General features: G+C 48.3%; 1 protein-coding gene, 3 non-coding genes and 2 pseudogenes across 4 annotated transcripts; 3 read left to right on the top strand and 3 right to left on the bottom strand.

The window, feature by feature from the left end:
* The first annotated feature begins 13657 nt into the window (after positions 1-13657).
* LOC117064402 (olfactory receptor 2V1) lies at positions 13658-14764 on the top strand. The gene has a single exon (XM_033178580.1). It carries the CDS (start codon positions 13658-13660, stop codon positions 14603-14605), a length of 948 nt encoding a protein of 315 aa, XP_033034471.1. The 3' UTR covers positions 14606-14764.
* A 7972-nt stretch (positions 14765-22736) lies between these two features.
* LOC117066022 lies at positions 22737-25160 on the bottom strand (annotated as a pseudogene).
* A 17938-nt stretch (positions 25161-43098) lies between these two features.
* Positions 43099-43171, top strand: TRNAV-CAC. The gene has a single exon. It is a non-coding gene; the product is annotated as a tRNA-Val (tRNA).
* A 248-nt stretch (positions 43172-43419) lies between these two features.
* LOC117066021 lies at positions 43420-46118 on the top strand (annotated as a pseudogene).
* Positions 43546-43627, bottom strand: TRNAL-AAG. The gene has a single exon. It is a non-coding gene; the product is annotated as a tRNA-Leu (tRNA).
* Positions 46119-61593: 15475 nt separating the features above from the next.
* On the bottom strand, positions 61594-61666 carry TRNAV-AAC. The gene has a single exon. It is a non-coding gene; the product is annotated as a tRNA-Val (tRNA).
* Positions 61667-71346: the final 9680 nt, after the last annotated feature.

Raw genomic sequence — 71346 nt, 5'->3', positions numbered from 1 at the left:
AAAGGTTACAGTGAGCTGAGATCACACCACTGTACTCCAGCCTGGGCAACAGAGCAAGATGATGTCAAAAAAAAGAGAGGGAGAGAGAAAGAAAGAAAGAAAAAGAAAGGAGGGGAGGGAGAGAAGGGAGGGAGGGAGGAGGGAAGGAAGGAAGGAAGGAAGGAAGGAAGGAAGGAAGGAAGGAAGGAAGGAAGGAAAAGCAGAGAACAGAAATCTTACCATGCCCGCTGTCCTGATCAGAAATCTCATCAGCCAAGGTAGGGATGACATCAGACAAGGAATGTTCGGAGTCTCCCAGGATACCTGGTGCCTGGAAGCCACTCAATCTATAGTTTCCACTTAATCTCTTATTATAAATAAACCCCTCAGCTCCCCGGACCACCACCCTTGGCGAGGCAGCAGCCTCAGTTGCAGTTTTCTCTGGGCCTGCCCAATATTGTTGCTGAAAGAGCTGGGTTGATCTTGCAACACTGGCAAAGGTCTAGTTAAAAGGCCATACCCTTGCGCAAAAGGATATAAGTCACTTTTTCTTCAAAGTTTCAAGGTCAAAGGAATCCCAGTGCTTCAAAATACACTCCAGGGGAGTGCATGTTATCTGTTACCCATTTAGAAAGAGAAGTGAGGGTAAAAGTGTCCTTTTAGTCTTCTTCCTTTCGGTATGCGATCCAGGATGGAAATGAAAACAGTAGAGGGCATCCCCCAACTATTTTGTGTCCGTGGCTCCTGGATTCCCGGCACACGTTTAAATGTGCCACCCATGACTGCAGGCATGGCCCTCCAAGCCATGGCACCAGAGGAACTGAAGTTTTGGGCCTTAGTCATGCTGTCCCTAAGCAGTCAGTCCTCTGCCTTTTATTTCCCTTTGACCTCCTAGAGTTGTGTCCTGGTGCCTTCCAAAAAATGGATTCCAAGAAAAACAACGTAATTGGGCACGGCCTGTTTAATGGAGGGGGCATGCTAGATTGAACTCTATATCCTGCTATTATGGCCCATACTAAAGCATTTACCTGTAGAAAAATGGTCCTAGTTAACTTCTGGACTTAAAATCCCCTTATTAATTAAGCCTTAAAGGAATGTAGGAACTGAATGGCTGTTTTCCTGCCAGTGGGACAATATCGAGACTGAAATTTGGCTGCAGAAGACATCTTACTCCTAACTGCTAAAGGCAGAAACTTCCTGTTCCCAGAAAAGGCCTAGAGCCTGATTTCTACTATGTGGCTTGGAAATCCCATGTGCTTACCAGGGAAACTGGAGAGAGACCATTTATTGAGTTACTGCCTGCTGCAATTCGCAATCCTTTCTAACGGACCTGTTTCCCTGAACTGTAAAGATTCCTGCACATTAGACACACACAGAGAGGGTAAGAGACTGTGGATAGAAAGAGAAAGAAGGTTTGGTGACAGGGTAGCTGGAAGAGAGCCTTGAGATGAAAGGACAGGTTTAAAGTTGAGGTCCGCTCGGTATTCACCAGTCTGTTGAATGAAATTTCCTTTCCTGGCCCATGCACCAAAATGATATGGCTCCAATGACTGGAGGAGCACCAGGCCTCTTGTCTGGAGTGGAATTAGATACAGTGACAGAGAAACATGTGGAGTGGTTTTAAGGAGCGGAGAGTTTAATAGGCAAGAAAGAAGGAAGAAGGCAGAAGGTAGAAGCTCCCCCATTCAGAGACAGAGGGAGGGGGTTCCAAAGCTGAAAGAGGAGACCCCGAGTGGGGTAGAAACCAGCCAGGTATATGTAGAGACTGGAGGAGGTGGCGTCTGATTTGCGTAGGGCTCAAGGGTTTGGTTTGACCAGGCATGACATTCAGGTAGCCCATGAAAAAACTGGCCGTCCCACCCTAGCTTTTTAATATGCAAATACAGGGAGCCTTGATGTTCTACCCCTGTGGGGATATGTGGGCGTGGCCATGTTGCCAGGCACTATTGGGGCAAAGGCAAGAGGGACGCGGGAATCACCATGTTTGGGTGGACCCCGTTTCTAATGGCATTTGCATATCAAAGTTGCCAGCCCAGCTCTAAAAGCCACAGCTTTTTAGCTAGGCAAGAAACGTTTCTGGAGCTGAGTTAAAAACAAAAACTTTCCAAGGGCCTCTTTTCCTCTCTATCTGCCTAAAATAATTTTTTTTTTTTTTTGAGACGGAGTCTCGCTCTGTCGCCCAGGCTGGAGTGCAGTGGCCGGATTTCAGCTCACTGCAAGCTCCGCCTCCCGGGTTCCCGCCATTCTCCTGCCTCAGCCTCCCGAGTAGCTGGGACTACAGGTGCCCGCCACCTCGCCCAGCTAGTTTTTTTTGTATTTTTTAGTAGAGACAGGGTTTCACCGTGTTAGCCAGGATGGTCTCGATCTCCTGACCTTGTGATCCGCCCATCTCGGCCTCCCTAAGTGCTGGGATTACAGGCTTGAGCCAGCGCACCCAGCCAATAATTTCTTAATTAGCTTCTCCCACATCATCACCTCCCATAACTTGTCTCCAAGACAGCCCCACACTCATCTTCCTTTCTGCAGCTCAGGATGTGTACGCTTCAATCATCTGACCCATCTTTGAGTCTCATGTTTCATGACTCTTCCATGTGTATATAACTAAATATATTTTTCCTCCTGTTAATCTGTCCTATGTCAATTTGACTTGAAGCCCAAAGAACCTAGGAAGGTGGAGGGAAGCCACTTTTTTCTGCCCTGTACCCCTCACCTCACTCGTGCAGGCTCTCACTCCTGGAGGCTCTCGCTCGTGGAGGCTGTGAGGGAACAGGACCCTACTGAGTGTCACATGAGAATCTGCCTCCACATGGAGTTTTGTTAATGCATGACTGACAGGAAGTACAGCGCAGTCAGTTACTCTGTGGACCTCCTCCCCAGTTGATGGCCTGTACTTTGAGGCACTCAGTCATTGGTTAGTCACTGTTCATTCAACAAATACTTACTGAACACTCTGGAAATAAATGAAGACCAACCAAATAAGAGAATCAAAGGCTATTTACCCAGAGTTCCCTATAGTGAAGGAGTCAGCCACTGCCACTTGTACTTTGTCAGAGAAGAGGAAAAGCTTTCAAGTGGAAAAAGAAGCCTCAGGTGTGCTCTGATGGGAGGCTGTGGCTGTGGGGGTGCTGGAGGTGGGCTAACTAGGAGCAGCGTGTCCCATCATGTTACGGTGAGGGAGGAGACCAACCCTCATATCGTCTTATGCCCAATTTCTGCCTCCAAAGAAAGAAGAAGTAAAAACTAAAAGGCAGAAATGAAATCCACAGGCAGACAGACCGGTACCGCTAAAACTAACTTTAACCACTAAAGATCAACCCCTGACCTAATCAGTTATGTTTTCTATAGATTACAGACATTGTATAGAAATGCACTGTGAAAATCCTTATCCTGGTTTGTTCCAATCTAATTACTGGTGCATGCAGCCCCCAGTCACATACCCCCTGCTTGCTCAATCACGACCCTCTCACGTGCACCCCCTTAGAGTTGTGAGCCCTTAAAAGGGACAGGAATTGGGAGCTTGGCTCTTGAGACAGGAGTCTTGCTGATGCCCTTGGCCAAATAAACCCCTTCCTTCTTTAACTCGGTGTCCGAGGAGTTTTGTCTGCGGCTCGTCCTGCTACAACGGGATCTCTGGGGTGTCAATGAGCGATGGGTGCTTTTGCAGGAATTGTCCTGCATCCAGGAAGAATGAGGTACACAGACAAGTGAAGAAGGAAGAAGAGTTGTATTTGGTATTAAAACACCTCAAGAGGAGTGGGTAGCTCCTCTCTGTAGGCAGGTCATCCAGCCATGTGTTCAGCTCTTAGCAGAGAGGAGGCCCTGGATAAGACGGCTCAGAGGATGCCCTGGAGAGGGTGGCTCCTCTGCTCTCCACAGGCATGATGTCTCTGCATGTCTCCAAAGCTCTCAGCAGAGAGGGAATCCTCTCTGCAACGAGTCCTCAATTGTCAGTCCCATCGTCGGTCTGTCTGCCCTCTTCCTTCTCTGGCCATCCTCTACCCGGCTCTGGATGAGCCCAGGGCTTTTATGGACCTCAAAGGGGAGGAAGTGTGTGCTGATTGGTCCATGGGCAGCCATGCTGGGCCCCGAAGAGGCACCAGGAGTCCCTACTCTGGTCTGCTGGACTGGCAGCCCAGGCTCCCAGCCTTCAGGTGCTCCCTGGCCTGAAGGTGGGACCTTACTGGGGACATGCCCCCTTCCACCCAGGATTCTGTCTGCCTCCTGCTGCCATTCATGGCCCCAGTGCTCGGCCCCAACCCACTCTGAGATCAGAGCAGGCACCAGGAGTGGAGAGAGGCCAGGCAGACACTCCTGAGCCTGCATGGATGGGGGATCCTTCCTGGGGCCCCCAAGGGTACAGGCTGTGGAGACGCCTGGCTCCTGCACCTAGGAGGGCGGCTACAGCCACACCCACACGGGGAAGGCAGATCCTGACTGCTCCCGGCCCTTCCCAAAGAGCTCAGGGAGGCTTGGATCCATAGCTGCAGTTTGGGCGTCTGTAGCCCGCACAGGAGGCTGGGGATACTGCCTGCTCCATAGAGCATTTTGCAAATATATCCATTTGCAAAAATATCCATATTTGCATACATGCAAAAATCCTCAATAAAATACTAGCAAACCAGGCCAGGTGCAGTGGTTCACGCCCGTATTCTAAGCACTTTTGGAGGCATAGGCAGGAGGATTGCTTGAGGCCAGCCCGGGCAACATAGTGAGATCCTGTCTCTACAAAAACATTTAAAAATATAAGCCATATACAGTAGCATACACCTGTAGTCCCAGCTAGTTGGGAGGCTGAGATGGGAAGATTGCTTGAGCCCAGGAGGTCAAGGCTGCCATGAGACACCTTTGTACCACTGCACTTCAGCCTGAACAACAGAGCAAGATGCTGTCTCAAAAGAAAAAAAAAAACCTGGCAAACCAAATTCAGAAACATATCAAAGATTATACACCACAACCAAGTTAGATCTGTCCCTGGAATGCAAGATTAGTTCAACATGTGCAAAATAATCCATGTGATACACCACAGTATAACCACAAGATTAATTTGATTGATGCAGAAAAAGCACTGGACAAAATTCAACATCCATTAATGCCTTTTTGTTTGTTTGTTTGTTTTGTTTTGTTTTGTTTTTTAGATGGAATTTTGCTCTTGTTGTCCAGGCTGGAGTGCAATGGCACCATCTTGGCTCACCGCAACCTCCACCTCCCGGGTTTAAGCGATTCTCCTGCCTCAGCCTCCCGAGTAGCTGGGATTACAGGCATGCACCACCACACCTGGCTAATTTTGTATTTTTGTAGAGACAGGGTTTCTCCATGTTGGTCAGGCTGGTCTCGAACTCCCAACCTCAGGTGATCCGCCCACCTCGGCCCCCCAAAGTGCTGGGATTACAGGCGTCAGCCACCGTGCCTGGCCTATTCGTGATTTTTTTTAAAAGGCTCTAAACAAAATAGGTACAGAAGGGGATTTCCTAAACATAAAAAAGTCATTCATGAAAAGCCCACATCAAATATTATAATCAATGAAGGAAAACTGAAATATTTTCCTCTAAGATCTGGTACAAGGCAAGGATGCCCATTATTGCCATTCTGTTTAACACAGTGCTGAAAGTACTAGCAACAGCAATCAGAAAAGAAAAAGAAGTAAAAGTCATCCAAATTGGAGAAGAATAATTAAATTATTCCTATTTGCAGAGGACATAATCCTATATGTAGAAAGCCTTAAACATGCTACTAAAAAACTGTTAGAATAAACGAATTCAGTAGAGTTGCAAGATACAAAATCAACATACAAAAATTGGTAGCATTTCTTTACACTAACAACAATCTGAGAAAGAAATCAAGAAAAGAATCCCATTTGCAAAACCATCAAAAATAATAAAATACTTAGGAATACATTTAACCAAGGAAGCAAAGAACTGTACACTGAAAATTCTCAAACACTGATGAAATAAATTGAAGAAGACACAAATAAATCGAAAGATATTCCATGCTCATGGATTGGAAGAATTAATATTATAAAAAATGTTTTTTGTTTTGTTGTATACATTTTTTCTTTTTTTACCATCATCTACCCAACTAGATGAGGTAAAAATGTTCATACTACCAAAAGCAATCTACAGAGTCAATGCAATTCCTATCAAAATTCCAATGGTGTTTTTCACAGAAATAGAAAAAACAATTCTAAAATTTGTATGGGACCACAAAAGACCCTGAGTAGCCAAAACAATCATGAGAAGGAAAAACAAAGCTGGAGGCATCACATTTCCTGATTTTCAATTACATCACAAAACAATAGTGATCAATACAGTATGGTACTGGCATTAAAAAAAAAAAAAAAAAGACACATAAACTAATGGAACAGGATAGAGATCCCAGAAATTGACCTAAGCATACATGGTCAACTAATTTTTGACCAGGCCACCAAGAAGACACGGAGAAAAAAGGATAGTCTCTTCAATAAATGATGCTGGGAAAACCTATATCCACATTCAAAACCATGAAATTGGACCCTTATCTCACACCATACACAAAGTCAACACAAAATGAATTAAACACCTAAACATAAGACTTGAAACCATCAAAATTCTGGAAGAAAATATAGGGGAAGAGCTCTTGGTTATTGCCCTTGGCAAGAACTTTTTGCTATCTCACCAAAAGCACAGATGACAAAAACTAACATAAACAAGTTGGACTACACAAAATTACAAAGCTTCTGTACAGCAAAAGAAACCATCAACAAAATGAAAAGGCAGTCAGCAGATTGAAATGAAATGCTTAAAAGTCATACATTACATAAGGGGTTGATACGCAAAATATATAAGAAGCTTAAACAACTCAATAGGAAGTAAACAAATAGCTTGATTAAAAATAGGCAGGGAAGGCCGGGCGCGGTGGCTCAAGCCTGTAATCCCAGCACTTTGGGAGGCCGAGACGGGCGGATCACGAGGTCAGGAGATCAAGACCATCCTGGCTAACACGGTGAAACCCCGTCTCTACTAAAAATACAAAAACTAGCCGGGCGAGGTGGTGGGCGCCTGTAGTCCCAGCTACTCGGGAGGCTGAGGCAGGAGAATGGCGTAAACCCGGGAGGCGGAGCTTGCAGTGAGCTGAGATCTGGCCACTGCACTCCAGTCCGGGCGACAGAGCGAGACTCTGCCTCAAAAAAAAAAAAAAAAAAAAAAATAGGCAGGGACCCATATCAACATTTCTCTAAAGAAGAAATAAAAATGGCTAAACAGTATATGAAAAGATGCTCAACATTACAAATCATCAGAGAAATGCAAATTAAAACCACAATGAGACATCACCTTGGCCTTTTATGAAAAAGCCAAACAAGTGTTGGTAAGGGCATGGAGAAAAATGGACCTTTGTAGACTGTTGGTGGGGATGTAAATTGGTACAATCACTGTGAAGGACAGTTTGAAGGTTTTGTCTTTAAAAGATAAAAACAATAATAATAGGATGAGCATTAAAAATCATTTCTAACAAAGAAACATCAATATTGACATCTCATAGACATTTCTATGACTGTTACTGATTGTATTATACTGCTAAAATTAAAATGCCATTAGCCATCAAAAAAATTAATTAGACTTACACATTAAAATAAAAGAGAATGTCTCTATTACGCAAGGTAGTCTCCAAAACAAAAAGAAGGCATCAGTTCAGACTTCCTGGTAATTTATTTGTGAAAAGTTGACATTCCAAAAACACCTCCGGTGTCTTTAAAATCTTAAAGGATAAACAATGTAATTGTTATTAATAGACTATTCTTTTCCTACTATGGGTCTCCAAAGTCCAAGCAGTGTTGATTTACGCTGAGTCAAGGGGAAAAACATTGAAAAGAATGTGAAATCCAAGTTTTGATTTTCAATGATCTGGTCTTCAGAATGCACAAATAAGCCTTCATCTTACCCCTCACAGTGACCAAAAAACTCTTAAATCTCCATGAGGTACCATGAAAAGACGGAGAAAGAGGAATTGGGATATCATATTTAAAAACAGTGGTGTATGGATTGTTTCCTTGTTTGCACATGATCAAGTTCATCCTGTAAAATACACTGATGTCAATAGAGGAGCTGTCACAAGGCCATCAAGTCTCCAAAGGTACAGAGGACAGGTCTGCAGGGGTTCATGGGAGGCTGAGGTCACCATGGATTGAGTTTTGGAAGAAATGTTGAATGGAAAAGATGACTTCAGTCATCTAAAAGACTTGAAGCTTAAAAAATAAAACAGCTGGACTTGACTGGGTGCAGTGGTTCACGCCTGTAATCCCATCACTTTGGGAGGCTGAGGTGGACAGATCACCCAAGCCCAGGAGTTCAAGACCAGCCTGGGCAAAATTATGAAACCCTGTCTCTACCAAAAATACAAAAATTAACCAGATGCGGTGGTGCATGCCTGTGATCTCAGCTCCACGGAAGGATGAGGTGGGAGGATAGCTGGGGCCCAGGAGGTCCAAGTGACAGTGAAGAGTGATTGTGCCACTGCACTCCCGCCTGGGCGGCAGAGCAAGACCCTGTCTCAAATACAAAAACAAAAACAGGCCGGGCATGGTGGATCATGCCTGTAATCCCAGCACGCTGGGAGGAGAAGGCGGCCCAATTGCCAGAGCAGGTGGCAGAGTTCCAGGGAACTTTCCATGCATTTGTGTATCCCTGTGCCTGAGGGCACTGTGGCCCCCTCCCTTCCTGTATTTCTTCACACTACTCCCAGTGGCCCTAGTACTAGTCCTGTTCCTAAGCTCTGTTTCTTTGAGGTTGAAGTCTATGGGGTCCCCTGAGAGCTGAGGTCTGAAGTCAACTCCCCCTCCTCACCCCGTGTCTGTGTTAAGTACCTGTGTGGACACTGGGAGGAAGTTCTGCCAGCACGAGCTCCTTCCCTGAGCCCGTTTCTCCCTCCGAGAGGAGGCTGTGGTCTGTGTGAGCCACACTCTCTGAGCCTGAGGGGCCACTGGAGGCTGAGAGTGCAGTGGGCTCCACAGCCTGGCAAGGAGTCGGCAGGAGCTGAGGAAGAAGGTTGGGGCTGGGGCTCCTCCTGTCCCCCGACCCAGTGGGAGCAAACACAGGAGGATGAGTGCGTGATTCTGATGCTAGGATCTCCTCCACAGGCGTCCCTGCTGAGTTTGTGTCCCTGCAGGGAACCCACCCACAGGTGAGTGAGGGTCTTATCCTGTTGCCTCCTCTCTCTTCCCTGCAGCTCCTGCTCCTGTTGCTGGTTCACGTCCCCATTTCTCTTGTTCATCAGCACTTGCTCTTCCTCCCTGTCTGCTTCCATCAGGGTGTAATTGTTTTGTTTGAGTTTTTGGAGGGGCATCTCTCTGCTGGTGTGGTGTCTCTCCTCACTCTTTCTTCTCGTCCTCTTCCTTTGACCCACGTCTCTCTCTATCCTTGGTGTCTTACTCCCCTTTTCCTGTCCCCCTCCCTCTGTCTGGGTTGGAGACTGGACTCTGGGTCCCTGGGGTGCAGAGTGGTCCACAATAGGAAGACAAGGACAGATGTGTGGGGAGAGCGAAGGTGAAGGGATAGGAAGGAGGGGGCTGACGTGGGGTGGGGTCCTCCCGTCCCAGGGAGAATATTGCAGAGACACGGTGGCTTCTTCTGTGTTGTGGTTTCTAGGAAGAAAAGTGAAGTTATTAACTAAACATCCAACGGAAAGGTCTGAAGTTAGAGAGCACGAAGATGAGCCAGTGAGACGCAAGAATAAATTCTGTTGTATTTCATAATACTTTTTTTTTTTTCTGAGACAGGGTCTTGCCGTCTGTGTCCTGAGAGGTGCAAGTGGCTGGTGCCTCTGGACATGGTGGTAGGGCGGGGAGTCCGTTCTTCTGCTGGGGGATCTGGTGTATTTTGCTGGTTGGTGGAGCCTGTGGCTGATATGGCTGAGAGGGTGCTTGGTCGCTGTGGGAACAGATTTGCTCCTGTAGAAATGCCCTCCAAATTACACAATGTCATAGCTCTGTCATTCAGCTGGAGTGCAGTGGTGTGATCGTAGCTCACTGCAACCTCCGCCTCCCGAGTTCAAGCAATTCTTCTGCCTCAGTCTTCCAAGTAGCTGGAACTACAGGTGCACACCACCATGCCCAGCTAATGTATCATTTTATTTTTATTTTGGAGACAAAGTCTTCCTCTGTCACCCAGGCTGGAGTGCAGTGGCGTGAACACAGATCCCTGCCAGCTTGAACTTTCAGGCTCAAACCATCCTTTCACCTCAGCCACCTGAGTAGCTGGGCCTATAGATGTGTGCACGATAGCCTGGCTAATTTTCTCTGTTTAAATACAGATGAGGTCTCGTTTATGTTGCCCAGGCTGGTCTCAAACTCCTACCTCGAGCTATCCTTCTGCCTCAACCTTTCAAATTTTTGGGGTTACACGTGTGAGCCAGGGTACCTGGCCAAAAAAATTTTTATTCATTGAACAAATATTGACTAGCACATAACAGACATGCCAGGCACTGTTCTGGGAGCCAGGGATCCCGCCATGAGCACCGGTGGCACCAGGGAACATGGGTTCTAGTTGGCAAAGCAGAGAACAGACACCCGCATGAGCAGCCTGGGGCCCGCCTTGCTCATTTACCTGCTGTGGGAACCAAGGCAGGGAAGGGAGGCAGAGGAAGAAGGGTTTCAACTCTGAGTGGGTGCTGAGGGAAGGCCTTGCTGAGAAGGTGAGGAAGAGGAGGTGAGGGAGCAAGGCAGGGCCAGTCTGGGAAGAGCCTTCTGCACGGAGGTGAGAGAAAGTGTCCAGGCCCCGGGGCTGGCCTTGTCCTGCAGCGTGGGAGCAGCTCCAGGAGGCTGGGGAGACGGGCAGGGAGGGAATCCCGGGAGAGTGGAAGGAAAGGCGTGGGTGGTGGTGGAGGGCTGCTGAGGAGTCTTGCGTTTCCTTTGGAAGTACTTTGGCTTTATTCTTGCAGAGATGGGTCCACCCCAGGGCTATGTGACAGATAGACCAGGGTGGGCTGGGGCGTGCCAGGGTAAACTGGAAGGCAAATGCAGTCGGGATCATTGCCACCCTCCAGGGACACTCTAGAGGTGGTGGGGCCAGGTGGGAGCTGGCAGGGGTGCGTGCTGGCCAGGGGGTATGTTTTGCAAGAGGAGCCAGCAGGGGTTTCGGATGTTTGGGACGTGTGTGTGGAGGGAAGGATGGGAGTCCTGGATGATGCGAGTGTTGTGACCTGTGAACCTGGACAGATCTGCCACTCACTGAGCTGAGAGGGGAGAACAGGCGCTTCTCCAGGGGAGAAGCCACTTTGGGTGGAACAAGCCTGTGAGGCAGCTGAGGGGAGATGCTGAGTGCACAGTGGGTATGAGTCTGAGAGCAAGGGAACCATGCAGGACGGAGGGAGAAATGGCATCAGTCAACCATGCAGTCCTGTAGTTTAATAAGAGATTTGGGGAGGGGGAGTGGGGAGTGCACGTCCTGGGAGGTGCACGTGGCTGGTGCCTCTGGACACGGTGGTAGGGCTGGGCATCCCTTCTTCTGCTGGGGGATCTGGGGGGACCTGGTTTGTTTTGTTGCTTGGTGGAACCTGTGGCTGATATGGCTGAGATGGTGCTTGGTCGCTGTGGGAACAGATCTGCTCCTGTAGAAATCCCCTCCACATCACTCCAGGGGTCATCCGTGGCAAGGACCCCTGGGCACGCCCCCCTGGGCACGAACCAGGACAAGCTCCCTTACCTAGGGACACAGATCAAGCAGCCAGCTGCAGGGTCCTGGGCCTGGGCAGGTCCATCCCAGTTTAGGAAATTCCCCGGGGTCTTGGCACGAGAGCGTGGTGTCCCGTGGAGCAGCCTCATTTAGCCTTGCAGTGAGGTGAGGTGGACATGGATACACCAGCATGCAGAGGCCTCACAGATAAACGGCCGCCCGTGTGTGGAGCAGGTCCTCGTCTTTGTAACCAGCTGCAGATGTTTCTTCCATTTTCCCTCACCGTCCCTGGTAGAAATGAATCAAACAGCAAAGTCCTGTGACACTCAGACCACGGCCAGTGAAGTGGGAGCCCTTCTGCAGAAAATGGAGATTGCAGCCACAGGTCACTCCACCACGTCTTACTTTATACAGTCACCACGTATGGGTTGAGGTCCCGCTATGAGCCAGGCACCATTCTGGGGGCTGCCAAGGTCATGGTGAACGGAAGCGGTGCCTTCACTCTGGTGGATCTCACAAACGGGCACAGTCCAAATACGGGAGCCATGTGCGTGTCAGATGGCACCGGTGCCCTGGACAAACAGCCGCAGGAAGGGGCTTGGGAGAGCGAGACGTTCAGCTTTTCATCCGGCTTCCACAGAACACCTTTCCATGAAGACCAGCATTTGAGGAAAGATAGGAAGCAGGGAGGGAGGGAGACCTGGGAAAGGGCGTTCCACGGAGGAAAACGAGCCAAGGACGGAGGGCGTGGGCACCCAGGCCAGGAGGCCCCGGAAGCTCTGTGAGCAAGGGAGGGGCCGCAGGGGACCTCAGAGGGATGTGCGGTGGGGGGGTGTTTCCATGTGTCTGTGTGTCTCGGTGTGTAACTGTGTCTACGTGTGCCTGTGTGTATGTCTGTCTTTGTGTATAACTTTGTGTGTATCTCTGTTTCTGTATATGGATGTATGTGTTTCTGTGTGTGTCTGTGTGTATATTTCCATATCTGTATGTCTCTGCGTGTGTATCTGTGTGTGTCTTTGTTTCTCTATGTGGCTGTGTGTGTGCCTCCGTGTATCTATGTGTTTCTGCGTGTGTATTTTCATGTGTATGTATGTGTGTCTGTGTGTCTATGTGTGTCTGTGTTTATTTCCCTGTGCCTGTGTATCTGTATGTCTGTGTCTGTGTGTATTTGTGTCTGTCTGTATCTGTGTCTATGTGTGTGTCTGTGTTTGTGTCTGTATGTCTGTGTCTGTCTCTGTGTCTATGTGTGTGTGTGTGTGATTTACTTTCCACTGTAAGACCTGGGCTTTATTTGGAGTAATTTGGGATGTCATCGACATATGTTCACTAGGAAAGTTGCACAAATGCCTTACATTTTAGCAGACTCTCTGCAGATGCTATGACAATAGATTCAAGGGTTCAAGGATAGAAGCTGCGAGACCAGGGAAGAGGCTACAATAACCCATCAGAGAGAGGAGGGTGGCTGGGACTAGGGTAGTTTTGGTGAGGGTGGGAAGAGCGAATTAGATTCTGAGAAACACTGAGGGTACGGTCAAAGGGCTTTCTGATGGTTTGGACCTAGGGAATTAAAGAAATAGAGAAACTGAAAATGGTCCCAGGATTTTTGACTTGAGCAAAATAAAGACTAAAGAACATCTCATGTCTCCATAATCTTTCCTTTTTGTAACACATGTAAATGATCTCTTGGGCATGAAATAGTCCAAGGCCTGTTAGAGACAGTGGACCAAACCCATGTGACCCCAGCTATGTGGAAAGCCTGGGCTCTGCTGGCTGAAGGAGAATTGTCCAACAGTCCCTGGGGCACATGAAATGATCCCATTTCTACCCTCTGGGTTTGGACATGCACAAATAACCATGTGGAGTCCAATTTCAGAGCTGGCAGAGGTCCTGTCACCTGTGTCACAGGAATACGAGAGTGTCCTCCTGCATGTCTCAGAGCATATGCTGTTGAACTGAAGAATTTGGAGCACAATAGAGACATGTCCCTCAATCTCATAATTTCTCTGTGTTCTCAGGTGACGGTGAGCGACTAAGCCATGGGAAGATGGGTGAACCAATCATACACAGATGGCTTCATCCTCTTGGGCATCTTTTCCCATAGCCAGACTGACCTTGTCCTCTTCTCTGCAGTTATGGTGGTCTTCACAGTGGCCCTCGGTGGGAACATCCTCCTCATCTTCCTCATCTACATGGACCCTCAACTTCACACCCCCATGTACTTCTTCCTCAGCCAGCTCTCCCTCATGGACCTCATGTTGGTCTGTAACATTGTACCAAAGATGGCAGCCAACTTCCTGTCTGGCAGGAAGTCCATCTCCTTTGTGGGCTGTGGCATACAAATTGGCTTTTTTGTCTCTCTTGTGGGATCTGAGGGGCTCTTGCTGGGACTCATGGCTTATGACCGCTATGTGGCCATTAGCCACCCACTTCACTATCCCATCCTCATGAATCAGAAGGTCTATCTCCAGATTATTGGGAGCTCCTGGGCCTTTGGGATAATCGATGGAGTGATTCAGATGGTGGCAGCCATGAGCTTACCTTACTGTGGCTCCAGGAATGTGGATCCCTTCTTCTGTGAGGTGCAAGCTTTACTGAAGCTGGCCTGTGTAGACACTTCCCTTTTTGACACCCTCCTCTTTGCTTGCTGTGTCTTCATGCTTCTCCTTCCCTTCTCCATCATCGTGGCCTCCTATGCTTGCATTCTAGGGGCTGTGCTGCGAATGTGCTCTGCTCAGACCTGGAAAAAGGCTCTGGCCACCTGTTCCTCCCACCTGACGGCTGTCACCGTCTTCTATGGCGCAGCCATGTTCATGTACCTGAGGCCTAGGCGCTACCGGCCCCCCAGCCATGACAAGGTGGCCTCTATCTTCTACACGGTCCTTACTCCCATGCTCAACCCCCTCATTTACAGCTTGAGGAACCAGGAGGTGATGGGGGCACTGAGGAAGGTGCTGAACCACTGCAGGATTGGCAGCCAACCCTGAACCCCAGAGTCTGGTGCCTGCTGTGCCACTTCTTGCCTGTGTCACATTGCTAAGTCACTCAACCTTTGTGAGTGTCTGCTGCCATTCTCCTGTTGATGGTCACTGCCTGGTTTATAGGTTTTGGCCATTGTAAGAAAAGCCACTATGAACATTCCTGTACCAAAAAGAAAAAGAAAAAAGAAAAAAAGAAAAGAATCATGACACCCGCACTCTGAGGGATTTTGTAAAGATCACGATGTGTCAATCCAAAGCTCCATGAAGAAGCAATGCCTTGCTATTATTGTCATTGTGGATTGTTTATAACCTCCTTGGACTAAATTTACTCTATTTTTTATTTTCTTTATTTTATTTTTTGTGTGTTTCTGCTATTTAATGCTATATTTCTTAATTCTTGGTAATAGCTGTCTTATTGGATGCGTGCTAAGTTCTAGGTTCCTGTTCCTTTTCTCTTCTTTCTAAATTATTTAATTGATGACTTAGGCTAACAAATGTGGATATCTTAAGTGGAAACTTTCTAAATGGCAGAAATTGAGTCCATATAACTCTCTTGGACAGTTATTTGCCTTTTTCTGTGTTCAATTAGAGGCTTTATAAAACCTCCTTTAAGTAATAAAAATAAATCCCTGCAGTTTAGTAGTTATCCTCGTGGGGGGAATATCTTGCTTTTTGTGTGTTATGAAAGGAAAATATCTTGGGCCCCCAAAATCACTAGGATACAGGCAAAACTCAAGCTGGGAACTGCTCAGGGCAAACCTGCTTCCCATTCTATTCAAAGTCATCCCTCTGCTCCCTGAGACAGATGCATCTTCTGATGGCCTCCTTTGGAGAGGCTCATCAGAAACTCATAGAATGCAACCACTTGTCTCCCACCTACCTGTGACCTGGAAGCCCTCTCCCTGCTTTGAGTTGTCCCCGCCTTTCTGGACGGAACCAGTGTATTTCTTACATATATTGACTGATGTCTCATGTCTCCCCAAAATATATAAAACCAAGCTGTGCCCCGACCACCTTGGGCATGTGTCGTCAGGACCTCCTGAGGCTGTGTTATGGGCGCGTCCTCCACCTTGGCAAAACAAACTTTCTAGATAAACTGACACCTGTCTCAAATGTTGGGGTTCACAGTATATTAACAGTACCAGACCCTGTGCCTTATAAATAGTAGTTGCTCAATAAAACATTGTTGAATGAATGCAAGAAGAGAGCATCAAGTGAGGTAATATAAACGGAAGCATTTAAAAACTTGACCCTGTTCACATGTCAAGTTTGCTGTGGCAGCTGTGATTCATCATAGTACCTCAAGTTCTTTAACAGTTTAAAACTCTCTCTCTCTAGGAGGATGAAGACTGGAAGAGAAATAAGGAGAGAAACTGAGTCATTATTTTGAAACTTGTGTATCAGTCAGGGTCCATTTAGGAACAAAATCACATCAGTTATTTTAACAGAAAGTTTAATGTAAATAATTGCTGGCCGGGCGTGGTGGCTCACGCCTGTAATCCCAGCACACTGGGAGGCTGAGGTGGGAGGATCACGAGGTCAGGAGATCGAGACCATCCTGGCTAACACGGTGAAACCCTGTCTCTACTAAAAATACAAAAAATTAGCGGGGCGTGGTGGCGGCACCTGTAGTCCCAGCTACTCAGGAGGCTGAGGCAGGAGAATGGCAGGAACCTGGGAGGCAGAGCTTGCGGTGAGACCAGATCGCACCACTGCACTCCAGCCTGGGCAACAGAGCGAGACTCCATCTCAAAAAAAAAAAAAAAGAAAAGAAGAATTACTAGCCAGCCATGGTGGCTCACACCTGTAATGCCAGCCCTTTGAGAAGCTGAGGCAGGGGGATTACTTGAGGCCAGGAGTGCAAGACCAGCCTGGTCCTAGCTACTGTAGTCCGAGCTAAGGAGGCTAAGGAGGGAGGACGGCTTGAGCCCAGGAGTTCAAGGCTACAGTAAGGCAGGGCTGCACCACTGACTGCACTCCAGCCTGGGTGACAGCGAGACCCCATGTCTAAAAAACACAAAAATTAAATAAAATTGCTAACCAGATACTGGAGAAATGAATGGCCAAAACAAGAACACTAGGGATCCTTGGAGCTCAAACATCTAGGGGCAAGCAGTGAGTGACCACGGCGTTCCGAGCTCAGCAGAGACCCTGGAGAGGCATCTCCTGGGCCTTGGAGGGCTGCCTGGCCCTGCCCTGTGGTACCTCTGGAGCACGGGGGAGAAGAAGTGGCGTCCAAAGCTGGGCCCAGGCTTCCCAGGAGCAGCTGCTGTGTGGTTGCTGCTGACACTCTGGGTGTTCAGAGGAGGGCCTCAGGTCCCGGCTGCGGAAGTGTGGGGGCCAGTCGGCTGGTGCTTGTTTTCCTAAGGGCAGGATGAGACGAGTGCCTGAAGTGTGAAAGCAAAATCTGCAAAGTGGAGCCAACTTCCAGGATGAAGAAACATTGCTGGGACGATTTGGACAGGAGAACACAGGACGTCATGAGGACTGGTTTCTTTCCCCTCTTGCTGGCTGACAGCCTCCTTCTAGTGCCCCTCCTGGCAGAGCCTGATGGGGTCCTGACAGCAAAGCAGCCCTAGCGTCACAACTCAGAGGACAGGAGTGTGGGCTGGGGGCTGAGGCAATTGCTTAAAAATGGGTGCAGGGCCCTCCAGTGGCCATTCAGTGTCCACACAGCATTTCACTCACATCTGAACTTCCATTAAACAGCAGGAACATTTTGCTTTTCCTAAGAACGTGTTGGTGTCCACACAACGCTGGCCTTCAGCAGCCATAGCACTGCCTGTGGGCACTGTCATCCCTCATGTACAGTCACAATCTTGACTGAATGGCAGCCTCCACCACTGGGGTATGTAAAATGATAAGAGGATGGAGAGAGGACAAATTAGCTTCCACACAGGGACATACACACCCCCCAACATGGCAATTGATCATGAAGACATCATTGGAATTTAGAACCTTCTTCTTCATTTTTGATTCCCTGTGTCCTTTGCCCCCACCTTTCCAGGGTCTGGTTTCTGAACTGACACTGTGAAAGAGCTGGCGTTGTAATGAGAACACCTGCTTCCGGGCAACGGAATAACACAGGACCTGTCAGCTCCACAGATATCAGCCCGTCACCGCCCTTCTTCTGCTAGAAAAGAAGTTCCTTGATCAGAAGCGATGCTATGCAGAATACTCTGGGGTATCTGAGGCTTTCTGCACATAGATGGCAGAGCTGTCAGATGTGTGTGGGCAGGGAAGGCAAATTCAAATCTAGAAATGGTGTCTATTGCAGTGAGGTCAAATTGCCATGCCGTTCATTACAAAAGGGATCCGATCTAAAAACCTGCTTCTAGGAGGCTCGTAGCAAAAGGAAAGGTGCCATGTTGGGGCCCAGAATGGGTTTCTGCTGATGGAAGATTGGCCACTCAGTGGTGGTGGTAACCAGGTCGGCTTGGTGAGGATACAAGATTGGCCACTCAGTGGTGGTGGTAACCAGGTCGGCTTGGTGAGGGTACATCCGTGTTGGTGCACCTATGCATAACCTCTGTCCCTACAACTGTGACCACGTTGTCCACACTCCATCGAGCAAGCATCCCAGCTGTTCCACAAAACGCGATGTTCTGTGGAATGTGAAGTTGGTTAAGATCTCTGTAGATTATATTATGCAGGAGGAGAAATGATGGAGTTCTGAGGCAAGATTGTTGAGATGCACTGTTGTGGCCCTGGAATGTACACAGCCACTTTTTGTGGTCCTTGCAACTTCTTACAGAGAAAAAATACTTTTTCATGTCAATAAGTGCATATTAGGGCCAGGCGCGGTGGCTCACATCTGTAATCCCAGGACTTTGGAAAGGCCAAAGCAGGTGAATCACTTAAGATCAGGAGTTCGAGACCAGCCTGGCCAGTATGGTGAAACCCCATCTCTACTAAAAATACAAAAATTAGCCGGGCATGGTGGTGGCAGGTGCCTGTAATCCCAGCTATTCCGGAGGCTGAGGCAGGTGAATTGCTTGAACCCAGAAGGTGGAGGTTGCAGTGAGCAGACAGGTGCACCATTGCACTCCAGCCTGGGCAACAGAGAGAGACTATCTCAAAAACAAACAAACAAACAAAAAACTGAATATGAGGTATAAAAGGCTATGCCGATTTGTTCCACTAAGGATGAGCACGTCTGTAACAGCCACTGTGGTTCGAGTCACCATCTGATTAACTGCACAATAATGCACAATAATTTTCCATCTGGATGACCCATGGGTGACAATTAATTTTAGAATTATCTCTAAATGAATATATACGTCAGTCTTCTCAACCTTCACCCAGATGCACCTGTGATCACCTACTACAGCAACCCTGCATAGGAGAAGAAAAAATATTCAAAGCTTTTAGGAATTAAAATTATTCTCTATTGACTTTTTCAAAAAAAAAACCACCTGGAGAACCTGCTGATCAAACAAGGCCAATTTATTCCTTTGCAGTAAAGGTAAACACCACCATGACCACATTTTAGCAGCATTTCAGAAGTGGAAGATCAAGGGTAGATGTGTAGGAGTGTTAGGATCTGGATTTGAGAAGCTGGAAGTGGCTTGGTGGGCATGAGATGTGAGGAGTCTTAATCAGAAAACAGTTGCCTGATAAGCAGTATTCTGGTTTTGTGCCACTGCACTCCAGCCTGGGTAACAAAGCGTGACCCTGTCTCAAAAACAGACAAACAAATTACAGGATTACAGGTGTGAGCCATCCTCCCCAGCTGAAACTTAAAATATTTTAATTTTTACAGATTGGGTCTCTGCCTGTTGCCCAGGCTGGAATGCAGTGGTGCAGTCATAGCTCTCTGCAGCATCAAACTCCTGGGCTCCAGCGATCCTCTCACCTCCACCTTCCAATTAGCTGGGATTACAGGCATGAGCCACCATGCCTAGCTTAAAGCAATTTTTCATATTCGCACAGGCAGGAAACTGACCTACCTGATTGGAATGAAGATTTGTCACATGTATGATGCAAAATCTCCCCATCAGTTGAATGAACAACTTGATGGGAAAAGATTTGGTAAGGAAGTTGGGGGAAAAAAAAAAAAAACTGGCCTGTGCATATTTTAAACCATTATTGTAGAAAATTTCAAGCACACACAAAAGGGAAGCAAGTATCACAAAGTCCCATGTCGCCTCACACGCAAAAGCTTCCCGGTTCAAAACCAGGCAGAAACGGCTGCTTCCACTTTTTCCTTCATTACTTCGAATTTATGACATTAGGGATTAGAACATCCCACTGTTATCTCCACCTGGTTACAGAGGCGCAAGGAGAAAAAGGCATCTACACCATTGCCTTCCCACATCAAGCATCAGCACCTTTGAAGAACTCAGCCCACCTCACTTGCTGTGGACACTGCACAGATGACCTCGGCACAGAGTCCGTCCACTCCACAGCTGCAGGCTGCCAGATGGAATCCCGGACCTGCTCTGCGACTGCAGGTGAGCAGGGACCTTAGAGATCATCTCGTTCACCCTCTCATTTTGTTGACGTGAAACAGGCTCAGGGATGGGAGTGGCTGGCCTGTGGTCAGAGAGCAGATCCCTAAACTGTGCCCAGGACCCAGTTGGCACAGCCTCCAGGCCCAGGCAGCACTGGAACTGAATCCAAATGGATTTCCAAAGGGCAGAGGCAGAGCTAACCTGGTTGCTTCTCCTGGATTCATTGGAACAACCAGCTAAGCAGCCCCAGAAGATCACTTCCTTCCACCTTCTGCCTAAAATGCCACAGGATGGTCCCACTTGTGAAAGCCTCTAGAGTCTCCCTTTGCCTTCTGGACTCTGCCTCGCTACTCACCTGGAGTCCTGAGGCCTGAAAGACCTTGCTAGTGCTGAACTGTGTCCCCCTGAAAATTCATATGTTAGAGCTCCAACCCCTAGGACCTCAAAATGTGACTGTATTTGGAGATAGGGTCTTTAAAGAGGTGATTATACCAAAATGAGGTCACTAGGGTGGGCCCAAATCCAATTTGACTGGTGTCCGTATAAGAGGAAATTTGGACAGAGCCATTCCACAAGAGGAACCGGGACGTCCAGGGGTTGTGAAACTCAAACCCTGAGAGCCAGCGGAGGAGCTGACTGGCCCAGGCGGCCCCTGCAGAGGGCCCGGACACTCAACACCACAACCCTCCTGCAGCCCCATGTGCTCACCAACAGAAGCTTTACTCTCCTTAGATTATAAAAGACAACTGTAGAAAATAAAAGCCAGTGCCCCATCTCCTCAAACACCAGGACTTTCCACATCACACAACACAGCAGCACACACTAATGCCTCCTGCAGACACACAGTTGGGGGGATGTGCCCGTGTTGACAATAAACTGGATCTTATGATGGGTCCTCATTTCGTTTCTGTAAAACACACTTCTTGTTTTTTTTTAAACCCATCTATTGGCAAGGTCTCCATTCCAGCAGTTTTGGGTTGAATGACTTCCATCACGCCCCTCCCAGCTTCAGTCTTGCGGTTGCTGCTCACCTCCTTCATTTATTTGGCATCTCCTTAAATTTACTCTTATCTGTATTAGTTATATAACTACTTTAGCTTAATTACAAGCAACACTAGCAAGAATTTCAAGTTTCAAGGTGCAAGTTACCTGCCCTCCAAGGCTGCATTAAAGCGTTACCTAAACATTAAGCATGCTCTGGGTCACAGGGATCACTTTGCACAATGCAACTGTCACCTGAGCTGCTCCCTGGGAAACACTAACTGCCTCGTTGCTGTGTTTGGGGGTGTGTTTTTATGTCCTAGCATTCTGTAACAGCTTTACTGGGGCACAATTTAATACAAAACAATCTACTGATTGTAAGTCTACAGCTCAGTGGTTTTTAGTCACTGTACACAGTTCTGCAACCAGCACAAAACTCCACTGTTAAAACAGTTCCTTTGCCAGAAAAATGTCCTGCATGCCCATCTGCAGCCAGCCCTGCTCTTGGCCTCCAGCCTAGACAACCTGCTTTCTGTCTGTACTGATCTACCTTTTCTGTAAATTTCATATAAACTCCACTCATAGAAACGATGTGAGTGGAATTGCTATGTTGTAAGTTTCACTTTGCTACACCAAAAGGTTAAACAGGGATACTATACAACCCATGAACTCCACTCCTCGGTATATACTCAAGAGAACTGAAAACGTGTTTATGTGAAGAATTGTACTCAAAATGTTTATGGTATCGTCGTTCATGATAGCCAAAAAGTGGAAACAACATAAATGTCCATCCATTCATGAATGGATAAACCAAATGTGTATTGAGGAGGCCTCGTTGTCTGGGGTAATACTTGAGGTCCGTTGTCTCATGGTCATGGAGATCAAGGATGTGAACACACACAGAGTGAGATGAAAAGCAGAAGTTTTGTTTTGTTTCTGAGATGGAGTCTCACTCTGTCGCCCAGGCTGGAATGCAGTGGTGTGATCTCAGCTCACTGCAACCTCTGCCTCCCAGGTTTGACAATTCTCCTGCCTCAGCCTCCCAAGTAACTGGGATTACAGGCATGTGCCACCACACCCGGTGAGTTTTTGTATTTTTAATCGAGATGGGTTTCACCATGTTGGCCAGGCTGGTCTCGAACTCCTGACCTCCTGCCCGTCTCGGCCTCCCAAAGTGCTGAGATTACAAGTGTGAGCCACCGCACCTGGCCAAGAGCAGAAGTTTAACAGGAGAAAGAAAGATAACTCTCTGTTACAGAGAGGGGCCTCAGAAAAATGGGTTGTGGCTCCACAGTGAAATGCAGGGGGAGTTATTGAGGAGATGGTGAGCAGGTGGTGTCTGATCTACATCGGGCAAGAAAAACTGATTGGACCAGGCATGCCATTTGCATAGGCCATGAATCTCTAGTAGTCCCCACCCTAATCTTTTACTATCAGATGGGTTCTCTGCCTGAGCTGCGCCATGTTGCCCGTTTCTTTTTTTCTTTTCTCTCTTTTTTTTTTTTTTTGCTAGTTTGTAATAATTGTACTGCATAAGAAATTACAGAGATGGTGTAAATCATTAGGTCAACAGCGCACAGAGAAGAACAAAACAAAAACATGGTTTGGGTCAAATAAAAAGCCAGAACAACTCAATTCTTAAAAATACCACAAATTCCTCGAATGTGGCTCCATTGGAGAGAAAATTTTGCATTTTCTGGATAGAATAATGTCTATAGTTTCATTAAGCAAAATGGAAAACGGCTTTTCAGTTAAAAACACTAAAAAGCAACTTACACAGATGTGTTGCCCTCTTCACCTTGGATGTAACAAAAATAAAGATGTGAGGCTGCCTGCCCTTGCCTAAAGCATGGCTTGAACTTTCTGTTGATAGTAATCGTTTATGTAAAATATTACATATAACCTCCTATGTATTGAAATTGCACAAGTCAGAGCATTCAAAAACTACTGCAAGAGTCAATTTCTTCCTATCGGGAAAAGCAAATAGATGTGCTGCATGTTAAAATTTCCATTCCTCATTTGATTATTTGTCCTATTCCAAACATAAAAATACAAATAAATATTTCCCTACAAGCGAAGTTCACAGTATGTTGTTTTAAAAAAAAAAAGAGATAAAAAAACAAGAATCTTCATTTGCTTTGTCATTAAATAAAAATGCTAACATATAGACACGTTCAATGTTTATACAAAGTGTAGGAGTCAGTCTATCCTTTCTTGGTCAGAATTGAAGTTTAATAGGGCTGGTCCATACCTGACAAGGCTCAGATCCCAAATGTACGTTCAACTCTACTAAAAGTTGCTCAAGATAATTTTTTCTCTTTTTCTGTTTAATTAAAAAAGACAATTTTGGAATTTTAGAATTACATTTGAGTTGTCTGAAAAAATACAATTTCAATGAAAAATCATATCAAGCATTCAAGAGTATATTGCTAGTGCTATACTCTTTTGGCATGTCTTTGTTTTCATAGAAAAAAATCAATAAAATAACATGTCTAAGACTTTCAAATGGTTAAATGTAACCACATATTATTAATGATACGCCACACACACACTCAAACTCAAAACATGAAGGAAAAAGAATCAGACATCTTTCTTCTGCATTTGTTCTAGCTTTCTTCTTAGCAGACCGTAATTCTTCTTAGTTCCTGATGCCGTGGGGTCAAGCTGCAAGGAGATTTCACAGTGTTTCTTGGCCAAGTCTAGGTGTCCCCAGCGTGATAAGGCACAGCCACGTTACCACGGTAACTTGCAGAATCTGGATTTGCTTTCATTGCCTCGAGGAACAAAGCTTCAGATTCCTTGTATTTCTGGGATTTCCCCAGCACGTTTGCCAACGAGAACATGACAGAGGGATCATTAGCTATTAATTCCAGTGTCTCTCTTCCAACTGCTTCAGCTTGAGCTAAATTACCTGTATTTTCGAGCAGCGTGATCATGTTGTTCCAGGCCAGGCTGCGCTCTGGTTTCAGCTCCGGACCACGCATTCAAGGCATCCACGTGGCGACTGAGATCAGCATACAGAGCCCGAGGCTGTGGTAACAATCTGGGCGGTTCCTTCTGTGTTTAATTGCCCTCCGGTAACTTTGCTCTGCGGCTTCCAACCGTTTCAGGCTGTTCTGCAGGATGCCTAGATCCGTCCACGCAGCAGCAAAGTCTGGCTGTATTTGAACAGCCAAAGACGGCAGCTCCTCAGCTTCCTGTAGCTCGTGCCTTTCTTTTAAGCTGTTTCCAAGATTATTCATGGCATGAACATACTTGGGAATTCATCTTACAGCTTCCCAGTGGCATCTGATGGCGGCTGTCTGGTTGCCTTTACCAGCCAGGTTGTTGCCAGTGTTGTGGGGAACCTCAGCACTGAGGACACACAGACTGGGCCTTCCGCAAAGCTGCTCCTCACTCCGCCCCTGGCCGCTGCGCACCTCAGCACCTTAGCACATCGCTGAGAACAGGTTCCTTGCGGAGAGAAATGGGATAACGAGCAATCCCAGGCCCAGAGTAAGGATCCTTCTCTTGTGGCCATGTTCAGAGCACGGGGCGTGGCATGTTAGGCCGATGAGGCAGAACCGCAGTGCTGGTTCTGTAGCAGGTGCAATCACCCTCCGGTCGCTGACGGACTTGATGAGGGGGATGCAGCCCATTGACCCATCAAAACACAGTCGCCAGGGACACAGCCACAGCCGGGCGTTTAATGAATAGCAGTAATTGTAGTTTATGGCCCTCACCGGCAGCCTGTCGGCAAAGGAGGCCGGGTTGTCCACCTCGGTGAAGGCCAGCGGGCCGTGCCTATGATCCTCCAGGTCATGTGGAGCATCCCAGCCCCTCGGGAGGTGAGCAAGGGTCACTCTGAAGAGGAGGCCCCCGTTCCTGAGCTCCAAGTTCTCTAATGACTTGTCTTATGTAGTCCCTTCTGGACAATTTCCAGAACATTGAATTCACCTGTCACCAAGATGTCAAATACCGCGTTCAAACCTAGCACGGTGATCCCTCGCTCTTTGCACAGCACGGCCACTGCTCCCAGAAAGACAGCAGCACCCAGAAGTGGAAGAATGTGCTCCCTCCTTGTTACTTTCTCTAAATGCTTTACAGTAGCCAAGGAAAGATAACAAGAACAACTGTATGTTGCCCATTTCTTTATTACTGTACATGTGGTAAAGGAAAAAGGGAAGATGGAGCCTCCATGTGGGCCACGTCTGGCCCCTTTTCATTGGCACGGCTGCCAGCGTTCCCCGTGCAACCTTCCAGCTGGCTTCTCTCTGTTTCAAGCTCCGTTTTTCAGGCTGCTTTTTGTTAGAAAAGAAATGATTTTGGAGGCTGCTTTTTGTTAGAAGGGAAATTCTGCCGAGAATGCTTTTGCCCTTACTATCTGCCTAAATAATTTCTTTCTACCTTTTGTATCAGTATATTCACACAATGCAATTTTTTTTTTTTTTTCGAGGGGGGAAGGCCCCACTCTGTTGCCCAGGCTGGAATTCAGTGGTGGACTCACAGTTCACTGCAACCTTAAACTCGTGGGCTCAATATTCTTCCCACCTCAGCCTCCCAAGTAGCTGGGACCACAAGTGGGAGCCACCACACATGGCTGTTTTTTAAATTTGTTCATAGGTGCAGTGTCCTCCTCTCTGCCCCACCCCGCTCGGCAGGCTTAGTGACACGAGCCTCTCCAGTTCCCACCCATGAAGGGATCCAAAATCAAGGGAACAATCCCATCTCATCGGCAGGTCTGAGTTTTCTCCCCAATTCCAAATTAAATCAGCCCCTTTGTGGGTGAGGCTACTGATGAGGCTACTGGTTTTCAAGACCAGCCCAGCCTAGGACATCAAGGCGGGGTGCCAGAATGGCAGCAGCTCCAGGCAAGAAGCCTGCAAAGTCCTGCAGTTCTAACTAGAAGTTCTGGCAGCTTTTTATTATGAGTATATTAATATATACTCATATTATTATGAGTATATTAATATATACTCATATTATATGAGTATATTAATATATACTCATATTATTATGAGTATATAATATATACTCATATTATTATGATATATTAATATATACTCATATTATTATGAGTATATTAATATATACTCATATATTATGAGTATATTAATATATACTCATATTATTATGAGTATATATGATGAGTTATCATCCATTTGATGATTTGCCTTTGGTCAATTTTGAGAGCTCTGAAGTGATTGTTCTTGACAATGTTATCCCATTTTATACTTTTGGGTGTGGGAACAGATTTGCCAGCTTCTGCCCTCTGCCAGGTCTAGAGGCCCACACTTCACTATTTTTGAGTGTATAACGTGGATAGACCATGTGCTGTGTAGCCACACTCCTAGTGATCACATCTGATTGTTTCCTTCTAGGTTTTCTATACTACGGTGATGTAAGGAACAACCACACATTTCTTGGAGCATATATATAGATGTTTCTGCCATCAAAGCATAATCTTTGAAACATGAACAACACATATACATACTGTGTATCTCATCAATATGTCATGTACATATACAGCAAACACATCAAAGGCAAATAGCTCATTGATGAGGGAATTGTCAGGATGGTGAGTCTGAGTCACGGGGAGTTGGAGAAGTGGGGTTATGCACTCAGGAGGAAGAAGGATGGATATAACTGCTAAGTTTGATACAAATCAGGTTAATAAATCCCAAGGCAATAAACCTGTAGCTTCTGGGCTATCTTTTACACACAACGAGAATCATTTGGATCTCCATCACACAAGGCTACACCTTATCATCCAATGTCTCAGTGAATTTTAATAAGTAGTAAACAGCAAGTCACAGAAAGCTACCTTCCCCTGTGGCTGAGGTTCTGCACGCAGCAGCAGCATCTCCTGGGAACTTGTTAGAAATGAAAATTCCTGGACCCCAGCCTAGACCCAGCAAACAGACTCTGAGGATGGAGCCCAGAGATAGGTGTTTTTTATTTATGTTTTATTATTTTTGAGACAGGTTCTTCTCTGTCGCTCAGGCTGGAGTGCAGTGTCACAATCATAGCTCACTGCAGCTGTGGCTAAGTTTTTTTAATTTTTTGTAGAGTACTAGGGTTTCCCCTTGTTTCCCGGGTGGGTCTTGAACTCCTGGCCTCAAGGGATTCTCTGGCCTGGACCTCCCAAATTGCTGGGATTACAAGCATGAGCCACCGCACCTGGCCTGAGATTTTAAGTATCTTAACACACTCTCAGCCAGGTGTGTGAGTCATGCCTGCAATCCCAGCACTTTGGGAGGCTGAGGCAAGTGGATCACTTGAGCCCAGGAGTTCAAGACCCACCTGGGCAACATGGGGAGACCCCCCATCTCTACAAAAAATATAAAAATTATCCAAGTGTGGTGGCAAGCACCTGTGGTCTCAGCTACTGGGGAGGCTGAGGCAGCAGCACTGTTCTATTGCATAGTAGTCCAAACTGGAAACTTCCCCGATATCCATCTGTGGGGAATGGATACATAAGGTGTGATGGTGACAATAGTAAACGTCCACCTGAGCCTTGAGCTCCTAGGAAATGGTGACTGTTAAGAAATCCTCCACCCTCTAAAGCAGTCTGGAAATTTTTCAAGGAACTTAGAACTACCCTTTGACCCAGTAATCTCATTACTGGGTTTACATCCAAAAGAAATAATTGTTTCACCAAAAAGACACATGGCACTTGTGTTTTCATCGCAGTGCTATTCACGATAGCAAAGCCACGGTGCCCATCCATGGTGGATTGCATAAAGAAAGTGTGGCACATATACACCACGGAATACGACACAACATAGAAAAGAACGAAATCACGTCCTTTGCAGCAACATGGGTGCAGCTGGAGGCCATCATTCTAAGTGAGTTAATGAAGGAACAGAAAATCAAATACTGCATGTTCTTACTTGTAGGTGGTAGCTAAACACTGGGTAGTCATGGACATAAACATGGCAATAAGGGCTGCTGGGGGCTACTAGGCGGGAGGGAGGAAGGGAGAGGGGAGGGCTGTGAAACTAAACAGGGTGCTATGCTCAGTACCTGGGTGAGGGAGTTGTTCATACCCCAAGCCTCAGCACCACACGGTATACCCAGGTAACAAACCTGCACATATACCCCTTGAATCCGAAATAAAAGTTGAAATTATTAAAAATAGAAGAAACGCCCCACCCTCCTGTAGGCCTTTCCCCTGCCACATGGGTAAGGCTCATGGTGAACCCCTGTTGACCAACGGTGAGGCCAGATCCAGACCCTCCAAATTCCCGATCTTCAACTCATGAGTGACTAGCTGAACTGTGTCCATACTGAACAATCTGGATAAAATGCCTGTTGACTTGTCCATACTTTAGTCAGGCTTCCTGGTTCCCCACAGGCTGTGACCTTGGCCCACCTTGAGCAGCACAGAAATCCCCCTAACAGCTCCTCCTCAGAATCTCAATTTCAGGAGAAAACACTCCCTGATCCACTGTCCCATCTGTCACTGCTCATCCCACCCCACCCACCCCGGTGCTTCTAGCCGTGCTGACTCCTCCCTGCAAATGTGAAGGCCTCTCTGTAGCCTGGGATAGAGGTTCTTGCTGTCAAAGGAATGGACCTCCTACTGCAACAGCCCCCTCCCTACTGCAGTGGGCTCTCCTTAGGCTGGAATGCAGTGGTGCGATCTCAGCTCACTACAGCCTTGACCTCCTGGGCTCAAGCAATTCTCCTGCCTCAGCCTCCCCAGTAGCTGAGATCACAGGTGCTTGCCACCACACCTGGTTAATTTTTGTATTTTTTTGTGGAGACCGGGGTCTCCCCATGTTGCCCAGGTGGGTCTTGAACTCCTGGGCTCAAGTGATCCACTTGCCTCAGCCTCCCAAAGTGCTGGGATTACAGGCATGACTCACGCACCTAGCTGAGAGTGTGTTAAGATACTTAAAATCTCAGGCCAGGCGCAGTGGCTCATGCCTGTAATCCTAGCAATTTGGGAGGTCCAGGCCAGAGGATCCCTTGAGGCCAGGAGTTCAAGACCCACCCGGGGAAACAAGGCAGAAGGTCCTTGCACGGGTCTTTGGTGACCACAGTGGGGTGGGTGCCCCGTGCAGATCCCTCCACCCAGACCAGACGCACCCCTCGATCGATCGGGAGCACAGCCTGCACTGAGCCCCTCAGTAGGCACTGCCCTGGGGAAGGGAAATGCCTCACCCAGGGCCACGCCTCCTCCCTGGAAGCAGCCAGAACCCAAAGACTGATTGGAATGGGGAACAAAGGCCAGGCCCTTCCACCTCAGCCTCACGTTCCTGCAGGCTCCTCCCAGCGCCCCTGGGGTGGGCTGAGGCCTCAGTGGTAACCGTCTTGCCACTCAGCTCCTCCCTCTGCCCAGTCATGCTTCCCTCCCTCCCTTGAGGATGTGATCCCAAGAGCACTCCCCCAGAAACTTCCTGCATAAAGCTCTGCTTCAAGGCCAGGTATGATGGCTCACGCCTGTAATCCCACAACTTTGGAGGGCCAAGGCAGGTGGATCGCCTGAGCCCAGGAGTTCAAGACCAGCTTGCACAACATGACAAAACCCTTTATTTACAAAACAACAACAGGGAAAAAAAAAAAAACACAGAAAAAAAATTAGCATGGCATGGTGGTGTGCACCTATAGTCTCAGCTACTTGGAAGGCTGAGGTGGGAGGATCGCTTGAGTCTAGGAGGAGAAGGCTGCAGTGAGCTGTGATTGAGCCACTGCATTCCAGTGTGGACAACAGAGCAACACGCTTCCCAAAAACACAAACAAACAAAACAAAAAAACCAAGTCTCCGCTTCAGAGGCATCTGCTGGGAGTCCAGCGAGCCCAACCTGAGAGTCGGCGTGAGCTTACAGTGGGCATCACGCAAGTCATGGCGCTGGGGCGTTGTCTGCGTGAGGTTCCCGTTGTGGGTCGTCAGAGACAGACCTGAGCGTGCGTCCAAGTCAGCCCCAGCACACCCTAGGAGCCTCGGTGTCTTCACCAGTAAACAGACAACAGAACCTACCATGCAATGACCATGAAGAGTCTAGGAGTTAGCACCTGCCGGCCCAGGGAACAGTCATTCAGGATTGCTGGGGTTAAGTAGCAAAGCTGTCCCGCGGAGGCAGGTGGGCACGGCCACGAGGGGTGCGTGGGGGTGAGGGGCACTAGTACCCGAGTGTCTGTCTGGTGGGACCCTCCCACTTCGTACCCTGCCTGGTTTCCTCATCTGCAAATGAGTTGATCTAGAATCTTCTTTCTAGGTCTGGATTGAGGGCCAAGCACATGGAGACTGGGAAGGAGTGTGCGGAATGGGTGGGCTACTGAGCGCTTGGGAAAGGGAGGCTGCCTCCAGGGCAAGCCTGTCTCCCACGGTCTGGAGGGCCTCAGGGCTGCAAACCGCCCCTCAAATCAGCCTCTTCCTATGGGCTCGGGAGACACCCAGTGCTCCACCCAGATCGGGCCTTCTGGGAGAGGGGTGACCCCATCTGGCAGTTGAGAAACTTGCAAAATGTCAGCCTACAAAGAAGTCTTTGGGTCTCAAATCAGAAGAGATCATGTAGCTGGTGGAAGGCAGTTAAGTTTTGGCGTCCGGACACCTGCACTTGAATCCCACATGGATTTGAGTCACCTCTTGGCTGTGTGACTGTGGGCAAGTTAAATGCCTCTATCGTGGGCACAAGGATAATGAAGCCTGCCGCCTGGGGTTTTAGTTAAGATTAGAGTTTGGAAGTTCACTGTGAATGCCTGGCATATAGCAGGTGCTTAAATAAGGAGCAGCTAGCATTTACAAGCATCAGGATTTTTTTCTGTAGGATGTAAATTTTCAGATCCAAATGCCAGCACATTCATTCTGGCCAACGGAACAAAAGGAAAACATTTTGCATTGAGGCTGTACTAGGAAAGCCAGGATACAAGGTCACAGGGATCAACCAGGGGCCACAACAACTTCTGAAAAAAATAAGTTTTTTTTTTTTTTTTTTTGAGATGGAGTCTCACTCTGTCGCCCAGGCTGGAGTGCGGTGGCCAGATCTCAGCTCACTGCAAGCTCCACCTCCCGGGTTTACGCCATTCTCCTGCCTCAGTCTCCCGAGTAGCTGGGACTACAGGCGCCTGCCAGCACGCCCAGCTGGTTTTTTGTATTTTTAGTGGAGACGGAGTTTCACCGTGTTAGCCAGGATGGTCTCGATCTCCTGACCTCGTGATCTGCCCGCCTCGGCCTCCCAAAGTGCTGGGATTACAGGCGTGAGCCACGGCGCCCTGCCCAAAAATAAGTTTTTAAAGAGCAGCCCTGACATTGGGAAGCTGGTGTGCCACTCACAGCCGCACCATACTGTTCTCCTGCTGGACATAAGCAGCCCCACAGAACGCCAGCACCAGACAGAGCGACCTGGAGACAAAGATGAAAGGAGACCAAGCCAGGCCACTTCATCACTTCGTCTAAGCACAGATGTGAGAAGTTCACTGCACCACCCACAAAGCACCAAACACTCTCAGCCAAAACCAGTGGCTGTTTCTTCTTTGTCAGTTACAGCCTATTCTTCCCTCTAGTCTTCCCTTCTCATAGATTAGGTATCATTTATCAAGCCACCCAGTCATGGAACCGCCCTCACTTTCTAACAGCATCTAGTTTAAAGCAAAGTCAGACATTGCCCTCAAATCCCCAGCTAAAGCCCAAATCCTATTAATACCTTCTAAGACCCTGTTCCCGGGAGACACCCACAATTCCCTGAAGTGTGTGTTCTCCTTCACTGCAATGAGCAATAATCCCAACTTGATCAACTGCCTGTGCGTCCCTGGTGGTCTTTGGCTGGAGGGCATCAATGGCTCCTAAGCTTCTGGAAGTATTCTATGTTCCTGCTTTTGTCATCCCTTATCTGTTACTCATTAATGATCAGTTGTTCAAAATGAAGTGCAAACAAGCCAGTGGGGTGGGGTGGCACGTTCCTGTACTCCCAGCTACTGCTTGAGCCCAGGAGTTAGGGTACAGCCTGGGCAATGCAGCAAGATCCCATCTCTAATAATAACCCCCAACCCCCCCTTACTCAATGAAGTCCCATAGACTTGTCCAGAGCACTGAAGAGGCTGTGTCCTCTCAGAAGGGTGGACTGCAGCTTTAGAAAGAGACAGAAAGGAGGTGGAGCTCCTACAGACACCCATGGAGGCGGGCACAGCAGTGATGCCCCAGAATCAACACCCCAGGAATCCTAAGGAAGGAATGAAGGATCTGCTGCCCCTGTCTGGTTCCCTGCATGGTCTTGTCCATCACTTGACATTCCTGTGAAATTGCACCAAGTGGCCCATCTAAACCTTGGTCATAGCCTGCGGCTTTTGTGGCAGCCATGAGGAAGGACAGACAGGCTCTAGGGGTGCAGTGGTGAGCAGACAGGCCAGGTCCCTGTGGTCATAAGCTTACAGCCAAGGGCAGGAGACAGTGACAAACCAGGTGTTACAGTTTAACTTTATCACTGTTAAAAATTAAGGGACATCCAGGTGCAGTGGCTCATACCTGTAATCCCAGCACTTTGGGAGGCCAGCGTGGGCAGATCACTTGAGGTCAGGAGTTCAAGACCAGACAGCCAATATGGCGAAACCCCATCTCTACTAAAAATACAAAAATTAGCTGGGTGTGGTGATGGGCACCTGTAATCCCAGCTACTCAGGAGGCTGAGGCAGGAGAATCTCTTGAACCTGGGAGACAGAGGTTGCAGTGAGCAGAGATTGCACCACTGCACTCCAGCCTGGGCGACAGAGCGAGACCCTATCTCAAGAATAAATCAAGGGACAACCTCAGTGAAAATACGTGCAACACATGTAATGATTAGGAGATAATATACACATTACATATAAAATATAACAAATGTCTGGAATATTTATATTTATATATTATATTTATATGCATTTATATTTATATATTAAGTACATGTAAAGAATTCCTAAAAATTGGTTAAACCATTAAAACCTGCATGGGGGGAAAATAGCAAAGGATATGAACAGGCAGTTCATAGAACAAAATAAGTGGATGTATAAAAAATATACTCAATTAAAACAATAGTGAGACATTTCCTGCTTAGCCAATTGCCAACGTTGCAATGATTTATAGAACCCACCAAGGGCAAGAAACTGGGGTCCTAGCACCCTGCTTGTGGGAGCACAAGGGGTTCACCTTCTAGAGGGCAGTTTGGGAGGAACTATAGACAGGAAAGAAACCTTTCTTTTAAACCAGACTTCCAGGGCTAGGAAAGTCTTCTGAAAATCCCAGTACAAAGAAATCTGCACAAAGACAAGTCTCCATGTGTTACTAAATGTAATAACTTTGGTTCGGGGGCAGGAAGAACCAAGAAGATCAATGGAGTGGAACTGAATGCACAGAACCCACAAAGAGACCCAAATGTGTTTGGGAATTGAGCACATGGTAATGGTGGAGTTTCAATGGAGTTTCAGTGACCTATGTAATAGAAAACCAAGTCAAAAGTGAGAAAAATTAATGGTGGGGATAATGCTGTGGTTACAAAAAAAAAAAAAAAAAAAAAAAGGAAAGTGGGACTGCATGGGACTGGAGGGAGAGGTAGGTTGGAGCAAGTTTGATTTTTTTCCCTTGCCCTTGGTCGGCAAACTACCCTCCAGCCAAATCCAGCTTACAAGCTATTTTTCTACTGCCCAGTGAGCTAAGAACATTTTTTACACTTTTTACCGCTTAAAAAAATTAAAAGAATAATATTTCATGACATGTGAAAATTAGATGAAATTCAAATATTGGTGTCTGTGAGTCAAGCTCCGTCGGTACCCAGCCTCTCCCTCTCCTTATGTGTCACCTTTGCTGGCTTTGGCACTAAAAGGGCAGACGTGGGTCCTTCCAACAAAACTGAAAAGTTTCTGTACGTGGCCCTTGCAGAGAAAGGCTGCAGACCCCAGCTTTAGAGAGAGGAGGTATGAGATTTTAGGCTTTGGTGTGGGTGGCTGGGGAGGTCCCTTGGTTCAGGAAATGATGATTCCAAGAGCTGTTGTTGTCTGGGCGCCGGTGCTGTCCTCCTCCTCCGTCCACCCCGTATCTAAGGCATTCTGAGCGCTCGCTGGGCAGTCAGTGCCGGTGCTGTCCTCCTCCTCTGTCCACCCCGTATCTAAAGCAGTCTGAGCGCTCGCTGGGCAGTCAGTGCCGGTGCTGCCCTCCTCCTCCGTCCACCCCGTAACTGATGCATTCTGAGCGCTCGCTGGGCAGTCAGTGCTGGTGCTGCCCTCCTCCTCCGTCCACCCCGTATCTGATGCATTCTGAGCGCTCGCTGGGCAGTCAGTGCCGGTGCTGCCCTCCTCCTCCGTCCACCCCGTATCTGATGCATTCTGAGCGCTCGCTGGGCAGTCAGTGCCGGTGCTGCCCTCCTCCTCCGTCCACCCCGTATCTGATGCATTCTGAGCGCTCCCTGGGCAGTCATTGCCGGTGCTGCCCTCCTCCTCCGTCCACCCCGTATCTGATGCATTCTGAGCGCTCGCTGGGCAGTCAGTGCCGGTGCTGCCCTCCTCCTCCGTCCACCCCGTATCTGATGCATTCTGAGCGCTCGCTGGGCAGTCAGTGCAGGGCGGAACAGCAGTCACATGTCGCTTCCCAAGACATACAGTCACGGGCCCCTCAACAAGGATGCAGTCCGAGTCTGAGAAATGGTCGTTAGGTGGCTCCTGGCATGAACATCACAGAGTACCCTCACACCAGCCTAGACAGTGTACTTGCTGCACCCCTAGGCTGGGTGGCATAGCCCGTCACTCCAAGTGACATCTGTGCTATAACAGTACCACGGCTATGACATCACCAGGCCATAGGAGTTTTTCAGCTCCGTCATGATCATGGACCACTGTCTTGCACGTGTCCCTCCTTGCCTGGAAGGTCGCTGTGCAGCGCATGATGGCACTCCCATGTCAGGGGGCGCCCGCTGGACCGTCTCGTGCCACTGCCCACTGTCTGCCACCTTCCAGCAGCTCCCTGCCCTAAAGCCATCCTGTTACTGCTTTTCCACCTTTTCTTCCTCTGTGCATGTTACCCCAAACTCTGCAGGGACTACCGCTCGCCCAACATGCATTCTGGAACCTTCTATGATCCTGTCCCACTGCCCCTGAGCAGAAGCGGCAAGCAAGGGTCACCGCAGCCCAGGCGCTGCCTCTGTCTTGGCCCTCTGTCCGGGTCAACAGGCATCTTCCTCTCCCCAGGGTGGAGTTTCTGTCTCCCCAGCTGAGAGCCTTTGTCTTGGTTCAGGTTGCTATAACACAATACCATGCGCTGGGCGGCTGAAACAATGAACACTAATTTCTCACCGTTTTGCAGGCTGGAAGTCTAGATCGGGTGCAGCACAGTGGAGTTCTTGGTACGGATCCTCTTCCTGATTTATGCCCAGCTGCCGTCTCACTGTGTCCTCATGAGAGAGGGAGAGGAACCAGCTCTCAGTCTCAGTTCTGTCTCACCGTGAATCTGAGAGTGCGCTGAGGCCAGGAATCTTTGTCACCAGGCACAGCTACTCCAGAGGCCAAGGTGGGAGGATTGCTTAAGTCCAGGAGGTTGATGCTGCACTGAGCTGTGATTGCATGACTGCACTCCAGCCTGGGAGACAGAGCAAGACCCTGTCTCAAAAGAAAAGAAAGAAAGAGAAAAAAGAAACGGAAGTTTTCATGCCCAATGTGGCAGCATAAGGGGGCATGGGAGACCTGACGAGAGGGTGTGGCAGAGAGAGGAGACGGCGGCAGCGGAACTGTCAGGTTGACAGTGGGCATGGGGGTTGAACAGCAGGGATGCGCTGGCACCATTTCTGAGGGAGGGCACATTTGGGAGAAGCTGCTTGAGGAATGGGAGGCCATGAGTTCGTGCGTGGAGCTGGAGCTTCAGGGCCTGGAGAAATTGGAGTGGAGATGACAGAGGAAGTATCCATATCATATCCTCGGTTTGCCCAAGAGATGTCTGTGCCACCATGTTGACTGCAGCACTATTCACAATAGCCCAGACACGCGAGCAAAACAAGCGGCCATCAGGGAAGGAGTGGGTGGAGACAATGTAGGGGATGTGCACAACAGAGCACCACTCAGCCTTAAAAAGAAGATAGTCCTGTCACTAGTGACAACATGGATGCCTGGGGGACATGTTAAGTGACATACCGACGACCTCACTCCTATGTGGAGGCTAAAAAGTGTAACTCATAGAAGCAGAGAATAGAATGGTGGTTGCCAGAGGCTGGGTGGTGGGGAGGGGTGGATAAAGGAAGATGGTCAGGATACAAAATTTCAGTTAGACAGGAAGAAAAGATTCAAGAGAGATCTGTCTTTGTAGCCGTGGTGGTGGATGATGCCGCCCAGGGAGAGAGCGCGCATGAGAACAGAGGTCAGGCCTGTGTCTGTGGAATTCCAACATTTAAGAAAGGTAGGCCGGGCGCAGTGGCTCACGCCTGTAATCCCAGCACTTTGGGAGGCCGAGGCGGGCGGATCATGAGGTCAGGAGATCGAGACCATCCTGGCGAACACGGTGAAACGCTGTCTCTACTAAAACTACAAAAAATTAGCTGGGCATGGTGGCAGGTGCCTGTAGTCCCAGCTACTTGGGAGGCTGAGGCAGGAGAATGGCATAAACCCAGGAGGCAGAGCTTGCAGTGAGCCCAGATCGCGCCACTGCACTCCAGCCTGGGCAACAGAGTGAGACTCTGTCTCAAAAAATAAATTAAATAAATAAATAAACAAAAGAAAGGTAGAGGAAGAGGGGAGTCAGACTGAGGCTCAGGAGGCAGGAGGGAACTGGAGGAGGTGTCATAGTTCAGGTCCACTCTGTTGAGGCTTCAGAGAACTGACAAAGGTGGGAACTGAAAAACGCTCGTGGCTTTAGAAGCACGGAGGCCACCTGCTACTGTGGCGAGCGCTGCGCTGCATCCCGTCCATCCCTCCCTCCGGAGTCATTCATCAGCTGATAAAGGCGTTGCCCCGGCTCTGCCTGGAGCTGGCACTGAGCAGCACTCTCGCCAGCATTCCAGGGGCACAGCGGGACCAAATCAAGCAAGCTCCCTGCCCCAGGGGAGACACAGGCACTGAAAAAAGAAACAAACCATGACGTACATGATCTCAGCTACTGATCAAGGTCAATCCAACATTTGAAAAATCTATCAATGACATTCACAGTATTAACAAACTAAGAAAGCCATAGGATCATCCCAGCAGTCGCAAAGCAGCATTTGACAAAATCGAATATCCACTGTGATAAAAGCTGTCAGGCAAGGAGAAACAGCAGTGAACTTTCTCAACCCAATAAGGGGCATTAATGAAAATCCTACAGCTAACATCATACTCAATGGTGAAACACAGGGCGCTTTCCCCCAAGATCAGGAGCCAGCCAGGGATGTTGACTCTCGCCACTTCCAGTCAACATAGCACTAGAGGTTCTAGTCAGTGCGATAAGTGAGAAAAAGAAATTAAAGGCATCTAGGTTAGAAAGAAGTAAAATTGTCAGTATTCACAAGGACGTGATATCTATGGAGAAAATCCAATGGAATCTATGAAGAGCTACTAGAACTAATAATACTAGAGCTAACAGATTCCAACGGAAGCTACAAAGAGCTCCTAGAACCCATATTACGTGTGTGTGTGGTGATTTTAGCAAGGTTGCAAGGTACAAGATCAATATGCTAAACTAATTTGTATTTCTGAATACTCCCTGCACTAGGCTGTTCTTGCATTCCTATAAAGAAATACCTGAGGCTGGGTAATTGATAAGAAAAGAGGCTTCATTGGCTCATGGCTCTGTAGCCTGTGCAGGAAGCATTTCGCCAGCATCTGCTTCTGGTGAAGATTCAGGAAGCTTCCAATCACGGCAAAAGACAAAGAGGGAGCAGGCACATCACATGGCGAAAGTGGGAGCAAGAGATAGCGAGAGGGGAGGTGCCACACACTTTTAAAAACCATATCGGGGAGAACTCATAATTGGGAGGACAGCACCAAGGCCACAGTGCTAAACCATCCATCAGAAATCCATCCTCATGATTCAATAACCTCCCACCAGGCCCCACCTCCAATACTGGGAATTACATTTCAACATGCATTTTGATGAGGACGTAAATACAAACTATATTACCACCTTAAACAACTGGAAATTGCTTTGTGTTTGAGAAATAAAAGAAACTGCTGAATTCTGTTCTGTAGCTTTGGTTGTACACTTGAGCGAAAATCAAAAGGTTATGTTAATTTCTGAATAATTATAACGATAAAAAATGGTGCAGACACAACCTTCACTTTGCAAGCATTGCAGAGTTAAGTATTTTTGGGGAAATTATAAACGATTAAATCGTTTCCCAACGAGCTCCACCAGCTCATTCTGGGCAGTCCCCAGACATAAGCTTGTGAAAACTCTAGCCAAGCAACTTACCCACAGGAGAAAAAAGACTCCCTGTTTCAAGATGGGCTGTGGTGCTTCTCTCCTTTCTCCTCTTTTTCTTTTATAAACCCTACATTCGCCTGCATTCAAGAAAATCAGCCAACTAATTGGTTTCTATGTGTTTGTGTTCAAGTGAACGTCCACATTCACTTAGCTATGCTGTGTCTCTGAGCTACTCTCCGACTCTGCAACTCTCTCCTTTCCAGTGGTTGCACTGTACTCTGTATTCTTTGGACTGGCTGTGTGTGGGTAAAGGCAAAAAGTGTAGATTGAAAAATCAGTTGGAGTGGTTATTTTGTAACATATGATAATTGAAATGTGGCTGTGTAGGAAAAGGTATCTTATTATTATTATTATTTTTGAGATGGAGTCTCACTCTGTCCCCAGGTTGGAGTACAGTGGCATGATCTCAGCTCACTGCAACCTCTACCTCCCAGGTTTAAGTGATCCTCCTGTCTCAGCCTCCCAAGTAGCTGGGATTCCAGCGTGCGCCACCACACGTAGCTAACTTTTGTACTTTTAGTAGAGATGGGGTTTCACCACATTGGCCAGGCTGGTCTCCATCTCCTGACCTCAAGTGAGCTGCCCACCTCAGCCTTCCAAAGTGCTGGGATTACAGGTGTAAGCCAAGGCACCCGGCCTATATCATTTTTAAAGATGCTATACTGAAATATTTAGGGATGAAATTATATAATGATTATATTTATTTTTAAACATTTCAGCAAAAAAAAAAAAATACATGTAAAGCTAAATTCACAAGATTTTACTGATTGTGAAATATTGGTGGTTTATAGCTGTTCATCATACTAACATCCATGTGACTGGTATACTAAAAATCTTTTTAAATATTTATTTATTTATTTATTTATTTGGAGACATGGCCTCGCTCTGTCACCCAGGTTGCAGGGCAGTGGTGCGATTACAGCTCACTGCAGCCTTAGACTCCTGGGCTCAAGCAATCCTTCCGCCTCTGCCTCCCAACTAGCTGGGACTACAAGCATGCATCAGCATGCCCAGCTAACTTTTTTTCCTTTTCTTGTAGAGATGGGGTCTTGCTATGTTGCCCAGGCTGGTCTCCAACTCCTGGCCTCAAGTGACTCTCCAGCCTCAGCCTAACAAAGCACTGGGATTGCACAGGGGGGCCACCATGCCTGGCCTATTTGAATTTTTTTAGGGGATAAATAACTTTTATTTAATTTCTAATTTAAGCTATGGTATTTGAGGTCTCTTTGTTATGGCAGTTTATTTTATTTTTATATTTTGTTTGTTTGTGACAGGGTCTCACTCTGTCACCCAGGCTGGAGTGCAGTGGCACCATCTTGGCTCACTGCAACCTCCGCCTCCCAGTCTCCAGAGATCCTCCCACATCAGCCTCCCAGGTAACCCGAGTATCTGGGACCACAGGTGCACACTACCATGCCCAGCCAATTTTTTATGTTTTGTAGAGATGGGTTTTGCTATACTGCCCAGGCTGGTCTTCAACTTGTGAGCTCAAGTCATCTGCCTGCTTTGGCCACCCAAAGTGCTGGGATTGCGAGAGTGAGCCACCATGTCTGGCCTATTTGAAATTTTTAATTGAAAAGCAAAAATGAACAAAAAAATAATTTGGGCCCACAAATACACAGTTATTTGATTTTCACCAAAGGCACTAAAACAATTCAACATGGAAAGGAAAGTCTTTGCAACAAATGGTTCAGAAACAACCATAGGGGAAAGAAATTAACATTAATCCCAACCTCACACCAAAACAAAAAAGTTATATAAAATAGAATTTACACTTAAACATAGAAGCTAAAATTTAAAAGTTTCAGGGAAAAAACACACACACACACAGAAGAGTGTCTTTTTTTTTTTTTTTTGATGGAGTCCCGCCCTGTCACCCAGGCTGGAGTACCATCTTGGCTCACTGTAACCTCTGCCTTCCAGGTTCAAGCGATTCTCCTGCCTCAGCCTCCCAAGTAGCAGGGATTACAGGCCCAGGCCATCATGCTCAGCTAATTTTTTATTTTTTATTTTTGTACAGATGGGGTCTCACAGAACTCCCGAGTTCCAGGGATCCTCCCTGCCTCAGCTTCCCAAAGTGTTGAAATTATACAGTTTAAACAACTCAGTTCTGTGTGTGTGTGTGTGTGTGTGAGAGAGAGAGAGAGAGAGACAGGGTCTCACTGTGTCACCCAGGCTGGAGTGCAGTGGCGCAAATTTGGCCCAATGAAATCTCCGCCTCCCAGGCTCAAGCGATCCTCCCACCTCAGCCTCCCCAGTAGGGTAACTGGGATTACAGGTGGACTACCAGGTTTTGCCATGTCCCCCACGCTAGTCTCAAACTCCTGAGCTCGGGGGATCCACCCACCTCAGCCTCCCAAAGTGTTGGGATTACAAGCTGAGCCACTATCCAGGCCAGTTCTTTTACTGGGGGTTGGGGGGATGGGGGGGTTGTTTGTTTAATGGACAAAATATTTGAAGAGATACTTCACAAAGGAAGATAAACAAATGGTCCATAAACACATGAAAACGTGCACATCGTCATCCCTCATCAGCTAAATGCAAATTTAAACCATAGGAAAATGCTACATACCCACAAGAACATCTAGAAGTTAAAAAAAAAAACAACCAGAACGCTTGGACATTGTTGATGGAGGAAAATAGTACAACCTAGTACAACCACTTTGTGGCAAAAGTTTTTTTTTTTTTTTTTTTTTGAGACAAAGTCAGGCTCCGCGACAGGCTGGAGCGCAGTAGCATGATCTCGGCTCACTGCAACACCCGCCTTCTGGGTTCACACCATTCTCCTGCCTCGGCCTCTCGAATTGCTGCGACCCTGTAGTCCGCCACCACGTCCGGCTAATTTTTTGTATTTTTAGTAGAAACGGGGTTTCACCATGTTCGCCAGGATGGTCTCGATCTCCTGACTTTGTGATCTGCCCGCCTCGGCCTCCCAAAGTGCTGGGATAACAGGCGTGAGCCACCGCGCTGGGCCAAAAGTTTTTTTTTTTTTTCCAACTAAACATAGACATCTTCTGTGACCAGAAGTTCTACTCCTAGGCATTTACCAAAAGCATATATCCATGAAGACTTGTGCACAAATGTTCATAGCAGCGTTATCCATAATTGCAAAAAAAGAAAAATTTAAAAAACCTGGAAGAAGCCCAAATATCTACCAACAAGAAATGCAGCCTGGGGCCTGGGCAACATGGAGAGAGAGAGAGAGACACTAACGAGAGAGAGAGAGAGAGTGAGAGAGAGAGAGAGAGAGAGAGAGAGAGAGAGAGAGGAGAGAGAGGAAAGGGGGAGGGGGGGAGGGAGGGAGAGAGAGAGAGAGAGAGAGAGAGAGAGAGAGAGAGAGAGAGAGAGAGAGAGAGAGAGAGAGAGAGAGACACTAACCTGCAGTTTCAGCTAATCAGGAAGCTGAGGTGGGAACACAGATCCCCTGAGCCCGGGAGGTCAACGCTGCAGGGAGCCTTGATCCTGGGCCCTGCACTCAGGCCTGCATGACTGGGCGAGAACTGATCTCAGAACAAAAGAAAGAGAGAGAGACAGAAAGAGAAAGAAAAGATAAGAAAAGAAAAAATAAAAGAAGGAGGGGAAGGAAAGAAGGAAGGAAGGAAGGAAGGGAGGGAAGGAGGGAGGGAGGAAGGGAAGGAATTGTGGGATACTATTCCGCAACTAAAAGGAACCAACTTAATCCCAGCTACTCGGGAGGCTGAAGCAGGAGAATCGATTGAACCCGGGAGACAGAGACTGCAGTGAGGAGAGATTGCGCCACTGCCGCTCCAGCCTGCACGACAGAGTAAGACTCCGTCTCCAAAAAAAAAAAGGCTGTGGGGGCGCAGACAAGCTGCTGGTAAACTCAACAACGTAGAGGAATCTCAAAAACATTATGCTGAGTGAATGAAGCCTTACGCCAGAATAAGTGGGAAGATAAATCACTATAAACTGGTAATACCTTTCTGGAGAGTAATTTGCTGATGTGTATCTTTAAAAGTTACAGAAATTTGACCCATCAATTCCACTAGATATTTCTCCTAAGGAAATCATTATGATGTTATACAGAGATTGAGCCACAAGGATAATCTTGCAATATTATTTACAGTTGGGAAAAAAAGAAAGAAAAAAAACACCTGGTAACAATCCAAATGTCCCACAAGTGGCTGCTTATATAGGTTAGAGCTCTTCCAAATAACAGAACAATGAAAATGGCGTTGTAGAATATTTCCTTTCGCATTTCCACTCCATTTTCTCCAGGTCTGCGAGCTCCAGCTCCACACCCGAGCTCATGGCCTCCCATTCCCCAAGCAGCTTCTTCTGAACGTCCCCTTCTCAGAAAATGGTGCCAGCGCATCCCGGCTGTTCCACCCCCATGCCCACAGTCAACGCCAGACGGTTCCGCTGCCACTGTCACGTCTCTCTGAGGTCCCTCTACACCCTCTCTCGGGACTCCCATGCCCACTGATACTACCACATCCAGCGTGAACACTTCCTTTTCTTGTTTCTTTCTTTGCTCGTTTTGGAGACAGGGTCTTGCTCTGTCTCCCAGGCTGGAATCCAGTGCTGCAATCATAGCTCAGCGCAGTCTCCACCTACTGGGCTCCAGCCATTCTCACGCCTCAGCCTTCCAAGTGCTGAAACGTCCTTTACCAAGCTCAAAGGGACCCACGGAAGCAGCTCAGAATTATCATGAGAAATAAAATACAGCCGTGTGTGCTGACTAATTATGATGGCAAAGACGCCACCAACGGGTTTCCGTAGTGTAGTGGTTATCACGTTCGCCTCACACGCGAAAGGTCCCCGGTTCGAAACCGGGCGGAAACACTTCCTCCTACTTTTAACCCCATTGCTTCAAATTTATTACACTGAAGACTAGAACACCCCACCGTTATCTCCACCTGGTTAAGGAGAAAAAGCTATCAAGGGTATTTAAACCATTGCCTTTCTGCCTCAATCATTGATTGGCACCTGGGAAGAACTGAACCCACCTCACTTGCTGTGGGCACCAGCGCGACGAACTCCCCACAAAGCTCGTCCCCTGGGTGGATGCACACTGCCAAATGGAATTCCCGATGACGAAGAAGCATGCCCGAGACAGTTTCCCGGGCCGAGAAAGCGGGGGTGGGGGGGGGGAGGCCAACGGGAGTTCCTTCTTTTGTAACCCATGAAGGGGCAAAAATGGAGAAATCACAACAAACTGGCAGCGGTGGGATTCGAACCCACGCCTCCGAAGAGACTGGAGCCTTAATCCAGCGCCTTAGACCGCTCGGCCACGCTACCTCCCTTCTGGGCCCTGTCTACACCTTTTCCTTCCTTATACAAGACCCCCAAGGTCCCTGGGCCAACAAGGTGTTGGGGCGAATCCACAGGGCATCGCAGAACCACCGCCTTCCAGCAGGATTCGCTGGGCCAGAGGCACTGGCTGGGAAACGGCTCGACCAGCGCCCTGGAAGAAAAGATTCGCGAAGCGCAGGCCTCGGGATATGCTTTGGGGGCCACTCAGAAAGTCACCCACATTGGCCCTCTTCGGGGAGCCGGGGTGAGAGGAGGGGAAGCCTCCTACATTCTCACTTTAAAGAAAGATAAAAATAAATAAACCAGGGCAGACCCCATCAGTTTGGCGGCCGCGTATTCCTGCAGCTGCGGCCCCGCACTCCACAGGCAGCTGCGCAGAGGACGCGCCTCCGGGGAGAGCCACCGCCGGTCCGTCCTTCCGTCCGCGGCCCAGTCCGCGGGAGCTCGGCGTCGGCTCTGCCCGGATCCGCCCTGGCCCGGGGCTCCCGCCCGCCGTCCAGTCCGCCCCGCGGACCCGGATCAGCCTCCCCGCGCACGGCCCCGCCAGGCTCAGTTCTGAACTCGCGCTTCCACCGCCCCCGCCTGGCTCCCAGTTTCTTTCCATCTCCCGCGGAACCCACCTAGTCCGAGCGAATCTCCGCCAGCTGTTCTCCCCATCCCGCTACGCCCAGTGCTATGCTCTCCCACTCCTTGCCTCGCCCGCGGCTTGGGGAGGGGACTGAAGGGGACCGGAGAGGAGGGGACACCAGGGCCGCAGCGCCGTGTGGGGGCGGAGGTCGACCCGGTTTTCCAGCTGCTGCCCCGGCGGGAGTTCCGCGGGTCCCACGCGGCCACCTCCAGCCCCGCGCCGTCAGCGCCGACTTCATGAGCAACTTGAGCCTGCTGGAGGACAGCGAGGACTTCCACTGATGCCGGGACGCCGCCCCCGGGGGCTGTGCGGGGACCTCCAGGGCCCGAGGCGGGCGGCCTACACTCCTCGCTGCCGCGGCACCCACACGGGACCCCGCCACCGCCCGGCCGCTCGCGGGGCAGCAGCGCAGGAGCAGCTCGTCCCATTGCAAAGCGTGGCGCAACCTGTCCCACGCCGACCTCAGCACCAGGCAGTCTAGAGCTGGGCGGAGAAGCGGCTCGCGCTGTGGCAGATCTGCGAGTGGATGGTCAAGAGCGTGCCCTGCTTCAAGGATGAGGGCGACAGCAACAGCTCGGCGGGCTGCAGTAATTCACTTCGTCATCTTCTGTTCCTACACAGCAAGTTGACTGGCGCGCAGAACGAAGGAACTGGAAAAAGTGTTCAGTGGATGCTGGATCCAGAGGGCTGCAAGGGTGGGAGATGTCTTAAGACAAGAGCTGCATCCATGGACAGCAACAGCAAATGCATTCAGAGCCTAAGCCGAGCTGCCACGAAAAAAGCACCCCTGCAGTCTAGCCAGGGGAATGCCGGAGACAGCCCTGGACCCCAATTTTCCAAATGGTCTGAAAGCCCTGGCTCTCACAGCAATGATGACTTTGATAGCTGGAGTATATTTCGCCCTGGAACTAGCTCAATTGCTAGTACTATTACTGGGAGACTTTCACCCATTATAGCCTAAGGAGACGGTCTTGGAAATGGGGATGTGCATTCTGCAGGGTACCCGCCATCTGCGGCAAAGATGCCCGTACTTCACCCAGTCTGAGACAAGCAATCCTGAAACATGGAAAATTTTTGGGTGATCTCAATCTTATCTCGTCACCAACATCATTAACTGTGTCTACCCAGTCGGCACCTGGCACCATGATGCAGCAGACGCCATGCTACTCATTTGTGCCACCAAACACCAGTCTGAATTCAACCAGCCAGACTACAAAAAATAGACGTAGGGCAGTTCTTCCATGAGCCCTTTGCCCCAGATGCCTATGCAAACGCTCCAGGACCACAAATCAAGTTATGGAGCTGTGAGTCCACGTCTAACTGTGCAGCAGGACTCCTGGAGGACTTGCTGACTTCTGACTCTCCTCCCCATGACATTGTGACACCAGCAGATCCTGGGGTAGCCCAACCCAACAGCCGGGTTCTGGGCCAGAATATCATGATGGGCCTTAATTCAGCCATGTCAGCCTATGGCAGCCAAGCATCTGGATACAAAATGAGGCATGCCAGCTCCCATATCCACCCTGGGCATGCTCAGCAGACGTCTGCAGTTTACGGCCGTGCCCCGTCTCACATGGGAAAGACCATGCCCCACATGTCAGGTGTGCACCACCTGATCCCAGTGAAGACACCTTTACTAGTTCCTCTGCCCCACCCCATGCAGATGAGTGCCCTGGGCGCTACTCCTCAGTGAGCCGCTGCAGTGTCTATGGCAGAATGGGCCTCCTCCACCAGGAGAGGCTCCCAAGTGACTTGGACGGCATATTCATTGAGCACTTGGACTGTGACATGGAATCCATCGTTCTGAATGACCTCATGAATGGAGACACATTGGATTTTTCAGCTTGACAATGTTTTGCCTCAGCCAAAGCTCCTCACACAGTGTCAATGACAAGGACACATAGCTGCGTGTCAAGCTAAGAACTGGTGAGCACGCTACACTTAAAAGTACTTCATCAGCCGGGCACGGTGGCTCCTGCCTGTAATTCCAGCACTTTGGGAGGCTGAGGCAGGCGGATCATGAGGTCAGGAGATCCAGACCAACCTGGTCATCATGGTGAAACCCTGTCTCTACAAAAAATACAGAAATTGCTTGGGTGTGGTGGTACGCGCCTGTAATCCCAGGTACTCTGGAGGCTGAGGCAGGAGAATCTCTTGAACCTGGGAACCGGAGATTGCACCACTGCACTCCAGCCTGGCAACAGAGCGAGACTCCATCTCAAATAAAAAATAATAATAATAATAATTCAGATTGTCTGACAGCAGAAACTGAGAGAAGCAGTCCAAAGATGTCCTTCACCAATTTCCTTTTAGTTTTCTTGGTTAAAAAAAAATCATAATCTCCCTTTTTGCTTTCGTGAGACTTGGCACCAAAGGCATTTTTCCTGTGCAGGATGTTTGCCGGATGCATGCAGGTTATGTGCTGCTGTAGATAATAACCGAGCCATTGGAAATTTCATTATGATGAAGTGCCAAACTCCCTACACCATATAACTGCAGCAAAGACTTTCAGGTCCTGGTGTGCTTTAACTTTTGTATATAATATAAGCAGTAAATACAAATTGTGTGTGGTTTTAGATTTTTAAAATATCCATTTGGTTTAAGGAAAGTTTATGCTGTTGTTGTAATACGGTGCTGGTCTCGTCTTAATAAGTTACTTTTTTTTTTTTTTTCCGCACTACCTGTTTTCTGCAGAACTGACAGATCACAAAGAACTGAATCTGCATTTTTGCACCTCCACTGAACAACTTTGGACCTGTTCACGTTGTCACAGAATTCACATGAGAACCAAGTAGCCTGTTATCAATCTCCTCAATTAATGGACTTGTCAGACTTTCATAGTTATATGCAGAAGATTGAAGCTGGACCCATTTCTTGCACAATACACAAAAATCAACTCAGGATGGATTAAAGTCTTAAATGTAAAACCCAAAACTATAAAAACCCTGGAATACAACCTAGGCAACGTCATCCTGGACATAGGGATGAACCAAGATTTCATGACAAGACACTAAAAGCAATTGCGACAAAAGCAAACATTGCCAAGTGGGATCTAATTAAACTAAAGAGCTTCTGTGCAGCAAAAGAAACTATCAACAGAGTAAGCAGACAACCTACAGAATGAGAGAAAATATTTGCAAATTATGCATCTGACAAAAGTTTAATATCCAGCATCTATAAGGAAGTTAAACAAATTTACAAGAGAAAAACATACAACCCTATTAAAAGTGGGCAAAGGACATGAACAAACATTTCTCAAAAGAAGACATACATGTGGCCAACAAGCAAATGAGAAAAAGCCCATCACTGATCATTAGAGAAATGCAAATCAAAACCACAATGAGATACTATCTGAAACCAGTCAGAATGGTGATTATTAAAAAGACAAAAATAATGGATGGTGGCGAGGTTGTGAAGAAAAGTTAACACTTATACACTGTTGGTGGGAGTGTAAACAAGTTCAACCGCTGTGGAACACAGTGTGATTCCTCAAAGAGCTAAAAGCAGAACTATCCTTCAATCCATTGCAGCACAACTCACAATGGCAAAGACATGGAATCAACCTAAATGCCCATCAATGACAGATTGGATAAAGAAAACGTGGTACATATACACCATGGAATACTATGCAGCCATAAAAAAGCATCAGATCATGTTTTTGGCGGGAACATGGATGGAGCTGGAGGCTATTATCCTTAGCAAACTAACGTGAGAACAGAAAACTAAATACCGCATGTTCTCACTTATAATTGAGAGCTAAATGGTAAGAAGCAAACAGCAGACTCTGAGGTTTACTTGAAGGTGGAGAGTGGGAGGAGGAAGAGGAGCAGAAAAGATAGCTATTGAGTACTGGGCTTAATACCTGGGTGATGAAATAATCTATATGACAAACCCCTGTGACATGAGTTTACCTATGTTAAAAAAAAAAAAAATGTCCTGACATGCACCCCGAACCTAAAACAAATGTGAAAAAATATTAATATAAGGATACATTGTTTCTGTAATATAGATATATGGAATATATTTAGGTAATCGATATGTTACTTGGAAAGTTCTGATCTGACAAACTGATGAAGTCTAAATTAATGAGCAAATGTTGCATCCCGATGAGCAGTAAATCAGCGGAACATCGTAGGAGGACAAGGGCACTTACAACGGAAACCATTCTCCAAACTTACTACTTGGACTGTTCAGCTGCTGGATAGATGCTTCCAAAACCCCAGCCACCCACCTGAAAATTCTTACATTCAGCCCCTAAGAGTTCTAATTTATAACTAATTTTAAACGACACATTCCATTTGGCTTTAGTTTGGGAATAATCATTCAGTAAAAACTGCAGTATGGTTTATGGGAACAAACCAGCCTGGTTTATGGGAACAAACCAGCCTGGCATTATACTTGGCCTCTCATTGAGGTAGGCACAGCCGGGCAGTGTGACCAGAGATGGCCATGCCCTCCTGCATTCTGCCTCCACAGTTTAGTGACAGTGCAGTTCCACCTTCCTGTTCCCATACTCTCTGAGAAGCACCTGATGATGCTGATGTACTTACAGACACGAGACCAATCTTTGCTATAATTGTTTCAAGCCATAAATGTACGTAAATTATGAAACAGACAACCGACAATAGACTGTGAACATGTATTGATTTTCCCACCTTTTTTGTTTTGTTTTCTTTTGTTTTTGTTTTAGCTTAACTTGAGCATACACTGGGAATTTCCCAATTAAAAAATAATAATAATAACCTAGTTTGGCAGAGGCACCAATCCTTTCAGAAACGTCTCTCAGTAACCACACTGGCAGGGTCTCCAGAGCCTCCTTCCATGGCACAGCTGCCAGAGGTTCCCCCTTTAAATGAGACTTGCTCAAGGGACCCCATTTGGAGAGAACCTTCATCAAAACACGCTTGCTTGCACACTGTACAGAAATTTATTTTTCTGATTAGAAAAATTCATATTTAAAAAAATAACAAAATTCAGGGTATTCTATAGAAATAAAACCTGAAAAAGCCACAACTCAGGGATAACCATCCATATCTGGTGAGCAAATCTCCAGTTTGTTTCCTGTTGAGCTTTCCCTGAGCCAATATGTCTATGTCCTTAGTTGTGATTTTACTATAGATAAACACTTAAATTATACTTTTACGACTTTGATTCTGTGTCATGAAATTGGGTAGTTTTTTTGTTGTTGAATTGTAGGAGGATTTTTAAAACTATATTCTAGATATTAGTCAATTATCAGGCATGTGATTTGCTAACAGTTTCTTGCATTATGTGGGTTGCCTTTTTACCCTGTTGATAGTATCCTGTGATGTATCAGTTTGTTAAATGTTTTAATCATGAGAAGGTGTTGAATTTTGTCCAATACTTTTTTGCATCAATTGAGTTAATCATGTAGTTTCCCACCCTCCCTTTATTCTGTTAATAAGGAGGATTTTTTTTCTCAATGCTGTTTTTGTATTTGTAGTAGACATGGGGTTTCACCATGTTGGCCAGGCTGGTCTTGAACTCCTGACCTCAAGCCATCTGCCTGCCTCAGCCTCCCAAAGTGTTGGGATTACAGGCGTGAGCCACCGTGCCTGGCCAGAGGCCCCTTTCCTTGAGGCCAGTGGTGCACAGTGTTTCTGGAACTCCACCTTCTTTTAAAGGGCTCACCTGATTAAGTCAGGGCCACCCAGGATAATTTTTCTTTTGATTAATCAAAATCAACTGACCAGGAACCTCAATCACAGCTGCGCGATCTGTTGTTCCGTAAAATGTGGCATGGTTGTGGGAGTGACATGCCATCACGTTCACTCAGAGGCAGGTGGCCTACAGCGCATGTGCACCGGGTGGGAATCTTGGGGCCCACGTTTGAGTTCTCCCTATGACAGTTACAGGCCTGAAACCAAATATGACAGAGTCTCCCAGCAAAACAGGCTTTCCAACTTCCTTACGTGTCGTTTTTGTAATTTGTTGAAAGAAGCTCCTGGGATGGGATGATAGGGGTCCTGTCCTTCCTCCTTGCTGTGTGGCCGTGCTGGCTTCCTGTGTCCACTTGGCACCCTCAGGCTAGGTGGGCACGCCAGTTGTGTTGCACCAGGGTGACTGGGAGACAGGCTGCCTCTACCAGCGCTCAGCCCCAGAGATGCTCCTGGCGCAGGTGCCAGGCTCTGTTCTGTTCCTCCAGCCTGCTCTTTCAGTTCCTGAGGATTTCCTATTTGTATGTTTAGACACTAAAAGTTTCTATTAACATGTGGTCACTATGGAAAATTTAGACACACCTAAGAAGAAAAATTAACATAAATGAACTTAAAGAAGATGAAAAGCACTCTCAACCATGTCATGCGTGTTGATAATATTTTGTTTGAACTTTGGAGACTCTTTTCATAGATACTTTATTTGTCTTATTTTTATTTTTTATTTTTTTGAGGTAGGGGTCTATGCTGTTTTGCCCAAACTGGCCTCGAATACCTGGGCTTAAGCTATCCTCACGCCTCGGCCTCCTGCATAGCTAGGATTACAGGGGTGCGCCACCCTACTCAGCTATAGGAGCTATGTTTTAATAAGAATATTTGCATTATGTTTTGTAACTTACCTTTTCAAAAACACTCAGCTTGGCTAGAAAGATTCTATAGTAAAAAGAAAAAAAATTCAATAAATGTGCTTTAATGCCAATGCATTCATTTCTACATCTTTTTCTTTTTCAATTTTATGAAATTGTAAACAAAGAGCGATAGGCCACGCGGGGGTAGGGGAAAGGTCGCCCTTCAGAACGCCACCAATGGGCCCTATGACCGTGGTTTTTTTTTTTTTTTTTTTGGTAACCGTTCACAGCTCCCTCTAGGAACCTTCAGACGCTGTAAAAGGAGTGCAGTTGTCCGCGAGTCTTTCCAAATTCTTGGGTCGCTGCCGCACACGTGACCACTTGGGGGCGCTCAGGACTCCACCGCGGCGTGGCTCTGGGCCCGGCAGATGCGCGATGCAGGCTTGGCGCTGTGCAGATCGCGCTGCCCAGGGTCCGTCGCCCCGGGATCTCCGCGCTAAGGTCTTGAAGCTGCAGGCGCAGCGGAGCCCCGGCCCAGGGCTGCAGGAGGAGCGGGGACCTGGGCCCGCCGGGAACCTCAGGCTGGTCCCCGAGGAGCGAGGGTAGCCTTAGCACGCGCCTTGCCTCCCTGTGTCCCACGACCAGCCCCGGGGCAGGACGCTCGCAGTGGGGAGAAAAAAACAGCGCACACCATTTTTGTTTCATTGTTTGGACGAACTCTAGATTATAGTAGTCCGAGCGGGCAGACTGCTTGAGCCCAGGAGTTTGAGACCAGCTTGAGAAACATGGTGAGACCCCGACTCTATCTATCTATCTATCTATCTATCTATCTATCTATCTATCTATCATCTATCTATTTATTATAATTTTTAATAAACAAGAGAGACACTTGCCACGGGTAACAGAAGACCAGGAAAAAGCCAGAAGGTGAGTGTGGAGTCCCAGCATCCACTGTCCTGAGAGCCTGAGGGCCTCCTGCAGGAACTGCACCGACGCAGGGACCGGGCACTTTGCACTCTTTCCCCGACACCGCGGGCGGATGTGTGCACAGACTTAAAGCCTCTAAACCCTCTTTTAGTGGATACTGTGGATGATTTCCCATCTTAGTGCACACTCTTTCATAAAACACCCGCTCACTTACATCAAGGTGTTTTTAGTTAAGCTGGTAGCACAGTCATGCCCGCCTCATGCAAGTCACTCAGCGGACTTAGTCTCTGCTTCAGGCTCTACCTAGTCTGCCGCTTGACCTAATTCTAGGCCACAGTCAGAAGGAATCTCTTGCTGTTGGCGCCATCTCCTGCCTGTAGGCGGAGGCGAAGGCCAAGCCCCGAGAAGGCCGGAAGATTCCCATTCCTACGGGGCGGGGATAACAGGAGGTCTGTGAACCTGGGTGGGAAGAAATAGCAGATCTCATACTTTTCCTAACCACGAACTGAAATAGGGTCTTCCATTCTGAAAGAAGGCTACAAACCACAGTGGAATTGACAGGACCTTCATTGCTAGTGGAAATCACAGATGCGGCTGAGGCGGGAAGATCACAGGAGCCCCAGAGGTGGAGGCTGCAGTGAGCCAAGGTTGTGCCTCTGCGCTCCAGCCTGGACAGCAGAGGCAGACTCTGTCTCAGAAACAAACAAAACACAAAGAAATCACAGATCCTTTCACATCACATATCAAATCATAGTTCTTGTAAAACCAAACACTGCCTGTTCTCACTCGTAAATGGGGGTTCAGCAATGAGAATACACGGACACAGGGAGGGGACTATCACACACGGATGCCTGTCAGGGCAGTAGGGGGAAAAGGGAGGGAGAGCATTAGGACAAACGCCTAATGCATGCAGAGCTTAAAACCTAGATGATGAGTTGATGGGTGCAGCAAACCACCATGGCACATACATACCTACGTAAGAAACCTACACATTCTGCACATGTATCCCAGAATTTAAAGTAAAATGTTTAAAAAAAGAATATCACTTATGCTCATTAGTACTTAAAAAACATGATAATTGGCCTGACGGTGGCTGACCATTGTAATTCCAGCACTTTGGAAGGATGAGGTAGGTGCATCACTTGAGGCCAGGAGTTTGAGACCAGCCTGGGCAACAAAACAAGACCCTGTCTCTACAAAAACTAGAAAAAATTAACCAGGCATGAGAGCATGCACCTGTAGTCTCAGCTACTTGGGAGGCTGAGGTGGGAGAATTACTTGTGCCCAGGAGGTCTAGGCTGCAGTGAGCTGTAATCACACCACTGCACTCCAGCCGGGGCAACACAGCAACACTCTGTCTCGAAAAAAAAAATGGTAATAAAAAAATAAATAAAAGCATTATTCTAGGCCGGGTGCAGTGGCTTACGCCTGTAATCCCAGCACTTGGGGAGGCTAAGGCAGGCTTACCACGAAGTCACGCGTTCGAGACCAGCCTGGCCAATATGGTGAAACCCCTTCTCTACTAAAAATACAAAAAATTAACCAGGTGTGGTGGCACACGGCTGTAGTCCCAGCTACTCGGGAGGCTGAGGCAGAAGCCAGGAGGCAGAACCAAGGAGGCAGAGGTTGCAGTGAGCCAAGATCAAGCTTCTGCACTCCAGCCTAGGCAAGAGTGAGACTCCATCTCAAGGAAGAAAAAAAAAAAAGCATTACTCTAAGAAGGAGTTCATAACTTTTACCAGACTGGTGGTCCATGGTCACCATATTCAAAAGTCTTCAGATACTTGCAAATAATGCAAAAGAGTTTTGAATCAGCTCATGGTTTTCTGAAAGTCACTCCTTTACCAATTACCCAATTTAAAAAATGGACAAAGGACTTGAATAGACGTATCTGCAAAGAACATATAGAAGTGGGATATGCGTGTGAAAAGATGCTCAACATCACTGATCATTAGGGAAATGCAAATCAAATCCACAAGAAGATACCACTTCACATCCATTAAGAAGGGGATTTTCCAAAAAACAGAAAACAACCAAGTGTTGGTGAGAATGTGGACAAATTGGAACCCTTGTGAATTGCTGATAAGAATGGAAAATGATACAGCCACGGTAGAAAATGGTATTGTGGGTCCTCGAAACATTAAACGGAATTACCATATGATCCAGAAATTCCACCTCTGGGTATAAACACAAAAGGATTAAAAGCAGGGAGTGGAAAAGACATTTGTACAGCAGTGTCCATAGCAGCCTTATTCACAACAGCCAAAAGGTGAAAACAACCAAAATGTCCATTGAAGAAAGAGTAGATAAACAAAATGTGGTCTATACAGGTAATGGACTATGATTCCACCTTAAAAAGGGATGAAGTCCTGATACATGCTACAATATGGATGAACCTATAGTACCTTGCACTAAGTGAAATAAGCCAGACACGAAACAGCAAATATGGTGTGATTCCACTTATGAGGAATAGTATGGTCAGATTCACAGAGAGAGAAGAACAAGAGTTACTGGGGCTGGGTGAGGAAGGAACAGGAAGTTATTGTTTAATGGCTATACTGTTTCAGTACGGGATAATTAAAACGTTGAGGCTAGTGGGATGATTGCACAAGAATGTGAATGTACTTAATGCCACTGACATGTACACTTTAAACTGTTGAAATGGCAAATTTTATGTTACGTATATTTTGTTACAATTTCTAAAAAAAAAAAAAGAAAGAAAGAAAGAAGAAAGAAAGAAAGAAAAAACAATCCATTTAGAAAATGGGCAAAAATTATGAAGAGACATTTCATAGAGGAGGAAATAAAGGTAGCAAATAAGTACATAAGATGTTCAATATCACTAACCATTCGGGAAATGCAAATTAAGATGGAGGGGAAATATCACTGTATACCTATGATAACAGCTAAAATTGAAAAAACAGCCAGGTGTAGTCATGCAAGCCTGTAGTCCCAGCCATCCCAGAGGCTGAGGTGGGAGGATTGTTTGAGCCCAGGAGTTCGAGACCAGGTTAGAAAGCACAGGGAGACCCTCCCCTTATCCCTGCCCCAGCAGTCCCCCTACTCCCCACCCCTACTGCCCCCTGCCCGTGTCTAAAAACAATGTGATAACATCAGTGCTAGCAAGAGTGCAGAGAAACCAAATCTCATGCAAGGCTGGTGGAAATGTGAAACGATGCAGCCACTCTGGAAAACAGTTTGGTCGTTTCTTCAGAAACTAAAAATCCACGTAGCCTATGACCTAGCAATTGCATTCAACCATTTACCCCAGTGAAATGCAACAGAATGACCAAACTGGAAACAATGCAAACTTTCAACGGGTGAATGTGTAAAGGAACTGTGGTATATTTATAGCTTGAAATGCTACTCATCAATAGAAAGGAATGAACTACTGTATTGATACAACTGGGATGGATCCTAAGGGAATTGTGCTAAATGAAAATAAAAGCCAGGCTCTAGGGGCCACATCCTGTAATCATTCCATTTATGTAACATTCTTAACATAACAAATTTGTAGAGACAGAGAACAGAGTAGTGGTTGTCAGGCATTAGGGACTGGAGGACAAGGGAGGTTGGACAGGTTGTGTGTGGCGTTGTGAGGATGGAACAGTTCTGGTTCTTGATTGTGGTGATAGTCACAGGAAACTACACATGTGATAAAATTGCTACATAGAGAACCACACACACAGAAATAATGCATGTGTAACTGGAGAAGTCCCAGTAAGCTCTGTGGTTTGTACCATTATCAATTTCTTGGTTTCTTTACTGTGCTATAATTAATCAAGATGTCATCATTGAGGAGGGCAGGTACATGGGATGTCCCTTTAATTTTCTTTTGGTTTTTGCTTTTTGAGACAGAGTCTTTCTCTGTCACCCAGGCTAGAGTGCAGTTTCATGACCTCAGCTTACTGCAATCTCTGTCTCCTGGGTTCAGCGATTCTCATGCCTCAGCCTCCAGAGTAGCTAGGATTACGGGCACACACCACCACGCCCAGGTAATTTTTTGTATTTTTAGGAGAGATGGCATTTTGCCATGTTGGCCAGGCTGGTCTCCAAGCCCTGACCTCAAGTAATTCACCCACCTCGGCCTCCCAAAATGCTGGGATTACAGGCATGAGCCATCATGCCCAGCCCCTTTAATTTTCTCTGCAACTTTCTGTGAATCTAAAATTGTTTCAAAATAAAAAGATGATTTGCTTTTTTAAAGTTTTAAAGATCCCAGATTCCAAACTGGTGTGCTCTTGGAAGAAGTTAATACTCCTCTTTGGTGAGATGGGAAGATGCTAGGAGCCCTCCTAATGATAGGGACTGTGGCCCACTCAAATCTGTGGTTTTACAGACTCATTTCCTAGTCCACACTGGGGAGCTCACTGTGGGGTGGAGGGGGTAGTGACTGAGTGGAAGGTCATGTTATAAAAACACTCGGCTGAGACCACCGCATGCTCATGAGGCCTGTAAAACACACACGGGCTTAGGAACAAGCAGCTGTACAGTCTTGAGATGCGCACTGTACTCTTTACCATAATGAATGAAATATCTGCACTGGGATGCAGCAATGATCCCAGTTTATTTCACTCCAGCACTGTTTATCCTCCCCTATGGAATCTCCCAAAGTTAGGGTACCCAAAATAGAAATCAGACTGCTTTCATCTTCTGGAATTTGAACTAGACATTCATATGAGGTCTGGGAAGATTTCATGACACAGAATCAAAGTTGTGAAAGTGTAAATGTTTATCTATAGTAAAATCACAACTGAGGATATAGACATATTGGCTCAGGGAAAACTCAACAGAAAACAAAGGAGATTTGCACCCTAAATATGGATGTTTACCTCTGAGTTGTGGGGTTTTAGGGTGTTTTTTATTTTGTTAGATTTTCCTAGATTTTACTATTTTTAAAAAATGCATTTTTCTAATCAGGAAAAAAAAAAGTTCCTGTACAGTGTGTGAGCAAGCATGTTCTGATGAAGGTTCTCTCCAAAGAGGGTCCCTTGAGCAAATGTGGTTTAAAGGTGGAAAGCTCCAGCAGCAGCACTGAGAGAAGCAGACCTTGGAGATCCAGGCCAGTGTGGTTACCGGGAGACGTTTCTGAAAGTATAGGTGCCATTCCCAAACTCGGTTAGGATTTTTAATAGGGAAATTCTCAGGGCATGCTCAAGTTAAGCAAAAATAAAAAATAAAAAGGGGGTGCTCAGAGAATGGATGTGCAGATTTTCCCTCTCCTTTTTTTCTTTATGAAACCAATACATGCTAACAGTTTGTCGTCTTTTTCATAATTATGTTCACTTATGGCTTGAAACAATTATAGTGAAGATTGTTCTCGTGTCTGTAAGTACATCCATCATCAGGAGCTCCTCAGAGAGTATGGGAACAGGAACTGGAATTGCATTGTTACTAAACTGTGGTGGCAGAATGCAGGAGGGCAGGACCATCCCTGGCCACACGGCCAGGCTGTGCCCACCTCAAGGAGAGGCCAACTGTAATGCCAGGATTGTTCGTTCCCATAAACCACACTGCAGTTTTCACTGAATGATTACTCTCAGTCTAGACCCACAAAATGAACTTCTCATTTAAATTATTTATAAATTGGCTCAGTGTGCTGGCTCACACCTGTAATCCCAGCACTTTGGGAAGCCGAGGTGGGTGGAACATTTGAGGCCACGAGTTTGAGACCAGCCTAGCCAACATAGCGAAACCCCGTGTCTGCTAAAAATACAAAAAATTAGGTAGGTGTAATCCCAGCTACTCTGGAGGCTGAGGCAGGAGAATCACTTGAATCCGGGAGGCAGAGGTTGCACTGAGCCATGATAGAAACAATTGGTATCTACTGCTTATATACAAAACTAGACAGCGCACCAGGATCTGCGTCTTTTCTGCAGTTAACTCTGTTGTGAGTCTGGCACTTTATTGTAAAGCAATTTCCAATGGCTCAGTCCTTATCTATGATGGCACATAACCTGCACATCCAGCAAACATCTTGTACAGGAAAAACGTCTTTGCTGCCGAGTTTCATAAAAGGAAAAAATGGAGGTTATTATTTAAAAAGAAAGAAAGGAAGGAAGGAAGGAAGGAAGAGAGAGAAAGAAAGAAAGAAAACAAAAGAAGAAGAGGAGGAGGAGGAGACGGAGGGAGAGAGAGAGAAATGAAGGAAGGAAGGAGGGAAGGAAGGAAGGAAGGGAGGGAAGGAGGAGGGAGGGAGGGAGGGAAGAAGGAGCTGGCTGCGGTGGCTCATGCCTGTAATCCCAGCACTTTGGGAGGCTGAGGCAGGCGGGTCACCAGGTCAGGAGTTCAAAACCAGCCTGACCAATATGGTGAAACGCCGTCTCTACTAAAAATACAAAAATTTGCCAGGCGTGGTGGCATATACCTGTAATCCCAGGTACTAGAGAGGCTGAGGCAGGAGAATCACTTGAACTCAGGAGGCGGAGGTTGGAGTGAGCCGAGATGGAGCCACTGCACTCCAGCCTGAAGGACAGAGTGAGACTCCATCAAGAAAGAGAGGAAGAGAGAGAGAGAAGAAAGAAAGAAAGAAAGAAAGAAAGAAAGAAAGAAAGAAAGAAAGAAAGAAAGAAAGAAAGAAAGAAAGAAAGAAAGAAAGAAGGAAGGAAGGAAAGAAGGAAGGAAGGAAGAAAGGAAGGAAGGAAAAAGAAAAGGAGAAAAGTAAAAGGGAATTGGTGATGGAAATCTTTGGACTGTTTCAGTTCCTGCTATCAGACAATCTGAAGTACTTTTATTATTGCTGTTATTATTTATTTATTTATTTTGAGACGGAGTCTCGCTCTGTCCTCCAGGCTGGAGTGCAGGGGCGCGATCTGAGCTCACTGCAAGCTCCACCTCCTGGGTTCACGCCATTCTCCTGCCTCAGCCTCTGAGTAGCTGGGACTACAGGCGCCACCACCTCGCCCGGCTAATTTTTTTGTATTTTTAGTAGAGACGGGGTTTCACCGTGTTAGCCAGGATGGTCTGGATCTCCTGACCTCGTGATCTGCCTGCCTTGGCCTCCCGAAGTGCTGGGATTACAGGCGTGAGCCACCGCGCCTGGCCAATCTGAAGTACTTTTAAGCGTAGCCTGCTCACTAATTCTCAGCCTGAGACACCCAGCTATGTGGCCTCCTCTTGACACTGTGTGGAGCGCTTTGGTTGGGCAACACATTGTGAAGGTTAAATTTCAGTGTGTCTCCATCCATGGGATCATTCCAAAAGGAGATTTGGATTCCACGTCACAATCCCAGTGCTCAGTGAGTATGCTGTCCAAGTCACTTGGGAGCCTCCCCTGGTGGAGAAGGCTAGGCTCATTCTGCCATAGCCACTGCAGAATTAGAACCATGACCACATTAGTGCACATCGTGATGTTCTGGCTGGGAACCCGGCTGTTGGGTTGGGCAACCCCAGGATCCGCTGGTGTCACAATGTCATGGGGAGGAGAGTCAGAAGTCAGCAACTCCTCCAGGAGTCCTGCTGCACAGTTAGAGGCGGACTCACAGCTCCATAACTTGATTTGTGGTCCTGGAGCGTTTGCATAGGCATCTGGGGCAAAGGGCTCATGGAGGACCGGCCCTACGTCTATATTTTGCAGTTTGGTTGGGTGAATTCAGACTGGTGTTTGGTGGCACAAATGAGTAGAACGGCGTCTGCTGCATCACGGAGCCAGGTGCCGACTGGGTCGACACAGTTAATGATGTTGGTGACGAGATAAGATTGAGATCACCCAAAAAGTTTTCCATGTTTCAGGATTGCTTGTCTCAGACTGGGTAGAGAAGGGGACATCTTTGCCGCAAATGGCGGGTACCCCGCAGAATGCACGTCCCCAACTCCAAGATCGTCTCCTTTGGCTATAATGGGTGAAAGTCTCCCAGTAATAGTACTAGCAATTGAGCTAGCTCCAGGGCGAAATGTACTCCAGCTATCGAAGTCATCATTGGTGTGAGAGCCAGGACTTGCAGGCCTTTTGGAAAACTGGGGTCCAGGGCTGTCTCCGGCATTCCCCTGGCTAGACTGCAGGGGTGCTTTTTTTCGTGGCAGCTCGGCTTGGGCTCTGAGCATATTTGCTGTTGTCCATGGATGCACCTCTTGTCCTAAGAGATCTCCCATTCTTTCCACCCTCTGGATCCAGCATCCACCAAGCACTTTTTCCAGTTCCTTCATTCAGAGCGCGAGTCAACTTGCTGTGTAGGAACAGAAGATGAGGAAGTGAATTACTGCAGCGGCCCAGCTGTTGCTGTCTCCCTCATCCTTGAAGCAGGGCACGCTCTTGACCATCCACTCGCAGATCTGCCACAGCGCAAGCCGCTTCTCCGCGGAGCTCTGGACTGCCTGGTGCTGAGGTCGGCGTGGGACAGGTTGCGACACGCGTTGCAATGGGACTGCTCCTGCGCTGCTGCCCCGCTAGCTGCCCGGCGGTGGCGGGGTCCCGTGTGGGTGCGGCGGTAGCGAGGAGTGCAGGCCGCCCGCCTCGGGCCCTGGAGGTCCCCGCACAGCCCCCGGGGGCGGCGTCCCGGCGTCAGTGGAAGTCCTCGCTGTCCTCCAGCAGGCTCAAGTTGCTCATGAAGTCGGTGCTGAGGGCGCGGGGCTGGAGGTGGCCGCGTGGGACCCGTGGAACTCCCGCCGGGGCAGCAGCTGGAAAACCGGGTCGACCTCCGCCCCTACACGGCGCTGCTGCCCTGGGTTCCCCTCCCCTCCCCTCCCGTCCTCTCCCGTCGCTTCCCCTCCCTTCCCTTCCTCTAGCCTCCCACAGCTGCTGGCGGGCGGAGGGAACGGGGAACCGGGAGAGCAAAGCACTGGGCAGAGCTGGAGGGGGCGCGAAGAGGAGGCGAAGATTCGGGGGAACCAGGTTGGTGCCGCGGGCGGACAAAGAAACTGGGAGTCAGGCGGGGGCGGTGGAAGCGCGAGCCCAGAACTGAGCCTGGCGGGGCCGTGCACTGCAAGGCTGTTTGGGGTTCGCTGCGCGGACTGGACGGCTGGTCGGAACCCCCGGGCCTGGGCGGATCCGGGCAAAGCGGGCGCCACGCTCCAGCGGACGGGGCTGTGGACGGAAGGACGGACGGACCCCACGGGCCGTGGCTCTCCCCGGAGGCGCGCCCTCTGCGCTGCTGCCTGTGGAGTGCGGCGCGGAGGCTGCAGGACTCCGCAGCCGCCCGACTGACGGGTCTATCCTGGTTTATTTGTTTTTATCTTTCTTTAAGGTGAGTGTGTAGGAGGCTTCCCCTCCTCTCACCCGGCTCCCCAAAGAAGGCCGTCCTGGGTGACTTTCTGAGTGACCCCCAAAGCAAATCCCGAGGCCTGCGCTTCGCGAATCTTCTCTGCCAGGGCGCTGGTGGAGCCGTTTCCCAGCCGGTTCCTCTGGCCCAGCGAATCCTGCTGGAAGGCGGTGGTTCTGCCATGCCCTGCGGATTCCCCCGAAGGCCTTGTTGGCTGAGGGACCCTAGGGATGTTGTATAACGAAGGAAAACGTATAAATGCCTTCCAGGAAAAAGGTAGTGTGGCCGAGCTGTGTAAGGCGCTGGATTAAGGCTCCAGTCTCTTCAGACGCGTGAGTTCGAATTCCACCGCTGCCGGCTTGCTGTAATTTTTTTCATTTTGTCCCTTCATGGCTTACAAAAAGTGGATTCGTTGGAACTCGCCTTGGGCCATACCTGGATCGGGGATTCCATTTGGCAGCCGTCCAGTGGACGGGCTTTGTGCGGACTTGGCCCGCTCCGTTGTCCACAGCAAGTGAGGTACCTTCAGTTCTTCCTAGGTGCCAATGGTTGAGGTGGAAAGGCAACAGAATAGATACCCTCTTTCCCCTTAACAAGGTAGAGATAGCGATGGGGTGTTCTAGGCTAGCCTTCAGTGTAATAAATTTGAAGCAATAAGGTGAAAAGTAGAAGAAATTGTTTCCACCCAGTTTCCAACCGGGGACCTTTCACGTGTTAGGCAAACGTGATAACCGCTACACTACAGAAACCTGCTTGGGACCCTTATGCCATCATAATGAGTCACCAGTTCTGAGCTTCTTCCATGGGTCCCTTTGAGCCTGACTAATGGGCATGAGCACATAAGAAAAGGACGTTTCAGCACTTGGAAGGCTGAGACAGGAGGACAGCTGGAGCCCAGGAGGTGGAGGCTGCACTGAGGTGTGATTGCACCACTGCACTCCAGTCTGGAAGACAGAGCAAGACCCTGTCTGGAAAGAAAGGAAAGATAGAAAAGATAAAAAGAGAAACAAGAAAAGGAAGTTTTCATGCCCAGTGTGGTGGCCTAAGTGGGCATGGGAGTCCTGAGAGAGGACGTGGTGGTGACTGCATAGAGAGGTGATGTAGCAGCAGAAAAAATCCCAAGTGTAGTGGCTCACGCCTGTAATCCCAGCAATTTGTGAGGCTGAGACGGGTGGATCACTTGAGTTCAGGAGTTCAAGACAAGCCTGGCCAACATGGTGAAACCCCATCTCTATTAAAAATACAAAACCTAGTTGGGCATGGTGGCACCGGCCTGTGGTCTCAGCTACTTGGGAGGCTGAGGCAGGAGAATTGCTTGAACCAGGGAGATGGAAGTTGCAGTGAGCCGAGATTGTTCCACTGCACCCCAGCAGGGCGACAGAGTGAGACTCTGTTAAAAAAAAAAAAAAAAAAAAAGACACTCTCCTACATTTATCTTTGAAAACTTTTAAATTTTAACTTGTATGTTTAAGTGTAAATTATATTTCATATTAATTTTTTGTTATGGTGTGAGGATTGGATTAAGGTTAATTTCTTTCCCCTATGGATGCCCAGTTGTTCCTGAACCATTTGGTGCGAACACTTTCGTTTCCACATTGAATTGCTTTGGCGCCTTTGGTAGAACCAAATAACTGTCTTTGTGGGCCCAAACTTTTTGTTCATTTTTGCTTTTCAATTAAAAATTTCAAATAGGCCAGGCATGGTGGCTCACCCATGTAATCCCAACACTTTCGTAGGCTGAGGCAGGAGGATTGCTTGAGGCCAGGAGTTGGAGACCAGCCTGGGCAACATAGCAAGTCCACGTCTCTACAAACACATTTTTAAAAGTTAGCATGATGGTGTATGCTTGTCGTCCCACCTACTCAGGAGGCTGAGGCAGGAGGATTGCTTGGACCCAGGAGGCCAAAGCTGCAGTGAAATGTAATCACACCAGTGCACTGCAACCTGGGGGACAGAGTGAATCCCTGTGTCCAAATAAATAGATAAATAAATAAATAAAATTTTGCACCATGTGAATATACCATGTTTTGTTTATCCATTCATCCATGGATGAACGTTTACGTTGTTTCCACTTTTAATTAATTTATTTATTTTGAGGCAGATTCTCACTCTCTTGCCCAGTCAGGAATACAGTGGTGTCATTGTAGCTCACTGCAACCTCTGCCTCCTGAGTTCAAGTTACCTTCCCACCTCAGCTTCGCAAGTAGCTGGAACCATAGGCACATACTGCCATGCCTGGCTAATTTTTGTATTTTTTTGTAGAGATGGGTTTGTTATGTTGCCCAGGCTGGTCTGGAACTCTTGGCCTCAAGCAATCCACCCACTGTAGCCTCCCAGAGTGCTGGGATTACAGGTGTGAGCCACCTTGCCTAGCCTTTGTTTCCACTTTTTCTTTTGCTATGATGAATAATGATACTGTATGCATTTTGTGTACAATTTTTTACATGAACACATGTTTTCCATTATCTTGTCTATACACCTAGGAGTGGAATTGATGAATTGTATAGTAACCCTGTGTTTAACTTTTTGGCATAGCAAAGTGAAACTTGCAACCTAGCAATTCTGCAGAAAAGGCACATCAATACGGACAGAAAGCAGATCGCTGGTTGTCTAGGCCTAAGGACAACAGCCAGGATTGGCTACAGACAGGCACACAGGAGATCTTTACTGCGAGGGAACTGTTCTAAAAGCAGATTGTGGTGATGCTTGCAGAACTCTATGCAGTGACTAAAAACTCACAGTTGAGCTGTATACTTACCATGAGTGGATTTCATTGTATTGAATTGTACCCCCAATAAAGCTGTTATAGAATGCTAAAACATAAAACCAAAGCCCCATACACAACAATGAGATAGTGTTTCCCAGGGAACAGCTCAGGTGACAGTTGCATTGTGCAATACTTAATGCTCTAATGCAGCCCTGGAAGGGGCTGGGATGTAGGCAACTGAAGCTGGGAGGGGAGTGATGGAAGTCATCCAATCTAAAACTGCCAGAATGGAGACCTTGCCAAGAGATGCATTTAAAAAACGAAAAGTAGTGCGTATTACACAAAGGGAATGAAGGTCGGTCCTGTGACCCAGTTTATGGTCAATATGGGTGTGTCCACCCAATAGTGTGTGTCTGCAGGCAGCGCCAACGAGTGCTGCTGTGTTTTGTGTGTGATGTGCAAAGTACTGGTCCTTGAGGAGACAGGGCGCTCACTTTCATTTTCCACAACTGTCTTTTAAAATCTAAGGCGAGAGGCCAGGTGCCGTGGCTCACGCCTGTAATCCCAGCACTTTGGGAGGCCGAGGTGGGCGAATCACGAGGTCAGAAGATCCAGACCATCCTGGCTAACATGGTGAAACCCTGTCTCTACTAAAAATACAAAACCTAAGGCGAGCGTGGTGGCGGGCGCCTGTAGTACCAGCTACTCGGGAGGCTGAGGCAGGAGAATGGTCTAAACCGAGAGGTGGAGCAGTGAGCCGAGATCGCGCCACTGCACTCCACCTGGGCGACAGAGCAAGACTCTGTCTCAAAAAAAAAAAAAAAAAAAAAAAAAAAAAAAAAAAAAAAAAAAAAAGTCTAAGGCGAGAAAAGCTTCTGTTGACGAGCTCTCGAGGCTTCAGGAGGGTCGTGGTGTTGAGTGTGCTGGCTTTGTGGAGGGGCCGCCCGGGCGGGTCAGCTCCTCCGCTGGCTGTCGGGGTGCGAGTTACACAACCCCTGGAGGTCCTGGTTTCTCGTCTGTAGAATAGGGTGAGAGCAGCGCCTTTCTCACAGGTGGATGACGAGGATTAGAGCAATTAACACACGCACTAGCACTAAGTAAGACGGAAGAAACACTCACTGGATCTACAGCTGTGCCAAGGCAGCTCAGTTCCAGGACCAGGGGACACAGCACGAAGGAAACAAAACGGATGGATCCTGCTCCCCAGAGGGGAAGGGTGGGGGTGAGGAAGAAGGGAAGACCGAGGCCGCACAGGCGGACAACGGTGGAGGGCACTGCGCGATGGAGAGGGGCCTCCGCCCAGGGAGATGTGGAAGAGGCGGCGCGAGGGCGCACGGAGCTGCAAGGGAAAGGCGGGTGCGGGGGCTGCAGGGGCTGCAGAGGGGAGCAGGAGGCTGGGCCAGAACCGTGCGTACCCCCAGCAGCGGCAGGAAGGAGACAAGCCTGGATAGAGGGCCTGTTTTCCGCAGCCTCGGCTTCTGGTTTGTGTTCGGGAGAGCCCGCGCTCAGCCCCATCTCAGCGACTCCCGCTGCACCCGCTCCTCGTCCTCGGCTCCCGCCTTGGAAGCAGCGGCCTCTCGGCGCTTCCCCGAATCCGAACCTCCCTCCAGGGCTTGTTAACGGGAAAGTTTCTATCAGGGATTCAAGGAACCGCCTCTGGGCTGCCGCGAAGCGGGGAACATCCCTTGGGAAACGCAGCGCGTCCCGTGGTCGCGTCCAGGAACTTCTGGAGCCTGCGAGTCCGCTCGCGGGAGTCCCCCAGGCCGACGCCGCCCCAGCTCGCTCGCAGCTCGCCCGCCGGGGGAGAGGACCTGGAGCCTCAGCGGCTGGCACGAAGCCAGGGGTCCCTGCACCTTCCCGCAATGGCTCCAGGGAGACCTGCCAGGCGCGTCTGAGCGCAGGGCGGCGCCGCTGTCCCCTCGCAGGAGCGGGAACTGCCTCTTTCTTCTGGATCTCTCCTCTGCCAGGAGTGGGGGTGGTACTGTCGCCCTAGTAGCCCCTACACAGCCCTAGACACCGCCTCCCTGGATGGGCTAGCTATTGGGGAAACCCATCGGGGCCATCCCCTCTCAGGACTGGTCTGAGCACAGAGATATCCTGTGTGCTCCTTGGTTTCTCAAAACCCATCTGAGTGTAATTCTGTGTCCTGGATGGGGTGAGGCTGGAGCTCAGGGAGGGACAGCGGTGCTGAAGAGCTGCAGTGGTGGCATCTTCCCTCGGGCTTTCTGGAGAAGGCGCCTCTGAGCAGATGGGGCTTCAGACCCGGCTTCCTGTGAGCTGTGAGCCTGTGTGGGCAGCAGCCAGCCAGGCAGCCCTTCACCTGTGACTGGGAGGTGGCGCGGCGCTTGGGTTTCCTGGAGGTTTCACCCTGGGCATGGGCCTGGGAGTGCCAGGGCCGTCTGTGAAAACGTCTGGAGGAGTTTCCTAGGGCTGCCAGAACAAAATAGCCCAGCCTGGGGCTTCAACTACAGATGGTCATTTTCTCCCAGGTCTGAGGCTGTGAGTCCAAGATCAAGGCACCAGGAGGCTTGTTTCTGCGGAGGCTTCTCTTTTTGGCCTGCAGGTGGCCGCCTTCTCTCTGTGTCCACACGTGGTGTTTTGTCTGTGCACGTGCACCCATAAGATGGCCCCGTGTGTCCACATCTCCTCTTCTTCTAAGCAGATTGGATTGGGGTCCACCCTAGTGACCTCACTTTAGTGTAATCACCTATTTCCAGACTCTATCTCCATACACAGTGAAATTTTGGTGTACTGAGGTTTGGAGTTCTGAGATACGAATTTTCAAGGGACATAATTCCGCCCTAGCTAGGTCTTAAGGCAGAGTCAAAACTGCCAAGGGAGGCTCTGGCAGCTTTCACAAGTGGGACCATCCTGTGTCACCTTAGGCTAAAGGGAGGAAGTGATCTTCTGGGGCTACTTGGCTGGTTGTTCTGATGCACCCAGGAGGAGAAATCAGGTTAGCTCTGTCTTTGCCAGCTTGGAAATCCATCTGGACTCAGTTGCACTGTTGCACAGACCTGGAGGTTGTCCCAACCTGGGCCCCGGACAGTTTGGGGACCTGCTCTGTGACTACAGACCAGCCACTCCCATCTCTGAACCAGTTTTCACATCAACAAAATGAGAGGGTGAATGAGATGATCTCAAAGGTCCCTGCTAACTCTAAACTCCCAGCTTTCCTGTCACTGAGATTTGGCAGGTTTCTTTTTCTTTCTCTTTTTTTCTTTCTTTCTTCTTTCTTTCTTTCTTTCTTTCTTTCTTTCTTCTTTCTTTTCTTCCTTTTTTTTGATAGATTCTCACTCTGTCACCCAGGGTGGGGTGCAGTGGTGCAATCTCAGGTCACTGCAACCTCCACCTCGGTGGGTCAATGAATTCCCATGCCACAACCACCAGAGTAGCTGGGATTACAGCCTTGCACCTCCATGCATGGCTAATTTTTATTAGGTTGGTGCAAAAGTAATTGCGGTTTTGATCATTACTTTAAATTAATAGTAGAGACGGGGTTTCGCCATGTTGGTCCTGAACTCCTGGCCTCATGTAATCTACCTGACGTGGCCTCCCAAAGTCCTATGATTACAGGAGTGAGCCATTGCACCCGGCCTCAGATTCATCCTGTTTCTAAGATCTCTGCTGAATATCCCACCCTTCAGTAGGGTGAGTGAAGACTGAGATAAAGAGCCCATTTTCTGGGCTGCCTTTTAGTACAGGTGGAGAAGGTGGCCCATGTGACAGGAGATGGGGCACTCACCACCAAACGCCCCCCCAGCACCCCCCTGGCATGGCTCTTCTTCCTGCCTCTTTGACCCCCTAGAGCCCTGGACCTGGGCTGCACCCGAGGGTGGCACCTCACCCTCCACACATGGCAGAGTGAAATGATAGCACCCTGGCCTTGGCAGCACATGCTCACAGTCCCACCAGGACAGAACTGCTGGGAGCAGGGAGCAGTTGGAGTGGACCAAGGCTTTGGCCTATGGCAGGCCCTGAGCTCAGACGGGTGAAGGAGTTCATAGTTATCTGTCATTAGAGTCATTCTGCCTCTGGCTCAGCTGCTCTGGTCTGGGCAAAGCTAATCACTGTCTCAGAAGGACCCACAGGTTGTCCCAGAAGACAGGGAGGGCCTTGGGTAGACTGGGCCCTGCTTACTCCTCTCAGGACAGAGTCTGGATAAGTTGGCCAGAAAAGCCATTGTCATCATTTGAGCTGGCCCTCAAAGACAAGAGCTCAAGGACCAAAAGTGCAGATTGGTATAAATTGTCACAGTGTCCTGGAGGGGGCCTCTGAGGTCACTTGGTCAAATGCCCACAGCGTCTTCTAGGGAAACCAGGAGTTGAAGGCGGTGCTGCCTGTGGACCTCCCCTTCTGCTCTAGTTTCTTGGGGGAGGAGGGAGTGAGGAGGTTCCTAATCTGGGTCCTGTCTGGAACCTCTTTCCTCCTGATCGCCGGACTCTAGGCCCTGAGTTTGACAGTTTTCCCGTCCAAGCAGAGGCTAACAAGACTCCTGCTTTCATTTCCACCCAGGATTGGCGGGCACAAGGCCCTTCTTTGGTCTTTAAACTTATCCATGTCATTAAGCTCATTTATCTGTTCTCTGCTATGCGCACACTCAGTCATGCCACCACCACTCCCGCCATGTCTGCCATGTTAGCAGGGCTGTGTGTGCCAGGGCACCTGGGTCTGTGAGGGTGCAGGCACCTCTAGACCATCAAACTCAACCGCATCTCCCTTTTCCCCACTGGACTCATCCACATGGCTGCCCACCCCCAATGATAATGGACGCCCTGGCCCCCCACCCCCAATGACAATGCACGTCTTGGCCCCCCACCCCTGGGGGTTTCTTGGGGACATCCTAGGTGTGATCTCACTGGGTCTGGGCTGCCCCCTCCTCACTGCCTCCTAGGAAGCCCCAGCCCCTGCTCACTTTTCAGTCATCAGGCCCTGGCTGTGTCTCCCACACATTCGGAGCCAGCCTCTCCCCTCATCCACCCGGGGCCCTTCCTCCTCCTTCTGAAACAGTCTCTCCAGCCCTGCACCTAGCGTGGGTTTGGACAAAGCCCCTGTATCCTTCTGAGCTCAGGGCCTGCCACAGGCCAAAGCCTTGGCCACCCCCGACGCTGCCCCCTGCTCCCTGCAGTTCTGTGCTGATGGGGCTGTGAGCATGTGCTACCATGGCCAGGGTGCTATCATTTCACTCTGGCATGTGTGGAGGGTGGGACCACACAGGCCCTGGGACAGCTCCAAGAAGGCCCTGCCTGCCCAGGTCACCCTCATGCAGGTCCCAGCAATGCGGACATCTGACAGTGAACACAGTGGATCTTGAGGAGACAGGTCAACCTCCCAGCACCCCAGAAACTCAGGCCTGGGAGTGGCTGTGGATTAGAGGGGAGGGCCTTGCCCACGGAAATCATCAGGCCTTGGGCACTTTCCCACTGCAGTGCTCCCTGGAGGGCACCTGGGTGTGGCTTTTGAGGTCCCCAGAATCGCACCTATCCTCTGCCTGCAGGTGTTTCCCATTACCCTCCCACGAGCCCCTTCCCCGGAATGTCCCCAATGCTGTTCTCAGCTGGGTCCCTGCTAATCCTCTCCGCGGTCAGTAGGAGCTCCCACGGGGTCCTCCTGGGCCGGCCTGCGCTGCCGCCATGCACCTTACTGTCTTTCCTGTCACCAGCCCCCTGCAGTCCATGCTGTTATTATCCCCATGTGACAGATGGGGACACCGAGGCACAGAGAGGCTGGCAGCCTTGCCAAGGGCAGCAGGAGGGAGGCTGGAGTAGTCTGGACCCCACTCCGCTCTCTCCTTCACCGGCACTGGATCTGTCTCTATGGCCACATCCCTGGCTATTTCAGACCAATACGATGGCACAGGTCCCTTAAATAAAAAAGAAAACAAACAAATGTAAACACCTGCACTCGTCCCACGCTGCCCGTGCTCTCGCCTCTGATTGGGATCGTGGCTCTCTGCTGCCCTCCTGTGGCCGTTGGTTGTCCTGGGTGGGGACGGGCGCTGACCTCACCGACAGCAGCGAATACTGATTCCTCCAGGGTCAGACTTTGGTGCCAACTTGATCAGGACAGATCTGAGCCCCGCGGTTATGGAGAGGCCAGCTTAGCTTTCATACATGTCACAAACACATACACAGTCTTTCCAAATGGAGGTGTAGAGCAATTTTTAAATTTAAAATTCATGTTTTATTTTTATTTGTTCTAGAGATGGGGTTTCGCCATGTTGCCCAGGCTGGTCTCAAACTCGTGGGCTCAAGTGATCCTCCTGTCTCGGCCTCTCAAAGTGCTGGGATTGTAGACATGAGAAACCCTGCCCAGCTGAAATGGAACATTTCTAATTTGTAGAGATAGGCTCTGTCTGAGCTGCCCTGGCTGGCGTGCAGTGACACTGCAATGTCTGACTCCCGGGCTCAAGGGATCCTCCCGCCTCAGCCTCCCATCTTCAGCTGGGATTATAGGAATGAGCCGCCACGCCTGGCTTCAAGCAATTTTTATATTCACACACACAAAACATGGATCTAACTGATTGCCATGAAGATTTTTTACATCTATGCCCCCAAATCACCCAATACAATGAACGGACAACTTGATGGGAAAGGATTTGGTAAGGTACTTGGCAAAAAAACTGGCCTTGAGCATATTAAACTATTAATTATAAAAAATGTCAGGCATACACAAAAGTGAAGCAAGTAACAAAAACTCCCACGACCGCTGGCAAGATTCTTGCTGCTTCTACTCTCCTGTGCTTTCACATGTATTTTCTTTTCACTTTTTGTTTATTTTATTTTATTTTTCTGAGACAGGCTCCTGCTCTGTCTCCCAGGCTGGAGTGCAGTGGCACGATCACGGATGTGTGCCACCACACCAGGCTGATTTTTGTATTTTTCGTAGAGATGGGGTTTTGCCATGTTGCTCAGGCTGGTCTCCAACTGCTGGGCTCAAGCAATCCACCCACCTTGGCCTCCCAAAGTGGTGGGATTACAGGTGTGAGCTATGGCATCGGGCCCCCTTTCACACGTATTTTCTCTATGTATATTATTTCCTTACAAATCTCTAACAATTCCAAATCTCTAAGTTTGCAGTTGCTCACTCTGAGACTAGTTGTGCAACACTTGTTTCGTAAGGAGCATTAATAGTGAACTGAATTGTGTGCCTGGACATAAGAGGACCCTGTGGAACCTTTTTGTGATCTGGAACTTACCACATTTCTGGGTGCTGGTAGGTGTTCAGTAGATATTTTTCAACTGAATGCCTGGTCCTTGGGCAGGAAGTGAATTAAGGACACAAAATCAATGCCAATGAAATGCAAGAAAATGAAATAGGAATTATCCCACCATGGAGCTGGTTAAAGCAAAGGCTGGTAAAACTTTTGCTTTGGCGACTGTGGTCCAAAATCCTGTGTCCATGAAAGAGGGCTAGATTAAGTTTGCTATAAATGTTCTTCCAGTCTAGAGGTTCAGTGGTTATAGATAAACAGTTCTGGTTGAAATGCTCAAGATACTTATGGTTTGAGGGGTGCAAAATCCTAGAGAAATCTGAGTGGGCATGAGGTTAATCAGGGATGCTTCCTGGAAGAGGAGAATTTGGGGCAAATTGAAATTTGTACAAGGCAAAAATATATGATGAGAATGAGAATACACAGAAAGAGATTTAAAATTATAGAGCTTATGGCTGGGCATAGTGGCTCATGCCTGTACTCCCAGCACTTTGGGAGGCCGAGGAGGG

This window comes from Trachypithecus francoisi, unplaced genomic scaffold (genome assembly GCF_009764315.1).
Source record: "Trachypithecus francoisi isolate TF-2019V2 unplaced genomic scaffold, Tfra_2.0 Lachesis_group2, whole genome shotgun sequence".
NCBI classification, from domain to species: domain Eukaryota; kingdom Metazoa; phylum Chordata; class Mammalia; order Primates; family Cercopithecidae; genus Trachypithecus; species Trachypithecus francoisi.
The sequence above is the reverse complement of the archived record's forward strand: the minus strand, read 5'-3'. Positions and strand labels throughout refer to the sequence as shown.

What these genes read in the sequence shown, in the direction of transcription:
- LOC117064402 (XM_033178580.1), top strand. Translation starts at nt 13,658, where the DNA reads ATGGGAAGATGGGTGAACCAATCATACACAGATGGCTTCATCCTCTTG.